This window comes from Electrona antarctica (genome assembly GCF_951216825.1).
Source record: "Electrona antarctica genome assembly, contig: scaffold_213, whole genome shotgun sequence".
Lineage (NCBI taxonomy): Eukaryota > Metazoa > Chordata > Actinopteri > Myctophiformes > Myctophidae > Electrona > Electrona antarctica.
This window is the reverse complement of record NW_027637035.1, coordinates 118,448-190,536: the sequence shown is the minus strand read 5'-3', so window position 1 is coordinate 190,536 and position 72,089 is coordinate 118,448. Positions and strand designations below refer to the sequence as shown.

The window sequence follows — 72,089 nt, the reverse complement described above, 5'->3', positions numbered from 1 at the left end:
AGTGATGTCATGAAGCAGAGGATATAGTGATGTCATGAGGGAAGCAGAGGATATAGTGATGTCATGAGGGAAGCAGAGGATGTAGTGATGTCATGAGGGAAGCAGAGGATATAGTGATGTCATGAAGCAGAGGATGTAGTGATGTCATGAGGGAAGCAGAGGATATAGTGATGTCATGAGGGAAGCAGAGGATATAGTGATGTCATGAGGGAAGCAGAGGATGTAGTGATGTCATGAAGCAGAGGATGTAGTGATGTCATGAGGGAAGCAGAGGATGTAGTGATGTCATGAGGGAAGCAGAGGATGTAGTGATGTCATGAAGCAGAGGATGTAGTGATGTCATGAGGGAAGCAGAGGATGTAGTGATGTCATGAAGCAGAGGATGTAGTGATGTCATGAGGGAAGCAGAGGATGTAGTGATGTCATGAAGCAGAGGATGTAGTGATGTCATGAGGGAAGCAGAGGATGTAGTGATGTCATGAGGGAAGCAGAGGATATAGTGATGTCATGAGGGAAGCAGAGGATATAGTGATGTCATGAGGGAAGCAGAGGATATAGTGATGTCATGAGGGAAGCAGAGGATATAGTGATGTCATGAGGGAAGCAGAGGATATAGTGATGTCATGAGGGAAGCAGAGGATATAGTGATGTCATGAGGGAAGCAGAGGATATAGTGATGTCATGAGGGAAGCAGAGGATATAGTGATGTCATGAAGCAGAGGATGTAGTGATGTCATGAGGGAAGCAGAGGATGTAGTGATGTCATGAGGGAAGCAGAGGATATAGTGATGTCATGAGGGAAGCAGAGGATGTAGTGATGTCATGAGGGAAGCAGAGGATGTAGTGATGTCATGAAGCAGAGGATGTAGTGATGTCATGAGGGAAGCAGAGGATGTAGTGATGTCATGAAGCAGAGGATGTAGTGATGTCATGAGGGAAGCAGAGGATATAGTGATGTCATGAGGGAAGCAGAGGATGTAGTGATGTCATGAAGCAGAGGATGTAGTGATGTCATGAGGGAAGCAGAGGATGTAGTGATGTCATGAGGGAAGCAGAGGATGTAGTGATGTCATGAGGGAAGCAGAGGATGTAGTGATGTCATGAGGGAAGCAGAGGATGTAGTGATGTCATGAAGCAGAGGATGTAGTGATGTCATGAGGGAAGCAGAGGATATAGTGATGTCATGAGGGAAGCAGAGGATGTAGTGATGTCATGAAGCAGAGGATGTAGTGATGTCATGAGGGAAGCAGAGGATGTAGTGATGTCATGAGGGAAGCAGAGGATGTAGTGATGTCATGAGGGAAGCAGAGGATGTAGTGATGTCATGAGGGAAGCAGAGGATGTAGTGATGTCATGAGGGAAGCAGAGGATATAGTGATGTCATGAAGCAGAGGATATAGTGATGTCATGAGGGAAGCAGAGGATATAGTGATGTCATGAAGCAGAGGATGTAGTGATGTCATGAGGGAAGCAGAGGATGTAGTGATGTCATGAGGGAAGCAGAGGATGTAGTGATGTCATGAAGCAGAGGATATAGTGATGTCATGAGGGAAGCAGAGGATGTAGTGATGTCATGAGGGAAGCAGAGGATATAGTGATGTCATGAGGGAAGCAGAGGATATAGTGATGTCATGAGGGAAGCAGAGGATATAGTGATGTCATGAGGGAAGCAGAGGATATAGTGATGTCATGAGGGAAGCAGAGGATATAGTGATGTCATGAGGGATGCAGAGGATGTAGTGATGTCATGAGGGAAGCAGAGGATATAGTGATGTCATGAAGCAGAGGATATAGTGATGTCATGAAGCAGAGGATATAGTGATGTCATGAGGGAAGCAGAGGATATAGTGATGTCATGAGGGAAGCAGAGGATATAGTGATGTCATGAGGGAAGCAGAGGATGTAGTGATGTCATGAGGGAAGCAGAGGATATAGTGATGTCATGAGGGAAGCAGAGGATATAGTGATGTCATGAGGGAAGCAGAGGATATAGTGATGTCATGAAGCAGAGGATGTAGTGATGTCATGAAGCAGAGGATATAGTGATGTCATGAAGCAGAGGATATAGTGATGTCATGAAGCAGAGGATATAGTGATGTCATGAGGGAAGCAGAGGATATAGTGATGTCATGAAGCAGAGGATATAGTGATGTCATGAGGGAAGCAGAGGATATAGTGATGTCATGAGGGAAGCAGAGGATATAGTGATGTCATGAGGGAAGCAGAGGATATAGTGATGTCATGAGGGAAGCAGAGGATATAGTGATGTCATGAGGGAAGCAGAGGATATAGTGATGTCATGAAGCAGAGGATGTAGTGATGTCATGAGGGAAGCAGAGGATATAGTGATGTCATGAGGGAAGCAGAGGATATAGTGATGTCATGAGGGAAGCAGAGGATATAGTGATGTCATGAAGCAGAGGATGTAGTGATGTCATGAGGGAAGCAGAGGATATAGTGATGTCATGAGGGAAGCAGAGGATATAGTGATGTCATGAGGGATGCAGAGGATATAGTGATGTCATGAGGGAAGCAGAGGATATAGTGATGTCATGAGGGAAGCAGAGGATATAGTGATGTCATGAAGCAGAGGATGTAGTGATGTCATGAAGCAGAGGATGTAGTGATGTCATGAGGGAAGCAGAGGATGTAGTGATGTCATGAGGGAAGCAGAGGATATAGTGATGTCATGAGGGAAGCAGAGGATATAGTGATGTCATGAGGGAAGCAGAGGATATAGTGATGTCATGAGGGAAGCAGAGGATATAGTGATGTCATGAAGCAGAGGATGTAGTGATGTCATGAAGCAGAGGATGTAGTGATGTCATGAGGGAAGCAGAGGATATAGTTGAAATAGACATTTCAAAAAGTATTTATTTAAAGACCTTTTAAGCGTCGTACGAAGCCAACTCGAGTCGTGACAAATCATGATAACAAACACAATATTTTGGACCAAACAAATAATTACAAAGAAGAAAAACAACAAAAAAAAGTGTTGTAACCTGCCGTTTTTTTCTACATTCTAATTCTTTGTTTGGTCCAAAACATTGTGTTTATTGTCATGATTTGTCACAACTCGAGTTGGCTTTGTCCGCGGCGTAATCGTCTTTAAATAAATACTTTCTGAAAAGTCTATGAGGAAAACGAACAGGGATTTATTTTCCGGGTCTCTCGGGGGGGCGGGACTGCAACGCTCTATAGAGGTGAGGGGCTTGTTGGGACACTGGTTGGCCTTGTTGGTTTGTAGTGGCTACGTTGCTCTGTTGAGTTGCAGTGTTGGTTTGTAGTGGCTACGTTGCTCTGTTGAGTTGCAGTGTTGGTTTGTAGTGGCTACGTTGCTCTGTTGAGTTGCAGTGTTGGTTTGTAGTGGCTACGTTGCTCTGTTGAGTTGCAGTGTTGGTTTGTAGTGGCTACGTTGCTCTGTTGAGTTGCAGTGTTGGTTTGTAGTGGCTGCGTTGCTCTGTTGAGTTGCAGTGTTGGCTTGTAGTGGCTACGTTGCTCTGTTGAGTTGCAGTGTTGGTTTGTAGTGGCTACGTTGCTCTGTTGAGTTGCAGTGTTGGTTTGTAGTGGCTACGTTGCTCTGTTGAGTTGCAGTGTTGGCTTGTAGTGGCTATGTTGCTCTGTTGAGTTGCAGTGTTGGCTTGTAGTGGCTACGTTGCTCTGTTGAGTTGCAGTGTTGGTTTGTAGTGGCTACGTTGCTCTGTTGAGTTGCAGTGTTGGCTTGTAGTGGCTACGTTGCTCTGTTGAGTTGCAGTGTTGGCTTGTAGTGGCTACATTGCTCTGTTGAGTTGCAGTGTTGGTTTGTAGTGGCTATGTTGCTCTGTTGAGTTGCAGTGTTGGTTTGTAGTGGCTACGTTGCTCTGTTGAGTTGCAGTGTTGGCTTGTAGTGGCTACGTTGCTCTGTTGAGTTGCAGTGTTGGTTTGTAGTGGCTACGTTGCTCTGTTGAGTTGCAGTGTTGGCTTGTAGTGGCTACGTTGCTCTGTTGAGTTGCAGTGTTGGCTTGTAGTGGCTACGTTGCTCTGTTGAGTTGCAGTGTTTTTTTTATTTTTTTATTTTAATGTTTTTGTGGCTTTCGCCTCCATTTCATATATTTTATGGAGGGACAGACAGTAGTCGAACCCGCGCCACACTGCCAGACTGGATTACCAGCCAAGGTGCCTGGACCACTGAGCCATGGCCCAGGCCTTGAGTTGCAGTGTTGGCTTGTAGTGGCTATGTTGCTCTGTTGAGTTGCAGTGTTGGCTTGTAGTGGCTACGTTGCTCTGTTGAGTTGCAGTGTTGGCTTGTAGTGGCTACGTTGCTCTGTTGAGTTGCAGTGTTGGCTTGTAGTGGCTACGTTGCTCTGTTGAGTTGCAGTGTTTTTTTAATTTTTTTATTTTAATGTTTTTGTGGCTTTCGCCTCCATTTCATATATTTTATGGAGGGACAGACAGTAGTCGAACCCGCGCCACACTGCCAGACTGGATTACCAGCCAAGGTGCCTGGACCACTGAGCCATGGCCCAGGCCTTGAGTTGCAGTGTTGGCTTGTAGTGGCTATGTTGCTCTGTTGAGTTGCAGTGTTGGCTTGTAGTGGCTACGTTGCTCTGTTGAGTTGCAGTGTTGGCTTGTAGTGGCTACGTTGCTCTGTTGAGTTGCAGTGTTGGCTTGTAGTGGCTACGTTGCTCTGTTGAGTTGCAGTGTTGGCTTGTAGTGGCTACGTTGCTCTGTTGAGTTGCAGTGTTGGCTTGTAGTGGCTACGTTGCTCTGTTGAGTTGCAGTGTTGGCTTGTAGTGGCTATGTTGCTCTGTTGAGTTGCAGTGTTGGCTTGTAGTGGCTACGTTGCTCTGTTGAGTTTCAGTGTTGGCTTGTAGTGGCTACGTTGCTCTGTTGAGTTGCAGTGTTGGCTTGGATGCCATCCGGAGGGTGCGGTGTTAACATGTGTGAGTTCACCCATCTATAGGCCTGTCTCACAGCCATTCCCCGCCCCCCCCCTTTCCAGACCTAGTGGTGATGACGTGACGTCACTCCATAGACATTACATGTTAAAAGACCTACATTCAGAAGCCATAAACAACGCTTTTTCTGAAGGTAAACTTTATTCTATTTGGTTTAGCAGTCTTAACATCTTGTTTTCTTCATAATAATATTGGTCTTTTACATTTTAACATTTGGAAACGGCCTTAAATGGTGCAGAGAAAGCAGGTAGGGATGTAGCTCTGGTCCGCTATGGACCTATTCTCCTCTCTAAGCCTGCAGCCCATAGAAGTGGAGCACAAGCCAGCTGGTCTGTCTGTACTGTAGCAACGATCAGGGGATGCTTTTAAATGTTGTATGTCATTGCTGCTCATCAAAGTATTTCAATTAATTTGTAATAAAACTGCGTTTTATGAAAATTCCTTATTTGTACCAAATAATAAAGATTAATATTTCTTATTCTACCTGTCCTGCCTGTTAATCATGATAGTGGGGTTACACTTAATATGCTACAGGGCCTGGCTGTATTCTCTGCAAGCTTGTAGATCAGTGATTTAAACACAGGCAAAGGGTTGAGACGCTCCAATGGATTGTATTTATAGTGCTTTTCCTAGAAGAGCTTTATTAAATGATTCATTCATACATTGGGAGATGAAGGCTTCATGACAATGTTCATGGATGGTTATGGAATATTACACATCGCTGATTACATATTACTGATTGACTGAATTGATTGAACAGTTTGTAGAACGGGTACAGTTCCACAAAAGTACAGGTCAATACAGAAACTGCTAAGAGCTCGGATAAAACCAGAATTCTATCAGAATACTGATATAGTATTGATTTCAGCTGTTAGGATTCCAAACCCGCTTTAATTACTTCATGACTAGTTTTCAATGACTAGTACTTAATGACTAGTATTAAAATGTTATTTTCTTTTTGTGTCCAATGTAGTTATGTTAACAGTTCATACATTTAACATAACTATAACTAATTGCATTTGAAATTCAATAAAAAGGTTACTTTTCAGGATTTCAATTCAAATGTAGCAAAAATAGCTGATCTACAAGCTCAACGTGTCCCATTGCGACACGTTTTGAACTTGTAGTTTGGCTATTTTTGCTACGGCAGTAATACAGTATGCACTGTGGCCCTCTGGAGTGAATGTGGAAATATATTGGCCCTCATCGTCAAAGTTAAATATATTGGCCCTCATCGTCAAAGTTAAATATATTGGCCCTCATCGTCAAAGTTAAATATATTGGCCCTCATCGTCAAAGTTAAATATATTGGCCCTCATCGTCAAAGTTAAATATATTGGCCCTCATCGTCAAAGTTAAATATATTGGCCCTCATCGTCAAAGTTAAATATATTGGCCCTCATCGTCAAAGTTAAATATATTGGCCCTCATCGTCAAAGTTAAATATATTGGCCCTCATCGTCAAAGTTAAATATATTGGCCCTCATCGTCAAAGTTAAATATATTGGCCCTCATCGTCAAAGTTAAATATATTGGCCCTCATCGTCAAAGTTAAATATATTGGCCCTCATCGTCAAAGTTAAATATATTGGCCCTCATCGTCAAAGTTAAATATATTGGCCCTCATCGTCAAAGTTAAATATATTGGCCCTCATCGTCAAAGTTAAATATATTGGCCCTCATCGTCAAAGTTAAATATATTGGCCCTCATCGTCAAAGTTAAATATATTGGCCCTCATCGTCAAAGTTAAATATATTGGCCCTCATCGTCAAAGTTTAATATATTGGCCCTCATCGTCAAAGTTGCCCACCCCTGGGTTAGACTGATAAAACATTGTTTTAAAAAAAAAAGAAATATCACGCACATATTTCTCCAGTGCATGAATGATGAATGATTTTATTTATTTAAGTGTCATGCCACCTTGTGGCCCATCCCTCATGGGATTATATGACACCTTTTCACACAAGTTACAATAAACAGTTATACACTTATAGTTCTTTACTTATACTGCTGATCGCATGCTACTGATCGCATACAGCATAAATACAAATACAATAAATCAAAACAAAACAAAACAAAACATAAAACAAAACACCGTAACTAGCATACGTATTTCTTACTGGCTGTACATGGCCTTTTTCCTCAGGTCCCATGCTTTCTCTAGATAATTTGCCAATTTAAAGTATTTTTCAAATAAACGGTTAATAAGTTGTGCATCATTCATATCCATCATATTAACATAGTTTATATTATTAAACAACACTTCTCTCACCGCACCATAAAAAGGACAGTACAACACAAAGTGACACTCATTCTCTATTTCATTGAGATCACACATTTGGCAGTGCATGTGGCAGGCCTTGTTGCCGGATTTGGGAGAGATTTTGAAGGTCTGGTTCCAAAAATGAACCAGTATTTAATGTGTAAAATCCATGATATTTACATTGGAATGAATGAGCACGGGTGGAAAGTGTCTAAGTGGGAGAGGGCGTGGCTTACTCATAAATATACAGGATGATCATAAAAGGGACAGACAGACGGTTGTAACAACCGATAATTGAGTGTGAACTCTGACCCAGACTTATTCCTTACAGTAGGTTAATAATTAAACATCTGATACAGAGATATTCCTTCCTTCCTTCTTCACTGAATCACTTCTCGGTGCATGTTGACGCTGGGAGACGAGACGCATCGAGCTGTTTCTCTGCTTCATCAGGTAAAAACTAAACTTTAAACGCATCACTAGTTGGTTTTCTGTAAATCACATGCAGAGCTGTGTTCGTTCATGAATACTGAGATAACGACACGACACCAGAAGTATTTAATAACCGCGTAAAAAAAACTATTTTGTTGTAAATCAACAGCAGGAAATAACCGATCTACAAGCTCACATAGTGTCTGGTTTTCACTGAATGTTGGCCTAGTATGACTTAACCTGGAATCAGAATCGACTGTATTGCCACAGCACAGGTTTAGAGGTGTGAAAACTAAGTCTGGAAAGGGAGGAGGGATCAAAGTCATACGATTTGTCACACACGTTACCACAGTGAATTTTGTTCTCCGCATTTGACCTTTGATCTCTTGGAGCGGTGAACTGCAGCCGTGCCGCGCTCGCTCGGGAATCATTTGATTAGTTGATTTGACCCCCCAATCCAACCCATTGATGCTGAGTGTCAAGCAGGGACTGACCCCCCAATCCAACCCTTGATGCTGAGTGCCAAGCAGGGACTGACCCCCCAATCCAACCCTTGATGCTGAGTGCCAAGCAGGGACTGACCCCCCAATCCAACCCTTGATGCTGAGTGCCAAGCAGGGACTGACCCCCCAATCCAACCCATTGATGCTGAGTGCCAAGCAGGGACTGACCCCCCAATCCAACCCATTGATGCTGAGTGTCAAGCAGGGACTGACCCCCCAATCCAACCCTTGATGCTGAGTTTCAAGCAGGGACTGACCCCCCAATCCAACCCATTGATGCTGAGTGTCAAGCAGGGACTGACCCCCCAATCCAACCCTTGATGCTGAGTATCAAGCAGGGACTGACCCCCCAATCCAACCCTTGATGCTGAGTTCCAAGCAGGGACTGACCCCCCCAATCCAACCCATTGATGCTGAGTGCCAATCAGGGACTGACCCCCCAATCCAACCCTTGATGCTGAGTGCCAAGCAGTCGACACTCTAACCACTAGAGGCCACTGTCTGTTCAGAATATAGGTAGAATAAGGACCCTCCTTCCTTTTCCCCCTACAATGTATATCCAGTTTTTTATTTTTTACTGTAATGATATTGATTTTGTGTTTGTTCAACACACAGGGCCATCAGTGACGCAGGAACCTACGGAAGGTTCCCGGTTCGATCCCTGTGGGCTCCCCCAGAGTTAGTGTGGAAGTGTCCTTGAGCAAGACTCTGAACCCCTGATTGCTGCCAACGAGCAGGTTGGTGCCTTGCATGGTTTCCTGGAGTGAGTGAGTGAGTGAATATATGGACCCTGGGCAGGGGCCCTGTCCAGAGCCCGGGCAGAGGCCTTTTTGTGGCGGTTCTGGAGAACCGTGGGTCCGGCCGACTCAACACCGGGCTCTGCCCTCCCTGTGGGGGTGTGGAACGCTTGTGTTGAATTTGAAGTCGGTGGGGCGAACGGTTCTGGAGGTACGTGGATTACAGCCGTACACACGTAGGCTACAGACAGACAGAAACGTGGTGCATTTATAGATAGATGGATTATTTGACAATTCGGACAATGTTTTATTGTTTGATTACATTTGATGCAGTAATGGTCTTTTGTAATAATTAATAATTACGGTATTAAAATACATACGTAAGGGGTGGCACAGTTGGTAGTACTGTCGCCTCACAGCTAGAAGGTCCTGGGTTCGATTCCCGCTCGGGACGCTGTGGGTGCTGGCGGCGTGTTTCCTCCTCCGTGTCATCAGTGCCCATACCCGAGGCGGGGTTGGCGAAAGGGCCTTTCTGTGTGGAGTGTGCATGTTCTCCCCGTGTCCCCTAGGGTAGGTACCCTCACAAAAAACATGCAGTAATCCTGGTCTCTAAACTGCCTCCCCCTGGCCAGCCGGGCGCCTGATGGAGGGGAAAGGAACTGGTTGGAATAACGTGTTCCTTCCACGCGCTACGTCCAACCAGGGAAACTCCCCCCTATCAGGTGTAAAGGAGCGACTTGGACACTCAGGCATGAAGGAAGCATGAGTTCAAGTCCGTTGCTCTCCCCAGGTTGGCGGAGGGTGTGTAGAGCCCAGGATCACATTAGATAATTGACAGGGGTGAAAAATGGGTTACAAAAATCTGTAAGCGACATGGAATGACATTAAGTGAATGTTTAACACACAGGGGCAGCGGTGGAGCAGGAGGCAACGGAAGGTTCCCGGTTCCAGAGTCAGTGTGGAAGTGTCCTTGAGCAAGACTCTGAACCCCTGATTGCTGCCGACGAGCAGGTTTGTGTGTGTGTGTGTGTGTGTGTGTGTGTGTGTGTGTGTGTGTGTGTGTGTGTGTGTGTGTGTGTGTGTGTGTGTGTGTGTGTGTGTGTGTGTGTGTGTGTGTGTGTGTGTGTGTGTGTGATATAAAGGGCTTTGGAGAAAGGCACTGTATAAATTAATGATTTACCCAGCATTATCAGACGCTCTTAATCCAGAGCGATTTACATTAAGCAAGAACAAAAAAGCATGGCAATACATCACATATATAAAAAGCATTTATCATGAAACATGCGTAAGCTAAGAACGTAACAGTGGAGTATCTATATAATGAAACTATACATATAAACTATACATACTATACTATACTATGCTATACAGTATGTACTATGAAGTGCTATGACTACATACAATGCAATTATTGTGCTGTCTACATGACATGCTATAAGTCTGTATCAAATGATATCTAAGTCTAAAAAAGTGCTATCTAAGGGGGTAGGGTAAGTGCTACCCCCCCCCCCCCCCCACCACCACCACCACCCTCACCACAACAGGCCTGCCAGTCATATCTGAACCAGAGCCATAGAGAAGACAGAGCTACGACACCGAGGGGGCAGAACACGGTCACGTGGGTTCATGTAACTCGTTTGTCACTGTAAACTAAAGCCCATAGACTCCAATGCATTCCGTAAAACTTCTGGTTCAGGCCTTTGTGTCACTCTTTGCCAATATAGAAGTCTATAATGTAGAAGAGCCGCCATTGGACTGAAGCCCCATGAAGTGAACGGAGTTGTCGTAACTCTGTCTTACTCTATATGGCTCTGGTCTGAACTTAATAACAGTACAGAGTTCATTAAATTGTGCTGAAGGTTTTATCATCTTTTTATACTCCTGCCTGTTGGACGATTGACCGTCATTTATTGTTTTATTGTGGCATTCACTCAGTTAGTTAGTCTTGTGGTGGCAGTGGCTCAGGGGGTAGAGTGGCCGGTAGAGCGGATGGCCAGATGGGAACTATAGTGCGAGGTTCCCGGTTCGATCCCGGCCTCCCCCGCCCAGAGTTGGTGTCGAAGTGTCCTTGAGCAAGACTCTGAACCACTAAATAATGCCCCATTTACACTGGCAGCCAAAACCATGCAGCCTGAATCAGATCTGAGCCACACCCAGATTGGAATCTGATTGGTGGTTTAAATGAGTCATGTGACCTGTTAGACTCATTTAAACCAATCGGATTTCAATCTTGATGTCAGGCTAGATGTGTCTGCCAGAGTAAATGAGGCCTAATTGCTCTCGATGTGCAGGTTGGTGCCTTGCAGACTTACAGCCGTCAGAACAGACTCTATAGCAGGAAAACAGTACAGCCGTCAGGACAGACTCTATAGCAGGAAAACAGTACAGCCGTCAGAACAGACTCTATAGCAGGAAAACAGTACAGCCGTCAGAACAGACTCTATAGCAGGGAAACAGTACAGCTGTCAGAACAGACTCTATAGCAGGAAAACAGTACAGCCGTCAGGACAGACTCTATAGCAGGAAAACAGTACAGCCGTCAGAACAGACTCTATAGCAGGAAAACAGTACAGCCGTCAGAACAGACTCTATAGCAGGAAAACAGTACAGCCGTCAGAACAGACTCTATAGCAGGAAAACAGTACAGCCGTCAGAACAGACTCTATAGCAGGAAAACAGTACAGCCGTCAGGACAGACTCTATAGCAGGAAAACAGTACAGCCGTCAGAACAGACTCTATAGCAGGAAAACAGTACAGCCGTCAGAACAGACTCTATAGCAGGAAAACAGTACAGCCGTCAGGACAGACGGCAGACAGGGCAGCCAATGGCAGTGTGACATATACTGTAATAGAAAAGATGAATATCTATAGTCAGGACTCAGGGTGGAGGTTGGCGATTTATTGAGGAAGATTCAGCAACAGAAAAACAGCATTCAGCAGCCCCCGACCTCCTGGCCTCGGGGCACCAGCCTCTCTCCAGCCCTGCACGCATCACATGGGTCTAGTCCAGCTAACTGTCACAATAGTGACTTCCAGCACAGTTGAAAGATCATTTGTAAATGGATTGGTTTGATGTTAATACTTTCAGCGCCATTGCCGTTGATTAATGGCAATTGCGCTTTCATAGTGCATTCGATCGTCCGAGCCATAATGCTACTTACGTTAGCCGGTTAGCTAGCTATGTTGTTGTCACAGCACTGGATCGTCCTTCTTAGATCGTCGTCGCCATAATAATCCATTCTATCCGTTTCTTTCAATCGCCTGTATCTCCTATTCCTTGTCCCAGATGGCATTTTGGTCAAAACAACGTTTCTTTGACGGCACAGAGCCGGCGATGTGGATCTCTCCAGAGCCCCGGTTTGGATTCACATTGTAAATAAGGCCTGTCTCGGCTCCGTTGAGCGTCCTAGGATAATCTACTTCCGGTAGACTGGAACTGTGGCTTTTCAAAATAAGAGCTCGACTGGAAATAATGCTGGCGTGAATTAGATCCTAATTTTTCAATAAATGCTAGCGCTGAAACGGTTAATTAGGGAGCTGACAGAGGGGAAGGGTTCAATTTACAATTTAGGCATTTAGCAGACGCACTTAACAGTAAATAAACATGGTAATACATCAAATACATGTATAAAGAATATAGTCATCAATAGTCATCATGAATCATATACCATGTTCACAGGACAAATCTAAATACTACCACTGTATTCCTCATCCTTGAAAATGTAGGATTATTCACCAGAATCAAGGATCCTAGGTGGTCTAGACTCTAGATCAGCGGTGCCCAAAAGGTAGATTGAGATCTACCAGTAGATCACAGTATAGATCACATGACGTGCCCCTAAAGAATATTTAATTGAAATATAAAAAATATATATTTTGGCATCTTCCACTTGAATTAAAGCTGCTATAAGCAATAATAATGTCAAAATTTGAATTACCTTTTTATTCTTTTGGTATTCAGACAGCCAGCAATGGGTAGAACGCTCCCAAAAATAATTTAGTCTCCGTGACACATCTAGGGGCCACAATCTGCATTCAAAGATTTTCCTAGAAGCTTTGTCATTGGTCACAGAGACTAAATTCTTTTTGGGAGCGTTTTACCCATTGCTGGCTGTCTGAATACCAAAAAAATGAAAAGGTCATTAATATTTTGACATTATTGCTTATAGCAGCTTTAAGGTGACTTGATTGATTGACATCAATAGGGCCTGTCGGCTCAAACCTATAATGCAATACTTTGTTTTCAAGAGCTGTGCACAAAAACGTCGGTATAGCATTATAGATTAAATACAAATAACCCCAAGGTACCTCTAGGTACCTCTCCCCTCTATTTCCCATTCAAAGTGCATATTTGTCTTACTGTATGTGTACCGCCAGCTCCGTTATTCCAAAGCCCCCTGAGGTACATTATGTCAACTATTTTCAGGAATTATATTATACGTATAATGTTTTTTTCGGTGGGTAGATCTTGTTGAGTCATTTTGAAAGTAGCTCTCAAGTCAACAAAGTGTGGGGCACCTCTGGTCTAGATCATTAACCCATTTTGTACGGGAACCCCTTTTGGTGTTTTAAACATTATGTTATAATTTAGCTATTGAAAAATAGCAGATCTACAAGCTCTTAGCACGCCACCGAGTGGCGCGCTAAGAGCTTGTAGGTCTGCTATTTTTGAAAAATCGTAAAAATGTGGCGCAAATGTTTTTAACTCAGGTCTAAATGGGTTTACTGATATAATAACAGCAGGTGGCCATGACAGCCATTTTGGAAAACAGGCTGTCATGGTCATCCGGTCACCACAGGACAAATGTGACTACATTTGAGGGACTGCAGCCATTGGTCTTTTCATGTCATATGAAAGCAGGGAATCATAGCTTCAAATAGAGATATTGGTTGTTCAGTTTGACCCACCAGTTTTGGCTTATAGAGTAATAGAGCCTCCGCTATAGGCCTATAGGGCTGACGAGGGAAATGTGTCTTATAGCAATACTCAGAATCTACGTAAAGTAGACTAGAGGTTTCTAATAATTGTAGTGGAGTCAAACAAGTACAATATCTGCCTCTGAGATGTAGTGGAGTAGAAGTAACATTATTGTAAATTGAAAATCTCAAGTACAAATACCTCAAAATTGTACTTACAGTAAATACAGTACTTGAGTACATGTATACTTTCCAGCACTGAGCAGGTTCCATAATGAATGCTCATCCCCTTGTCTCTGGCGCCCCCGTCAGGCCAAAGTCTCACACACATACATGTGTCTGGAACAGCTTCACAAATGTTTATGAATCACTTCAATGACATCATTAGCTCAGTTCTGGACAATGTGTTTGTGACCGCCTAGTCACTACCCAGGGCAAGGAAGGACACAACACAGGGCAGCTTTCTTACGTAGACCGTTTATTCCTCCATGTGCAGGGAATTATACACAATAATATTAATACACAGGAGAGCAGATAGCTCTCCACCGTCCGGACAGAGGCTCTTCCCTGAGTGTTTGTGGAGATGACTGATTTATCCTGTTGTGCCTTGATCAAGTCCATGCACAACAGGTGCGCAGCCACACCCAGCTCTGAGTCCAGTTCTAGTTTGACTCAGGCCAGGTGTGACTGCTTAACTCAGTCATCCTCCCTCTCACATATACCCCCCTCGTTAAACTGAGAAACCTACTCCCCCCCCCCCATACCAAGCAAAAACAAATCTTAACACCAGACTCTGACACAGGGTTACCATTCCTAACAAACAACAACAGACTCTGAAACAGGGTTGCTATACCTAAAATAATAAAACCCCTCAATCAACATTGTCCCACACACTTCCACAATGTCCAGCCCCCCACCCTCCCCCTCACTCCTGGAGACCAGAGGCATGGGCTGCTGACCAGGTTGGCAGAGGTGGTTCGGGCTTATGCTGCTGCAGGGGCTGCTTGGACAGGCTGGGAGGAGGCTCACCAGTGGAGTCACGATGGTGGCTTGTTGGTGGGTTCTCCAGCTGCAGGCCGTTGTCCACGGTGGCTGATGCTCTGCTTACCCACCCTCAGGTGGACAACTCTGTTGCCTTCCACTGCTGCCGAGGAGTGCTGGGGTTTGTAGCTAGGCCGATGACCAGATTGCTGGGACCTGTAGTCGGGCTTGTTGGTCCTCACCAGGACACTGGGTGGCTGGTCCTCACCAGGATGCCGTTCACACGTAGCCCGGCTCAGTGGCCCCGTCATTTCATGCAAGTACTGTAGTCCTTGCAAAAGGCACTGGTGATTGCGCCGGTAACTGCTGTCCATCGGCCTTTCCTTTGCATGGTCCAACTGCTGCCGCTGTGCCTCCGCCTGTTGCAGGCGCGTGTCAATAGCAAGCTATGCCTGAAACTGATGCTGCTGAAGAGTGGCAGTGTTCTGCTGCACCTCCGCAGAGTCCCAGGAGTTCACTGCTGTCCCTCCATGTCCCTGTTCAGGCTCCAAATGTGACCAACTAGTCACTACCCAGGGCAAGGAAGGACACAACACAGGGCAGCTTCCTTAAGTTGAACGTTTATTCCTCCATGTGCAGGGAATTATACACAATAATATTAATACACAGGAGAGCAGATAGCTCTCCACCATCCGGACAGAGGCTCTTCCCTGAGTGTTTGTGGAGATGACTGATTTATCCTGTTGTGCCTTGATCAAGTCCATGCACAACAGGTGCGCAGCCACACCCAGCTCTGAGTCCAGTTCTAGTTTGACTCAGGCCAGGTGTGACTGCTTAACTCAGTCATCCTCCCTCTCACAGTGTTGTTTTTCTACTATTGTTTATAAATCACTTCTCTGACATCTCTGACAGGCTCAACTTATGTAACTTAGATAGATGTAGACATAGCACTATTTGGTATATGCATGATTTCATTATATAGATATTCCACTGTTAGGTTCTTAGCTTACGTAGAATCCATGATGACTATTTCTATACTGAGATGTATTACGATGTGTTGTTCTATTGTTCTATTTCTATGTATGTGATGTATTACAATGTGGTGTTCTATTGTTCTATTTCTATGTATGTGATGTATTACGATGTGATGTTCTATTGTTCTATTTCTATGTATGTGATGTATCACTATGTGTTGTTCTATTGTTCTATTTCTTATGTATGTGATGTATTACCATGTGTTGTTCTATTGTTCGATTTCTATGTATGTGATGTATTACCATGTGTTGTTCTATTGTTCTATTTCTATGTATGTGATGTATTACCATGTGTTGTTCTTGTTTACTGTAAATCACTCTGGATTAAGAGCATCTGATAAATGCTTAAATTGTAAATCAGGTCAGTTCTGGTCAATGTGTTGTTTTTCCTACTCTTATCTTCAACATTGTAACTGTTTTTATGCATTTATCTTGTGTTTTAGTTGAGCTGTCATTACGGATTCATGCTTTATTTATCTTGTGTTTTAGTTGAGCTGTCATTAATGATTCAAGCTTTATTTATCTCGTGTTTTAGTTGAGCTGTCATTACGGATTCATGCTTTATTTATCTTGTGTTTAGTTGAGCTGTCATTACTGATTCAAGCTTTATTTATAATTAGTGATTTATTGGTGACTGCTGTGATTCTATTGTATTCTTACCACGGCTGTCCCTCGTTGTTCTCAGAGTTTAAATAGAGGTTATGATGATACTGTAAGGTTTATTAATGTCATTAATATATATTAATGATCATTATTATTATAGGTGTTTCCAGTTCGCTACAATGTGGAAACGTGACGTTGGCTCAGAATGGAGGAAACAACAGAGAGGGATTCAGACCAGCAGCTCTTCAGCAGGTGAAACTGTGTGTGTGTGTGTGTGTGTGTGTGTGTGCATGTGTGTGTGTGTGTGTGTGTGTGTGTGTGTGTGTGTGTGTGTGTGTGTTATTAAAAAAAAGTCTCATCTGTGATCTTTATCAACATTGTTTATTTTTCCAACCAGGGAAGAACAGCGTCCCGTCAGAACTGAGCATTGTTCTGATCGGGGGAAGATATCCAGGTGAACCCAGTGGAAAGAGTTCAGTAGGAAACATCATCCTGGGCAGAGAGGCTTTTAGAACAAACACATTCACATCTCAGAGTGTCATGAGACAAGAGTTAGTGTCAGGGAGACAGGTCAGTGTGGTCGACACTCCAGGATGGAGGTCTGATTATCCCCTAGATCTGACCCCAAAACTGACCCAGTTAGAAATCCAACGGAGTGTGAGTCTGTGTCCTCCAGGACCACATGCCTTTGTCCTAGTGGTCAGATTGGGCCCCCCATATGCAGGAACAGGGATGTCAGCAGAGGAACATGTGAGATTCCTCCTCAGTGACACAGTGTGGAAACACGCTATTGTGGTGTTCACTGTAGCTGATAAAAACAACATGAGACCTGGTCTCATTAGATCTAACCCTCAGTTAAGATATCTCACAGAGAAATGTGAAGGTCGCTTGCATGTCCTTGACATCAGTGACAGAGGAGATGGTGGTCAGGTCACAGAGGTCACAGAGCTGCTGCAGAAGGTAGATCAGATTGTCCAGAGTAATGGTGGTCACTATGAGACAGAAGAACACGTCTCAGAGGAACTGAAGGAGAAGGAGAGAACTATCAGAAGAAGAGCAGAACAAAGGAGGACACACGCCCAGAAACAACCAACTGGACCTCCAAAACACATTGGTAAGTTTTGTTTTGTTTACTTTGCTTCAGTTACAATTGGCTATTTATTCTAAATTGCATGTTTCTGATGTAAGGAGACTGTACAGTTTGTTTGTTGTTTCATTAAAAATAAATAGATTTATTTTGGACCCGTTGTTTGGAAACAGTGGTTTAACCCTTTAAAACCAGGAGAGCATCTGTGTCATTTTAGTGTTGGCTATTCAAAAAATCTGATCTACAAGCCCGTCACTTTGTGCCGCGCTGCAAGCCTGTAGATCAGTTATTTTTAACAATCGTGAAAGTGTATTTTTTAACTCAAATGTTCCCTCCTGGGGGTCCCTGGCACTATACATCTTCAGATGGGGGTCCCTGGCACTAAACATCTTCAGATGGGGTCCCTGGCACTATACATGTTCAGATGGGGGTCCCTGGCACTATACATGTTCAGATGGGGGTCCCTGGCACTATACATCTTCAGATGGGGGTCCCTGGCACTATACATCTTCAGATGGGGGTCCCTGGCACTATTCATCTTCAGATGGGGGTCCCTGGCACTATACATGTTCAGATGGGGGTCCCTGGCACTATACATCTTCAGATGGGGGTCCCTGGCACTATTCATCTTCAGATGGGGGTCCCTGGCACTATACATCTTCAGATGGGGGTCCCTGGCACTATTCATCTTCAGATGGGGGTCCCTGGCACTATACATGTTCAGATGGGGGTCCCTGGCACTATACATCTTCAGATGGGGGTCCCTGGCACTATACATGTTCAGATGGGGGTCCCTGGCACTATACATCTTCAGATGGGGGTCCCTGGCACTATACATCTTCAGATGGGGGTCCCTGGCACTATACATCTTCAGATGGGGGTCCCTGACACAGTTTAAAACATGTTTTGACAACTACTGGTTAGAAGGAATTTGTAGAATCGTTCTCAGGTGTTCAAGGGTTAAACATGCTAAAATATAAAAGTTAGTGAAAATAGACGATCTACAAGCTCACAACTCGCCTCGTGTTGGATCCCCAGTTCAAATATGATTATTTTGGGGGGTCCCCAGTTGAAATATGATTATTTTGGGGGGTCCCCAGTTCAAATATAATTATTTTGGGGGGTCCCCAGTTGAAATATGATTATTTTGGGGGGTCCCCCAGTTCAATATGATTATTTTGGGGGGTCCCCAGTTCAAATATAATTATTTTGGGGGGTCCCCAGTTGAAATATGATTATTTTGGGGGTCCCCAGTTCAATATGATTATTTTGGGGGGTCCCCAGTTCAATATGATTATTTTGGGGGGTCTGAATCACTGGTTTTGTTGAGGAACAAATTATTATAAAAACATATAAAGGTGAACAGCCGATCTACAAGCTCACAACACGGTGCAACATGACACGTTGTGAGCTTGTAGATCAGCTATTTCCCCAGAATAGGGTTAATGTGGTTAAGCACTTTATACTTCATCATTATGACAAATAGCGAAAATAGCCGATCTACAAGTTCACAACGCGTTGCAATGGGACGCATTGTGAGCTTGTAGATCAGCTATCTTCATTTTTTTGGGGAACCTTTTTTTAACAATAACATTTCACCAACAAATAAAATTGTAGATCTTCTATTTTCACTACTGTAGTGTGAAGCAGGTCGTTATATTACAGCAACAATGTATTTTGTAATGTGACAAATGTGAAAACAGCTGATTTACAAGCTCACAATGTGTCATGTTGAGAAGCAATATGAGCTTGTAGATCGGCTATTTTAGCTTTTAAAACAACAAAAACGTTGAAGATGTTGTTAAACAAAGTGAAAGTAAACAATGTTTTCTCTGACAGGACGGACCAACCTCAGGATTGTGGTGTTGGGAAGGATGGACTCTGGGAAGAGTTCAGCAGGAAACACCATTCTGACAGGAGGTGGTTTTCAAACTGAACTGAGGTCAGTGCAGTGTGAGGTGAGACAGGGCAGCGTGGCAGGGAGACATGTGACAGTGGTGGACTCACCAGGCTGGTACTACAACCGTCCACTACAGGACACCTCAGAGATGGACAGACTGGAGATCCAGGACAGTGTGTCTCTCTGTCCTCCTGGACCACATGCTGTCCTTCTGGCCGTTCCTCTTCATTCAGCATTCACCAAAGCACAGAGAGTAGCATTAGAGGAACACATGAGCCTTCTGCCACAGAGCCTCTGGAGTCACTCTATAGTTCTGTTCACCTATGGAGACCGTCTGGGAGAACGAAGCATTGAGCAGCACATTGAGGCTGAAGGAGAAGACCTCCGCTGGCTTGTTGAACGATGTGGGAACAGGTACCATGTCTTCAACAACCAGAAGAGAGATGTCAGTCAGGTCACACAGCTTCTGGAGAAGATAGATGAGATGATGTCAGGAAACACAGGTGGACACTGTGAAGTTGATGGAGACGTTTGTGAGAAGAGGTCAGCGAGGAAGAGGAAGATGGAGGAACGTGTCCAGACACTGACCAGGGAACTGACCGCTCTGAACACTCTGCCTGAAGGTTGTCTGTCTGTCTGTCTGTCTGTCTGTCTGTCTGTCTGTCTGTCTGTCTGTCTGACTACATCTAAATGTAGATTAGAGGAACTGAGAGTAACATCAGTAAAGCAGCAACTCATAAATTATTTATGTAAATATTTTATTGATTTTTGGTTTGTATTCTCAATGTTAATGAATTAATGTTATTAATAATTCATATAACTCTAAATTCATATAACGCTGAATTTCACCAGTGTTAAGTAGCACAATGTGTCACATCGCAACACGTTGAGAGCTTGTAGATCGGCTATTTTTGAACAAAGTAACCAGTAACTAAAGCTGTAAAATAATAACTGTAGTGAAGTAAAAGTATAATATTTCCCTCTGAGATGTAGTGGAGTAGAAGTATGACGTATCAAAATGGTAAAGTAAAACTACCTCACATGTGTACTCACTAAGTACATCACCTGAGTAAATGTACTTAGTTACTTTACACCAGTGGTTCTCAAAGTGGGGTCCGGGGACCCCCAGGGGTCCTTGAGGGGGTTCCAAGAGGTCCCACTGCAACATGTTCCATATGTTATACGTTGGTTAGTCATTAATAGTCACTTTGTGTGTGTGTGTGTGTGTGTGTGTGTGTGTGTGTGTGTGTGTGTGTGTGTGTGTGTGTGTGTGTGTGTGTGTGTGTGTGTGTGTGTGTGTGTGTGTGTGTGTGTGTGTGTGTGTGTGTGTGTGTGTCAGGAGAACGTCACAGTCTATCAGATGTCAGGTTGGTGTTGGCTGGAGGGAAGCAGTATGACAGGAACAGAGCTGGAAACCTCCTTCTGTACCACTATGTGTTTACAGACACTGCATACAAGGTGAGTAATAATTATGATCTGAATGAGATGTTATAATGAATTATCTCACAGTAAACACTAAAGACATTTAATATAAATGTTTTATGATGATAATGTGAAAGTATCTGCTGTCATGAATGTTGAACCACTTCCACCCTGGTGTCCTAATCATTTTACATACCCCCCCGTCCCCCCCCCCCCCCGTCACTATATTGCTCACAACCTGTCACTTATAGGGACACATTGTGAGCTTTTAGATGATGATCTGCTATTTTCGAAAAGCCAAAACATGAAATAGGGCATTACACCCTTCAGAGCCTTTCTCACAGATTTACCCCTTATGACTAAACGTTTTGGCCATTTCTTTACTATTTTGAAAGAATATATAGTAATATAACCGATCTACAAGCTCACAACGTGTCGATGTAGATTGGCTATTTTAATCATTTTAAAAAGCTTTACAAAAGAGTAGAAAATGGGCTGTTGGGCTACGACACACCAGTCGTGACTAAACTAGTGCTTGTTTCGTGCACGCGTAGTCAATGTTTTTTTCACGCTATGCGGCCACGCCCATCATGAGCAAACGCGGCATAGCTGATCCAAAAAGCACATTATTATTACTATGACTAATATTATAGAGTAAACCTCATATTCCAGGAGTTTAAAACCCAGCCTAAACTGACAGAATGTGTCAGACAACAGAGACGAGTTGCTGACAGAACAGTGAGTGTGGTGATGTGTCCAGACTGGTCGACTACACCTCCATCCCAGAAGACCAAAGACGTCCTTCTACACGGTGTGACTCTGTGTTCTCCTGGACCCCACGCTGTCCTGGTGATGGTTCCTGTCAAGTCCAGTTTCTGTGAAGCTGACAGGAGATCAGTGGAGGAACACATGGAGCTGCTGGGGGACACAGTCTGGAGACACGCTCTGGTTCTGTTCATGTGGGGATTCTGGCTGGGAGGGAGACGTGTTGAGGAGTACATCGAGTCTGAAGGAGAACCTCTGAGGTGGATCCTGGAGAAATGTGGCTACAGGTACCATGTTCTACATGGTCTCAACTGGGACATTTCAGAGGTAACACCGCTGATGGAGAAAACAGAAGACATGGTGACGAGGAACGGAGGACACTTCAAGGTGGGACATGAGACAAACATGACACTGTTTGAAAGACTGAAAATAAATAAAACATTTACTGCTGAAGAATGATAAGATAATGTATTAATCCCTGTGGGGGAATTCAGATGTCTAGCAGTAAGTGTAAAACACAAGACGGGTACAGATGAGAGTAGAGAGATAAGAAAAGATAAAATAAAAACAAAATAAAATAAATTGAGTTAGAATGGAATAGACGAGAAGAATAAAAGAAGACAGAGGAGATGAGAGAGGAAGTTGTATAGTTTGTGGAGACGCAGACACTGGACCTAATGACCTGTCTGAGGGTTTGTCTAACACGTCTTATATACAGCACGACTAATTCATTATCTACTCAGAGAACTTTATATTTCTCTGAACTTTATTTAATATTTACATTTATTCATTATGTCAAGCTTCATATGGAGCTTTTCATTAACGAATTGACAGTCCTATAAAAGCTACACCTTTGATAGAGTATAACTTTACAAACTCTACTTCTTTACAAAACATTTATAATAACAGACAAAATGTACAGTCAATTTATATATATACATATAACAAACGCATATGGTTCCTGAGAGACTACTGATCATTCCCTCCAAATCTATTTACTGTTAAGTTTATCATGAATTGATCGCCCATAACCCAGACATAATGCTTATCAATTAGTATAAATGATAGTTAATAATATTGATGGCGTGGTTGTAAATTGTCCTGTTTTCAAAATATTTGTATTTTTTTATTTATTTTTTACCCAGGGCAGGAGGAGTCAGATATGATTGTGAATAAGTGATTGAACATTCATAGTGAAATAATAACAACAACAACAAGAGGCCATACTAAATATAAGCAGTTAACAAAGATATTGTGAGTTGAGATATTGTGAGTTGAGAATTAAAATAGGCTACAACAACTGTAATTCAGCGATTTGATCTGGAAAGTTTAGCTTTGGAAATGTGTGCTCTGTGAACGATACATAGACACACATAGAAGTGAGGATGGAACGATACATAGACACACATATAGAAGTGAGGATGGAACCCCACATTTCATCACTCTGTGAACGATACATAGACACACGTATAGAAGTGAGGATGGAACCCCACATTGTGAACGATACATAGACACACGTATAGAAGTGAGGATGGAACCCCACATTGTGAACGATACATAGACACACGTATAGAAGTGAGGATGGAACCCCACATTGTGAACGATACATAGACACACATAGAAGTGAGGATGGAACGATACATAGACACACATATAGAAGTGAGGATGGAACCCCACATAGACACACATATAGAAGTGAGGATGGAACCCCACATTTTGTCAGACAGTGTCTTCCCCAAATCATTCTCATCTTGTCTGTTGGAGAACCTTTTAACAACGACATTTCGGCTCTTTTAACAAACTATCAGAACTACCCCAGAGGTGGATGGTCAATACTAGATGAAAACATTACGTTGTATTTTAAAACTGATTGTAAATAGATATAAATAAATCTTCTTTTGTTCTACATACAGCGTGACGAGTCCAGCAGGGTGACAGCAGCAGCTAGACTCTCTACTGGATTGAATACTGGAGGTGTGATGCAGGTTGCAGGTTAGTCTAGTTTATAATATCATTCAAACTATTATCACACGTGCGTCGTGCGTGCGTTGTGCGTGAATGTGTTGTGTGTGTGTGGGGGGGGGGGACCGCATGTAATTCAGACAGGGCATTAGTCTGACATGCGTCCGCATGTCTGACCCGGTGCTTGCGGTTATGGTTAGGTTAGGAGATGAGGTGGGTTGTCATTTGTGTGTGTGGGAGAGGAGGGGGAGGGTTAACTTGTGAGGGAGTTAAGAGTGGAAAAAAGATGGTCTGTCAACCAATACACACAACATATTTAACGTTAAATGTCTTAGGGATCAATCAAATAATTTCAAAAACAGCATGTTCACTGACAAAGTCGGAATCAAGTGATGATTTAAAGCCAGTGCTACAGTAGTCATAACTACCTGATGCATGGATTTAAAGCCAGTGCTACAGTAGTCATAACTACCTGATGCATGGATTTAAAGCCAGTGCTACAGTAGTCATAACTACCTGATGCATGCCCACTTTACATAAGGGAACTCAAAGGCAGCACATTCATCTGACCTCTACTGTCACTATTCACTAATGCTCACATCTGTATTGTTGTCTGTAGGCCAGACTGCAGTGTAATGTAACTATGTATTGTTGTCTGTAGGCCAGACTACAGTGTAATGTAACTATGTATTGTTGTCTGTAGGCCAGACTACAGTGTAATGTAACTATGTATTAATTGTCTGTAGGTCAGACTACAGTGTAATGTAACTATGTATTAATTGTCTGTAGGCCAGACTACGGTGTAATGTAACTATGTATTGTTGTCTGTAGGCCAGACTACAGTGTAATGTAACTATGTATTAATTGTCTGTAGGCCAGACTACAGTGTAATGTAACTATATGTATTGTTGTCTGTAGGCCAGACTACAGTGTAATGTAACTATAATGTATTGTTGTCTGTAGGTGAGACTACAGTGTAATGTAACTATAATGTATTGTTGTCTGTAGGCCAGACTACAGTGTAATGCAACTATATGTATTGTTGTCTGTAGGCCAGACTACAGTGTAATGCAACTATATGTATTGATTGTCTGTAGGCCAGACTACGCCATCCCTCCCAGAAGAGCAGAGTCTTCCAAACACAGAGCCTGACTCAGATCTTGTTGAGGTAAAACCTTTGAGAGAATAACGAATTAGCGATGGGATATAATCTGTAATTGTATCAATGTATGTATTCCTCATGTTATTCTTTCCACAGCTTTAGTGTAGGGAGTCTTCTATTATTGGTCCCAGAGATAGAAATGCCATTAAATGGGGGTCCGTAGACTAAGGCACTTATAGGCACTTTAGACCAGCAGAGGTCAGCAAAGCCACAGGCACTACAACAGAACAAAGTAAAGACACAATTTCACAAAACGGCAATTTTCATTGGCTCATAAAACCTTTATTTTTTATTTTTAAAAACGTACTATACTTTCCCATGTCCGTATAGGTCGAAAGTTCACGTGTAGAAGTTTTCGTGCATTTTGATCAAAGATCCTGGGAGGAGATGCATTTTAATTGATTTTCATATAATTCAAAATGGCGGGTGATCTAGAGGTCAGAGGTCAAAAGTAACAGCACATAACTTGTTCAGCATGAGGAGACGCATATGTGTGTCGAGGTTTCATTGCCGACGGTCAAACGGTTCATGAGCTATGCCTGGTCAAAGTTTGCATTTTCAATATAGCGCCACCCTTTGGCCAATGGTTGTGGGCTTCGCATCCTCACCGTTTGGCATGGCCCTCTATCTACCATATCTCCAAATTTCGTGTAATTTTGCCTAACGTTTAAGCCCTTTTAAGGAAGGAAGGCACTGGATGACGTGCCACACTGACGATGTATTTCTGCCTCCATACAGAGTGAAGTGTCCAGTGAAACATCAGTAATGTATTTCTGCCTCCATACAGAGTGAAGTGTCCAGTGAAACATCAGTAATGTATTTCTGCCTCCATACAGAGTGAAGTGTCCAGTGAAACATCAGTAATGTGTTCATGTATTTCTGCCTCCATACAGAGTAAAGTGTCCAGTGAAACAGCAGTAATGTATTTCTGCCTCCATACAGAGTGAAGTGTCCAGTGAAACATCAGTAATGTGTTCATGTATTTCTGCCTCCATACAGAGTAAAGTGTCCAGTGAAACAGCAGTAATGTATTTCTGCCTCCATACAGAGTGAAGTGTCCAGTGCAACAGCAGTAATGTATTTCTGCCTCCATACAGAGTGAAGTGTCCAGTGCAACATCAGTAATGTATTTCTGCCTCCATACAGAGTGAAGTGTCCAGTGCAACATCAGTAATGTATTTCTGCCTCCATACAGAGTGAAGTGTCCAGTGAAACAGCAGTAATGTATTTCTGCCTCCATACAGAGTGAAGTGTCCAGTGAAACAGCAGTAATGTATTTCTGCCTCCATACAGAGTGAAGTGTCCAGTGCAACATCAGTAATGTATTTCTGCCTCCATACAGAGTGAAGTGTCCAGTGAAACAGCAGTAATGTATTTCTGCCTCCATACAGAGTGAAGTGTCCAGTGAAACATCAGTAATGTATTTCTGCCTCCATACAGAGTGAAGTGTCCAGTGAAACATCAGTAATGTATTTCTGCCTCCATACAGAGTGAAGTGTCCAGTGAAACATCAGTAATGTATTTCTGCCTCCATACAGAGTGAAGTGTCCAGTGAAACAGCAGTAATGTATTTCTGCCTCCATACAGAGTGAAGTGTCCAGTGAAACATCAGTAATGTATTTCTGCCTCCATACAGAGTGAAGTGTCCAGTGAAACATCAGTAATGTATTTCTGCCTCCATACAGAGTGAAGTGTCCAGTGAAACATCAGTAATGTATTTCTGCCTCCATACAGAGTGAAGTGTCCAGTGAAACATCAGTAATGTGTTCATGTATTTCTGCCTCCATACAGAGTAAAGTGTCCAGTGAAACAGCAGTAATGTATTTCTGCCTCCATACAGAGTGAAGTGTCCAGTGCAACATCAGTAATGTATTTCTGCCTCCATACAGAGTGAAGTGTCCAGTGAAACAGCAGTAATGTATTTCTGCCTCCATACAGAGTGAAGTGTCCAGTGAAACATCAGTAATGTATTTCTGCCTCCATACAGAGTGAAGTGTCCAGTGAAACATCAGTAATGTATTTCTGCCTCCATACAGAGTGAAGTGTCCAGTGAAACATCAGTAATGTATTTCTGCCTCCATACAGAGTGAAGTGTCCAGTGAAACATCAGTAATGTATTTCTGCCTCCATACAGAGTGAAGTGTCCAGTGAAACATCAGTAATGTATTTCTGCCTCCATACAGAGTGAAGTGTCCAGTGAAACATCAGTAATGTATTTCTGCCTCCATACAGAGTGAAGTGTCCAGTGCAACAGCAGCAAAGCCGAGCCCCTCTGCTGGATTCACTAATGAAGTTGCAGTGCAGGTTGCAGGTTAGTCTCCTTTTTATAATGTTAATCAAACTATTATTACAGCATTTGTGTTAGCATACTCAATGTACTGAATTAAGTTGTCAACTGAAGACATTGAATTGAGTCATATTTTCAGATTGTTCCCTAATGTAATGTAGTGAATCAGTTCATTGAACATTGTGTCTAGTGTGTGATGTAATGTAGTTAGGCATGCCACGGTATACCTCATTTCGGTAATACCGCGACAGGAACAGCCACGCTGTTGATACCGTGAGATTTCCGTGCTTACGGTATTTTAATACAGCGTTGGTGGGCGGCGCATGCTGCGCATATGCAGTGCAACTCCACTCGCAGACTAAGGCAAAACATTTATTTTCACCACACAGCTGCAGTAGATTGAAAAGTTGCTTCCTGGGAGCACGGTGGCACAGTTAGAAGGTCGCCTCACAGCTAGAAGGTCCTGGGTTCGATTCCCCCTCGGGAAGCTGTGGCTCCAACACTAGAAACCATCCTGTTCCCTCTGAAGGTGTGGCTCTATGCGGCGTTGGATTATCCTCTCAAGGATGTTAAATGTGACGCAGAGCAGCGATTTGGGTCTTTAGGACTTAGGTTCTTCTGCAGTTTTCTTTTTGTTTGGCTTAACAACTTAACATTTTTCTTCCAACTTTAGAGAGCGACCAAGTCCAGAAGCTGACGGCTCAAATGAAGGAGAGAGAGAGAGAACTGCAGAACTCCATCACAGCGATGGAGGAGAGCAAGAGAGAGCAGCAGAAACTGACCCAGGACCAGAGTGACCACGCAGACATGCTCGCAGCTCAAATGAAAGAAATGAAGAGTGAACTGGAGAAGATCACCCAGAGCCAGAGGCAGATGGAGGCAGAACAGAAACGTGAGTGAAACCATGTTACTCTTTCAAAACATGTGATCACGATGCTACTATTTATACTGACGATGTGTCCACTTTCATGTCATTACTTTATATTACATTATGTTAAAACCCAAAGCTTCTATTTCTACTGACAATAATTCCAGTTGGTGTAAAGTAAGGTGCCGTGCACACAACAATACTCCCTGCAGAAAATGTCAAAACATTTGACCAGATGTGCCTTCCTTTTTAAAATGCAGAAACGTGAAACCACCTCCACAGTGGATATATTTCAAACTGTGTTTGTCTTGGCTCGTCATCATGGAACTATTCAAATGTTCTCGTTGATTATACATAATCCAGAAACAGTCTCCTCGTCGACTTACATCAAAGGCTCTCAAAGTCACACTTTTAATTAACACATAAATGATGGCAAATACAACCTTGTGACGATGTATAACATCACAAAACCCAGTACGTTTTTTTGTTTTTGTCTTTTTAGAAGAAAAAAATAGAATGAAATTTCATATTGATTTAGCTATGTCTGTATCCATGGATCTGGATCTTCAAATGGAATAATAAACATAAAAAATAAAGAACAACAAAAGCAGTTCAGGGTTTTGTGATGTTAGACATTGGTATAATCTGTCTTTGCCTTGCTTTGTGTGCTAAAACAGTGACTTTGAGAGCTGATTTACTTAAAATGTAAGTCAATGAGGAGACTATTTTTAGATGATTAATTTCTAATCACCGGACCAACAGAGTAAGAGATCTCACCAGTTGGACTAGTTCCATTATTTAAGACAATGTGACTATACAACCCAAGCCTACCAAAATATAACTGTGCTTTAATATCTTGGCCATTTAATAGTTACACCTTTAATGCTAAAATGAATCCTCCTTCTTCAAGGTGCTTCTGCAACTCAGCAACATCTGACCCCGATGGTCACAGCAGGAGCAGAGGACAGGCTGATGTCTGCAAGGAAGGAGTTCATCCAAAGAATCTCAGAGCCAACCCTGAATGGACTGCTGGACGAACTTCTGGATAAGAAGGTCATCTCTGGGGAAGAATTGGACACCGCCATGACGGAAAAGCTCACACAAAACAAAGCACGCCACGTTATCGACATGGTGCGTAAAAAGGGAAACAAGGCCAGTTCATTCATGATTGACATGATCAATAAGCTGGATCATAACCTTAGTGACGTTCTGCAGCTGAAGCCGCCATGTACCGATTAGCCTGACATGCTAACCCTACGTCTTAGCCTGGCATGCTAACCCTACGTCTTAGCATGACATGCTAACCCTACGTCTTAGCCTGACATGCTAACCCTACGTCTTAGCCCACATGCTAACCCTACGTCTTAGCCCACATGCTAACCCTACGTCTTAGCCTGACATGCTAACCCTACGTCTTAGCCCACATGCTAACCCTACGTCTTAGCCCCTGTGCTAACCCTACGTATTAGCCCCTGTGCTAACCCTACGTCTTAGCCTGGCATGCTAACCCTACGGCCCTAGTTACAATTAGTTATCGTTAAAACTCCTACATTTGATCATCCATTTATTCCATGAGAATAGAGTAAGTGTTTCACAACCTTTTGTTATGCCAGGGCACACTTTTCATGGCCTAAAAGTCCCAGGACACACCTAGATATACACGCACACACAGTAACACCTCTTTGATCAAACACCCAATAGGTATACTTAGGCTACAGTGAATAAACAACATGCAAACATTTATGACAGCATTAGCATTTACCAAATAACTTTAAAGATAAATAAGTGGACATAGACAGTGACTCTGTTTAAACGATTTTTTTTTAATTGTTTTTTTTAACGTACAACTTGTTTTGCCTTGATGTAATAATAAAGAAACCTTGAACATACACATGAACGACACGTTCAAATGGTCTGCAGATCTCAAGCTTGGCCTTATCTACAATCTGCCGCCAGGGGGCGAGTTTGGACCGAAATGTGTGCAGTAAGTCCTAACTGTGGTTCTCATTTCTTCCTTGTATTCGCCTGTTCATTTCATTCAGATGGTTAAACTATCAGCCATGCTTGATAGTCTTGCACACCAGACCGCATAGGCAAACAGTTCTGCATATTTTGATTGCTCTGCAGACAGACGGCGTTGATAAGATAATATACACGCAACAAAACGTTTCCTCTGGAGAGCCACCGGACTTCGGTGTCCAACAGCAGCATGTTGGCGTTTTGCAGGCTTGCTTTTATAAAGTATGATGCTTGGCAAGCAACGTTAACCAGTGCTTCACGATGTGACAGTTAACAGTCTTTGTATTGAGTTTGTGCTTGAAATGTACTGTAATTCTGCAAACCGTTAATACATAGGCTATTTCAATCAATTGCCGTCAGGATTCTTCTCTTTCACTCTGCTTACAAAGTCCCTTGTATCTCCGGTCATCAGTGCATGCACTGTCTGACACACACGTTCCATTCTTGCTCCAAATACACTGACTGATGTCACCCAGGCGAGTATAGGTGATCACTGATGGCCACATGTCATCAAAGACACGAATTAGCATTTCTATGGCCGAGGGTCGCTCCACTGAATGGACTCGCTGGCGATGGGCAACAACAACAAGGATGCAACACTGGACGGTAAGCCCACTATCTATTGCTCTCGGGGGAGGGTCGGGGTTATACTTTATCAAATCAAAATCAAATCAAACTTTATAGAGCACATTTAGAACAATCATAATTGCTGTCTCACAGCACCACCCCCCCCCCCCCCCCCCCTCACAGCACCACACCGGCTGGGTCCTCACAGCACCACACCCCCCCTCCCCCCTCACAGCACCACACCGGTTGGGTCCTCACAGCACCACACCCCCCCTCCCCCCTCACAGCACCACACCGGTTGGGTCCTCACAGCACCACACCGGTTGGGTCCTCACAGCACCACACCGGTTGGGTCCTCACAGCACCACACCGGTTGGGTCCTCACAGCACCACACCGGTTGGGTCCTCACAGCACCACACCGGTTGGGTCCTCACAGCACCACCCCCCCCCCCCCCCCCCCCTCACAGCACCACACCGGTTGGGTCCTCACAGCACCACACCCCCCCTCCCCCCTCACAGCACCACACCGGTTGGGTCCTCACAGGACCACCCCCCCCCCCCCCCCCCTCACAGCACCACACCGGTTGGGTCCTCACAGCACCACACCCCCCCCCCCCCCCTCACAGCACCACACCGGTTGGGTCCTCACAGCACCACCCCCCCCCCCCCCCCCTCCCCTCACAGCACCACCCCCCCCCCCCTCACAGCACCACACCGGTTGGGTCCTCACAGCACCACACCGGTTGGGTCCTCACAGCACCACACCGGTGGCAGTGCTGTGAGAGATTTGATCATGTTTGTGTACTGACTTTATAGGTAAGACTGTTAAGTTGCTTTGCTTTATATTTGGGTTTGGTTGCCATGTGTAAATTGTGATTAATGAAAATGTTTGCATTTGTCAGGTGTGTACTAGGGCATTCACTTCTAGTCATTTTTATTTTTAATAAATATTTGTACATTTAAAAACCGTACATGGTGACTATGGCCCTCATTTATCAATTGAGTGTAAATTCTGCCCCAAATTCGAGTGTAGGTTTCGTAGTACACCCACGTCGCGTCGGCATTTATAAAGTGATCGCAAACAGCTGATCCTTCCTAATTTCATTCCTAGCAGTAATAAATGTGACGGCTGAAATCAATCTGGCACGCCCTATGAAATCAAGCCTCGCCCTCGTTTTTGCGACATGAACAACTGCAATACGACCTGGAAACCATGGTTACAGGAAAAAAAAGTTTCACTCGCTTGCCTAAGTTGCCTTGTTGCCCCCTCCCATACACACACACACAGACGCACGCACACGCAACTTGTTGTATCTTAAATAAATAAACCTGCATGAATTAAATAAAGCTGTAGGACTACCCTGTCTGTTTCTCCTCTCGCTTTGCTTCCCTTGCTGCCCGCCTCACCCCCCCCCCCCCCCCGCACGCACGCACGCACATATCGAAATTTGCAAGCAACTGTCACTGTGTTGTTAGTTGTATATTAAATTATTAAAGTCTTTATTCATTTAATATACAACAAGATATATTAGTGAACGAAAACCTGAACCTGTGAACCATGAATTATATAACAAATAGGCGCGCACACACGCTGCTGTTTTGCAAGGTGCATCTCCTGTCCTGTCTATCTGTCTCTCTATCACTGTGGTCCGTCCGTGACACTGTGACCAATAGACCATGCACGTTCGACAGTCTATTTAAATTGCCTTGCTGTCAATTATATGAATATTGCAGCCAAAACCGTAGCCTCAAGTGGCACTGGACAGTGGTGGTGGTGGTGGGCTGCAGGCTGGCTTAGCCTATACCAGGGTTCCCCAATAATGTTTTTTTTTTTTTTAATTCTTCCGCGGGCCGCAAGGGGGCGCTCCGCGGGCCGCAAATGGCCCGCGGGCCGCCTATTGGGGAACCCTGGCCTATACTATCACCGCGATGCGTTCCCACTTGCGCTGGCACGGCACATTTGGCATTCGAGCGACGCGTCGGGTTTATTAAACGAGGAGGAGATTGCACATACTGTAACTCCAGAAAGACATCGGCCTGCTGTAGATTAGCCCAAACGAAAAATCGTGAAAATAAAAGTTTAAAAGAAATCTTTTTTTTTTTTTTTTGAAAATAAGTTGGGGACCCCCTCAAATAATTTGGCGACCCCCCCGAGGGGTCGCGACCCACGGGTTGAGAACCCCTGGATTAGGCTACAGTAGCCTACCCATGTTGGGACTCTCCGCGCTGCAGCACTGCACTATACTCTCCAACGTCCCGTCATGGAAATATTTCAGCACAGACAGCCCAAATCCTCGCATGTATGCCCTCATCATGCAAAACACTGTTTAAATGGCTTACGCATCTAACTTGCAACATTGTTTTTAAATGCGCAATTTTAATTGCTTGCTTGTAAAGTTGGAAATCTCCTACTAATTTCATATGACACAAAGACACATCGTTGATGTATTCCTTTACTTTTTTTTTCTTTTTTACATTTAGCCCATATACATACCTATACAGTTTTATATAAACATTTTAGGAGTGAATATGTTTAGATGCCTGTGACAGCCTCTCAGCTGCTGGTCAAACAATGCTGCTCCGTTGTTCTACGACAGAAAAACAGGTGAGGACAAAGCGTACGACAGCTCCCGACCAGGCGTGATTTTTGTCCTGGCTCAAGTTCAAATTCATGCTTTGGCGCAAATCGTAAATGCCGAAAATTGCGTACACCCATATTTTGGCGTACGCACGGTTGATAAATGAGGGCCTATGCAGTGATGTAAATAGGTTTTCAATGTAATGAGTCCCGGGATGCAGGGGTGGTCTTTTAGATGAGTCCCAGGGACATTTGATGAGTCCCACTTCAGCGACGTTTAAGAGTCATATTTTGCCATTTTTACAAATTGCAGCATTTAACTCCCATTTCATCTTATATGGTTATAATGTGGTTATATTCATGTAGAAAACGAAGAAGAAATTATTATTATAACTAAAGCTAGCAAAATAAATTATAATAAAAAAAAACCTCTACATTCATACTACATACATATTTCATATGATTTTGGCTATATGAAATCTATAATAATTCTGCCAGTTTTAACTGTTAAAAATCTTTATGTTGTTTTCATGACACATTACACAATACATACAAAATAAAAATGAATGCTACAAAACTAACCTGGAGATTAAGTAGAAGCAGTCATGGAGGAGGTAGGCTGTGCACAGCAGCACACATCATCATCATTAGCAGATGATGATGTTAGATTTAGGGTTGCTAATATTTTTTGTTGCCCTGCAGTTGGCTTTGGCACTTCTTTTTTTGGGGGGTGGGTGGGGGCATGTTAATGTGTGGTGGCACCGGTCCACAACGCACAACATACAACAGTGTCGGCGTTTGTTACAGTACACAATGTGTGTTTCCCATTCAATCGGGTCTACTCTGTTTGTCATGCTCAAAACTGTTCGCCTGTCTTTCTGTCGGAGGCAGCGCCGTGTAGATGAGAGAGTTGCGACAACCGCGTTCACTGTTTATTCACGGAGCTTCATGAGTCACTGAACGGTATGTTGTCGTCACTCTCTCTCTCTAAACGGCTCTGGTCTCCAGGCTGCGCTCCGCTCAGCGCTCGACTCTGAGCAAGATGGCGGCGCCCGTCAGACTGTGTTGTTGTTAACTTACAAACTAGTGGTTCTACAACGAGTCCTACGTGGATTTTATCGTTTATAACGTAGGATGAGGTCGCATGCGGCCATGCAAAAATGATCGTGTCCGTAGATTATTTGTTTTACCGCATTTTTTCCCGCGATTTTTATTTCTCACGTGGATTATTATTACTGTACACTGAGTACAGTAGTGCATCCCGTGGACGCACGCATGTTTTTGAAGTGCGGCCCAAAACTATAAAGTGCGTTTTGGGACGCAAAACGCACCCTATTTACATCACTGCCTATGTGTTTATGTGGTGACATTCAGTGCACAGCTGCAGTTGATGAGACGGTGTGGTCATTGTGAAGTGAGTCACAGAGAGACACCTGGTAATGTAGTTTGTTTTAGTTGTGCTTTTAGTATTTCACTTTGTATTTTTGAGAACTGGTTTCAATGGATTAAACAGTGCTTTGTGTTTGTAGGTTTATGTGGAGTTAGCAGCTGAGGTTTAACCCGTTCTGGGCGGGAACCCCTTTTGGTGTTGCATTATGTAATGCTTTGGCTAATGAAAAATAGCAGATCTACAAGCTCATAGCGCGGCACCGAGTGCCGCACTACGAGCTTGTAGATCTGCTATTTTTGAAGAATCGTGAAAAGTGACATGAAAGTGTTTGAGAACGACTGACATAGAAAAACAGCTTTTTCAAGAAAACAGTCAGGATTTAGAAGACATTTGCAGAATCGTTCGCTGTTCCTTTTTCTTTGTAGTTTTTGCAATAGATGTACAAGTTACAGTTCAGCTACTGTGAGTGAGCAGGTTTATGCTGCTATAGATCATAGACTTCTAGTGATCAGTAGAATGCACAGCTGGTCAGCTGGCTTGAACACTTTCATCATGTTTTGTTATTTCTGTTTGTCAAACCATCTCCCCAGTAGAGTTCAGTCAGGTAACCAGCTGTGCCTGCCCTGCCCTTCGTGTTGGGCTGCCATAGAGCGTCGCAGTCCCGTCCCCTTTCATGACGACGCCAGGCCCAGTCCCGCCCCCTTTCATGACGACGCCAGGCCCAGTCCCGTCCCCTTTCATGACGACGCCAGGCCCAGTCCCGCCCCCTTTCATGACGACGCCAGGCCCAGTCCCGCCCCCTTTCATGACGACGCCAGGCCCAGTCCCGCCCCCTTTCATGACGACGCGCACGTGCGTGCGTGCATGCGTGCACTGTATCAGAATGAATTTAAAGACAAATATTCTTCCTGGTTTCTTGGTGAGTCATCAGTCTGATCATGAGCCAGCAGCCACCTGACACAGACGTCCTGATGGGCATGTCGACCGTGGAGGAATGCGTATCGTTCTGGGACTCTAACCCTGACACAGACGTCCTGATGGGCATGTCGACCGTGGAGGAATGCGTATCGTTCTGGGACTCTAACCCTGATGGGCATGTCGACCGTGGAGGAATGCGTATCGTTCTGGGACTCTAACCCTGTGACACAACATATTTTAATTAATTATTTGTTACGTTCTTTTTTCACCTAAATGTCATCATTGATGTTCATTGCAATGCCATTGGTCATGATATTTGCATATAAATACCCCCCACAGAGGCTGACATTCACACATTAAAAATCTCTGGATGCAATTTTTATTTTTTTTAACCTATGACCTTTGACCTTTAACCCTGATAAAAGTAAGTAAAATTACTGTAATATGTTTTTTTGTGATCATTAGAATGTCTAGAACATGTTTTATTTATTATTGTGAAAGATATCACCATTTTATTTACCATATCCCCCAAATGTAAATTATTATTATTTATAATTTTTATAGATTGTTTACATTCTGACAGCATACAGTATGTTGTACATGAATCAAGTGTATTTTATACCAACATTGGGTCGTAGCCAAAACAAATATATAGACATTTAAATCAGCGTCAGAAGGATAACTAAAAACATAAAACATGAAATAATAAACAAACAGAGAAAACAATGTTTTTTACTTTTTTGTGATCATTAGAATGTGTAGAACATGTTTTATGTATTATTGTGAAAGATATCGCCCGAATGTAAATTATTCATTTATTATTATTTGAATAATTATTATAAATTTGCAAAAAGGTAGTAAGGTTGAAATCTCTTTTATATAGTATAAATTAATCCGGGTGTTACAGGGGCTGAGAAAGCTTCCATCTACACCCAGGAGCTGTGCAGACAGATTGAGAGAAGAGCAGTCGGGTGAGACGGAGGTTTCAACATCTGTCAGCACTGTGGATCATTAACAATATAGGCCTACATGTTTCTGTTCTAAATGCTTCATTATGTTTTTTAAAGATTATTATTTATTTTTGTGGCTTTTTCTGACTTTATTGATAGGTTGAAAGTAATCTGACAGGACATGGGGGAGAGAGATGGAGGGGAAGACATGCGGCAAAGATCCCGTCGGGATCGGGAGTGGAACCCGCCGTCCGGCTGGCTCATTAGGCCCAGACGGGTGAGCTAACCGCCCGTTTACTAAATAAGCCAATGGGAGGAGAGTACCAAATAGAGGGTATACATGAAGTGAATGGCAGATCGAGTGGCAAAGTGAATTTAATAAATGTTTAAAGTAATTTAATGCAATCAGAAGGACTTTTCTGTTTGGATGTATGGGGCTGTCAATCAGAAGGACTTTTCTGTTTGGATGTATGGGCTGTCAATCAGAAGGACTTTTCTGTGTGGATGTATGGGGCTGTCAATCAGAAGGACTTTTCTGTTTGGATGTATGGGCTGTCATCCAATCAGAAGGACTTTTCTGTGTGGATGTATGGGGCTGTCAATCAGAAGGACTTTTCTGTTTGGATGTATGGGCTGTCATCCAATCAGAAGGACTTTTCTGTTTGGATGTATGGGGCTGTCAATCAGAAGGACTTTTCTGTTTGGATGTATGGGGCTGTCAATCAGAAGGACTTTTCTGTTTGGATGTATGGGGCTGTCAATCAGAAGGACTTTTCTGTTTGGATGTATGGGGCTGTCAATCAGAAGGACTTTTCTGTTTGGATGTATGGGGCTGTCAATCAGAAGGACTTTTCTGTTTGGATGTATGGGGCTGTCAATCAGAAGGACTTTTCTGTTTGGATGTATGGGGCTGTCAATCAGAAGGACTTTTCTGTTTGGATGTATGGGGCTGTCAATCAGAAGGACTTTTCTGTTTGGATGTATGGGGCTGTCAATCAGAAGGACTTTTCTGTTTGGATGTATGGGGCTGTCATCCACGCAATGCTACATTTACACCAGGGTCCACCATTTTCAATTCATCATAACATTTAGAGACGTACAAAATTTGTACGTCTCTAAATGTTATGATGATTTCCTGTTTTTCGGTATATAGAAGTGTATATTTAATATACACTTCTATATACCGAAAAACAGGAAATCATCATAAAAGGAGGTAAAAAAGGGAAAAGAAAAATATACAGTGAGTGGAAAAGGGGGTGGGGGGGGGGGGGGACTCTGACAACTTTTACAGCTACTATGGGGGCGGCAGTGGCTCAGGGGTAGAGTTTCCAGATGGTAACCGCAAGGTCGCCAGTTCGATCCCTGTGGGCTCCCCCAGAGTTAGTGTCGAAGTGTCCTTGAGCAAGACACTGAACCCCTAATTGCTCCTGATGTGCTGGTTGGTACCTTGCATGGTTTCCGCCGCCATCAGTGTATGAATGTGTGTGTGAATGGGTGAATGTAATGCACAGTCTATGTAATGCACCTTGGATAAAGGCGCTATATAAATGCACCATTTACCATTTACTATAAACAGGATAAATTAGCTGTATATGCTATGTGTTGTATGTACATGGATGGATGTATATTCCAACAGCATTCCTCTGCTGGTACTTTCAGGCTATGACTTGGCCATCCAAACTGCACACAAAGTTGTGCTCAAGTTAGTGACAAAATGCTCTATATGTTAATAGAATAGGGGCCGCACAGTGGAACAGCCTGGAAACCAGTGTTAAACTGACATCCAATCTGAGGTCATTTAAACAGAAGACTAAAGTAACTATGGCTACTGGAAAAGGTGTCCCTATAAAGGGTCATCTTAGAGGGAAGGATAGGGACGTACTTGTTGTGTTTGTAATGTAAGTTAATGTAAGTCGCTCTGGATTAAGAGCGTCTGATAAATGCCTAAATTGTGGTATAACAATGATGTTAGATAATAGTGGTATAAAATAATATATGGTACGATCCATGGTCGTGCTCTGTGAAGAGGCCTGGTCCGCAGGCAGCTGGGGGTGGGGCTTTAAGCTACTAGTCGACTAGTAAAACCTCTAGTCAACCTTGTTGGTACTAGTTGACTAGTGGATAAGAAAAGTGTTATTTTATTTTATTTGTACGTACACATCTAGGCGACTAGTCGACTAGTAAACTAGGCAACTAGTCAACTAGTGAATAATGACTAGAAGTGATGCCCTAGCTGGGGGTCCATCATAAGTCCACATTGGAACTGCAAATCTCTACAGTGTTAATTATATGGTGTGGAGTTAGTGGCAGGCCTGTAAATAATAATGGGAGTTCATGGAGGAAACAATGATTGTCCCAAATCCTACTAGTCTGCACTTAATGGGAGTTCATGGAGGAAACAATGATTGTCCCAAATCCTACTAGTCTGCACTTAATGGGAGTTCATGGAGGAAACAATGATTGTCCCAAATCCTACTAGTCTGCACTTAATGGGAGTTCATGGAGGAAACAATGATTGTCCCAAAAAAATAATGGACAAAATCCTTATATGGACAAAATGGTAGCAAAATAGATTTTGCCACCAAAAATGTCCCTCACTTCTGGTTCTGGTCTGGCCCGGCCCATGGACTAAGTGCTTGAGTAAATGACCCTTATACTTTATATAAGGGCCACCGAGTGGCACGCTACGAGCTTGTAGGTCTTCTATTTTTTTTAAATCGTGAAAATGCGGCACAAATCTTTGAATATATATTCTTTCAGAGCCAACGTTTTTTTAATTTCGACGTCAGGCCTAAATGGGTTAAGTTACTCTCCACCACTGCATGTGAATTAAGCTCCCCTTGGCTTGACATTCCTTTTCATCGCCGTGCATCACTTGTTGTTCATCTGAGTTGAGGAAGGAATCCAGTTTGACAACACCTCTCCCTTTCGCTCAGACTGCCTCTCCACCCACGCAGCTCACCACTTCGTTACACCATGCACTTCACCAGGAAATAGAGCCCATTTAATTAAGGTATCAGCTTGTATCGTATCTGACGCTGTGTGTTCGACTACGAGACGCTAAAATAAACTCATAGTTCGGTGTGTCTACAGTCCCGGGACCGTTGCTCTGCACTTTGGAACATTTGCGCCGTCGGAATTATACGAGCGGACAGACTGGTAAAGATTCAATGGTGTTTACATTTTGTACAATAGAACTGTATTGAATGACTGGACATTATGCTATAAATTAGTAATAAGATCTATTTTAATAATGTCTTCATTAACCACGTGGACCCTGTGGCAGCTGAACATTGAGCCAAATATCACATCTTTACTGGAGTCTGGAAACACATGTAGCCCCGTTTGGAACCTCGGCCTCCGCTGTTCGCTCGGGAGGTTCCAAACAGGGCCAGGACGGAGGGTGAGGTTAGAGGGGGGGGGGGGGGGGGGGGGTTAGGACGGTTTCATAAACCACTTGAAAAGGCAGCTGATTGGCTACTGTTACCCTATAGTGATTGGCTGGTTGACATTCATATTTATTGGTGGTTACTGTAGAATTTGTCCCCCAGTTGGACAATAGAGATAAATAATGAATAAGATGAAGCAGTGAATTCATATGCATAACTGGATGTCTAACATAATATTTGTGTGTGTGTGTGTGTGTGTGTGTGTGTGTGTGTGTGTGTGTGTGTGTGTGTGTGTGTGTGTGTGTGTGTGTGTGTGTGTGTGTGTGTGTGTGTGTGTGTGTGTGTGTGTGTGTGTGTGTGTGTGTGTGTGACAAGTGGGATGGGGTTAGGAACTGATCTCAGTAAGACAGCCCCCCCCCCCCCCATCCACAAGGAGGAGCACTGATGCCTGTCAGTCACAATGTGGGACAGACAGGGTCTCAATGTGAACACTGATGCCTGTCAGTCACAATGTGGGACAGGGTCTCAATTTGAACACTGATGCCTGTCAGTCACAATGTGGGACAGACAGGGTCTCAATGTGAACACTGATGCCTGTCAGTCACAATGTGGGACAGACAGGGTCTCAATGTGAACACTGATGCCTGTCAGTCACAATGTGGGACAGACAGGGTCTCAATGTGAACACTGATGCCTGTCAGTCACAATGTGGGACAGACAGGGTCTCAATGTGAACACTGATGCCTGTCAGTCACAATGTGGGACAGACAGGGTCTCAATGTGAACACTGATGCCTGTCAGTCACAATGTGGGACAGGACAGGGTCTCAATGTGAACACTGATGCCTGTCAGTCACAATGTGGGACAGACAGGGTCTCAATGTGAACACTGATGCCTGTCAGTCACAATGTGGGACAGACAGGGTCTCAATGTGAACACTGATGCCTGTCAGTCACAATGTGGGACAGACAGGGTCTCAATTTGAACACTGATGCCTGTCAGTCACAATGTGGGACAGACAGGGTCTCAATTTGAACACTGATGCCTGTCAGTCACAATGTGGGACAGACAGGGTCTCAATTTGAACACTGATGCCTGTCAGTCACAATGTGGGACAGACAGGGTCTCAATGTGAACACTGATGCCTGTCAGTCACAATGTGGGACAGACAGGGTCTCAATGTGAACACTGATGCTGTCAGTCACAATGTGGGACAGACAGGGTCTCAATTTGAACACTGATGCCTGTCAGTCACAATGTGGGACAGACAGGGTCTCAATTTGAACCCTGATGCCTGTCAGTCACAATGTGGGACAGACAGGGTCTCAATTTGAACACTGATGCCTGTCAGTCACAATGTGGGACAGACAGGGTCTCAATTTGAACACTGATGCCTGTCAGTCACAATGTGGGACAGACAGGGTCTCAATGTGAACACTGATGCCTGTCAGTCACAATGTGGGACAGACAGGGTCTCAATGTGAACACTGATGCCTGTCAGTCACAATGTGGGACAGACAGGGTCTCAATTTGAACACTGATGCCTGTCAGTCACAATGTGGGACAGACAGGGTCTCAATTTGAACCCTGATGCCTGTCAGTCACAAAGTGGGACAGACAGGGTCTCAATTTGAACACTGATGCCTGTCAGTCACAATGTGGGACAGACAGGGTCTCAATTTGAACACTGATGCCTGTCAGTCACAATGTGGGACAGACAGGGTCTCAATGTGAACACTGATGCCTGTCAGTCACAATGTGGGACAGACAGGGTCGCAATGTGAACACTGATGCCTGTCAGTCACAATGTGGGACAGACAGGGTCTCAATTTGAACACTGATGCCTGTCAGTCACAATGTGGGACAGACAGGGTCTCAATTTGAACCCTGATGCCTGTCAGTCACAATGTGGGACCGACAGGGTCTCAATTTGAACACTGATGCCTGTCAGTCACAATGTGGGACAGACAGGGTCTCAATTTGAACACTGATGCCTGTCAGTCACAATGTGGGACAGACAGGGTCTCAATGTGAACACTGATGCCTGCCAGTCACAATGTGGGACAGACAGGGTCTCAATGTGAACACTGATGCCTGTCAGTCACAATGTGGGACAGACAGGGTCTCAATTTGAACACTGATGCCTGTCAGTCACAATGTGGGACAGACAGGGTCTCAATTTGAACACTGATGCCTGTCAATCACAATGTGGGGCAGACAGGGTCTCAATTTGAACACTGATGCCTGTCAGTCACAATGTGGGGCAGACAGGGTCTCAATTTGAACACTGATGCCTGTCAGTCACAATGTGGGACAGACAGGGTCTCAATTTGAACACTGATGCCTGTCAGTCACAATGTGGGACAGACAGGGTCTCAATTTGAACACTGATGCCTGTCAGTCACAATGTGGGGCAGGGTCTCAATTTGAACACTGATGCCTGTCAGTCACAATGTGGGACAGACAGGGTCTCAATGTGAACACTGATGCCTGTCAGTCACAATGTGGGACAGACAGGGTCTCAATGTGAACACTGATGCCTGTCAGTCACAATGTGGGACAGGGTCTCAATTTGAAGGGACGCCTGAAAAGGGGGACGTCTGGTCGTGTGTGTGTGTGTGTGTGTGTGTGTGTGTGTGTGTGTGTGTGTGTGTGTGTGTGTGTGTGTGTGTGTGTGTGTGTGTGTGTGTGTGTGTGTGTGTGTGTGTGTGTGTGTGTGTGTGTGTGTGTGTGTGTGTGTGTACCATTTACAGCAACAATGACGTGTTGTGAGTGACATCATCAGTGACATCATCAGTTGTGTACTTTTATCCACATGAATGATTGACACTTTCCTCTTGATTGACAGGATTGACCTGACGGTGGAGGAGTGACGTTTACCGTCTGGACTCATTTCTACAACACTTTAATAAGGTAACACTCTGAGTGACACCTGTCAATCATTACTAATCATTACTAATGCCATTAAATTAAGTTTTATAGATTATAGTAAATGGTGGATGTGCATTACAGGGCTGCCCAAAAGGGAGATATAATCTCCACCTGGGCTCGCTGATAACAAACCATCTTTACACCTGGGAAAAACTGAATCCATTCTATTTGGATCAAATAGTAATCTCAGCTAGGCTGATCGCGTCTTGATTAGAGTGCGTGGCAATATTATCACACGAAAAGATTAAATTACCTACCTAGGTTCCATCCTGGAGGCAAATCTTCCCGGTGATTAAAATGGCCACCAACGTCATAAAAAAAAGTCAACCAAAGAACAAGATTCCTTTACAGGATCTCCTCACTGGTCAACAAAAACACCTTGAAGACCCTAACAGGAGCCCTCGTACAAGGTTTCTCTTCCTCCTGGTACCACAGCACCTCAAAGGCCCTTAAAACAAGGCTCCAGACTTCCCAAAACAAACTGGTCAGGCTACTACTTCCTGGACTACATGTTGTCTCAATAAGATAGCCCCCCCCCCCCCCCCTATCCACAAGGAGGAGCACTGATGCCTGTCAGTCACAATGTGGGACAGACAGGGTCTCAATGTGAACCCTGATGCCTGTCAGTCACAATGTGGGACAGACAGGGTCTCAATGTGAACACTGATGCCTGTCAGTCACAATGTGGGACAGACAGGGTCTCAATGTGAACAATGATGCCTGTCAGTCACAATGTGGGACAGACAGGGTCTCAATGTGAACACTGATGCCTGTCAGTCACAATGTGGGACAGACAGGGTCTCAATGTGAACCCTGATGCCTGTCAGTCACAATGTGGGACAGACAGGGTCTCAATGTGAACACTGATGCCTGTCAGTCACAATGTGGGACGGACAGGGTCTCAATGTGAACACTGATGCCTGTCAGTCACAATGTGGGACGGACAGGGTCTCAATTTGAACACTGATGCCTGTCAGTCACAATGTGGGACAGACAGGGTCTCAATGTGAACCCTGATGCCTGTCAGTCACAATGTGGGACAGACAGGGTCTCAATGTGAACACTGATGCCTGTCAGTCACAATGTGGGACGGACAGGGTCTCAATGTGAACACTGATGCCTGTCAGTCACAATGTGGGACAGGGTCTCAATGTGAACACTGATGCCTGTCAGTCACAATGTGGGACAGTGTCTCAATTTGAACACTGATGCCTGTCAGTCACAATGTGGGACAGACAGGGTCTCAATGTGAACACTGATGCCTGTCAGTCACAATGTGGGACAGACAGGGTCTCAATGTGAACACTGATGCCTGTCAGTCACAATGTGGGACAGACAGGGTCTCAATTTGAACACTGATGCCTGTCAGTCACAATGTGGGACAGGGTCTCAATTTGAACACTGATGCCTGTCAGTCACAATGTGGGACAGACAGGGTCTCAATTTGAACACTGATGCCTGTCAGTCACAATGTGGGACAGACAGGGTCTCAATTTGAACACTGATGCCTGTCAGTCACAATGTGGGGCAGGGTCTCAATGTGAACACTGATGCCTGTCAGTCACAATGTGGGACAGACAGGGTCTCAATGTGAACACTGATGCCTGTCAGTCACAATGTGGGACAGGGTCTCAATTTGAAGGGACGCCTGAAAAGCCTTGGAAATGAGGGACTTTCCCATGCAAAGGGGGACGTCTGGTCACGTGTGTGTGTGTGTGTGTGTGTGTGTGTGTGTGTGTGTGTGTGTGTGTGTGTGTGTGTGTGTGTGTGTGTGTGTGTGTGTGTGTGTGTGTGTGTGTGTGTGTGTGTGTGTGTGTGTGTGTGTGTGTGTGTACCATTTACAGCAACAATGACGTGTTGTGAGTTACATCATCAGTGACATCATCAGTTGTGTACTTTTATCCACATGAATGATTGACACTTTCCTCTTGATTGACAGGATTGACCTGACGGTGGAGGAGTGACGTTTACCGTCTGGACTCATTTCTACAACACTTTAATAAGGTAACACTCTGAGTGACACCTGTCAATCATTACTAATCATTACTAATGCCATTAAATTAAGTTTTATAGATTATAGTAAATGGTGGATGTGCATTACAGGGCTGCCCAAAAGGGAGATATAATCTCCACCTGGCTCGCTGATAACAAACCATCTTTACACCTGGGAAAAACTGAATCCATTCTATTTGGATCAAATAGTAATCTCAGCTAGGCTGATCGCGTCTTGATTAGAGTGCGTGGCAATATTATCACACGAAAAGATTAAATTACCTACCTAGGTTCCATCCTGGAGGCAAATCTTCCCGGTGATTAAAATGGCCACCAACGTCATCAAAAAAAGTCAACCAAAGAACAAGATTCCTTTACAGGATCTCCTCACTGGTCAACAAAAACACCTTGAAGACCCTAACAGGAGCCCTCGTACAAGGTTTCTCTTCCTCCTGGTACCACAGCACCTCAAAGGCCCTTAAAACAAGGCTCCAGACTTCCCAAAACAAACTGGTCAGGCTACTACTTGGCCTCACTCCCCGAACCCACCTCACCCCTGCACACTTTGACAGGCTGGAATGGGCTTAGGGTTGACGACAGAGTACAGCATCTTGCAATGGGTCTGGTCCACATGATTCGATACGGTACCCTCACATGTGCTCCCTGTGTCCCCGCCTAGGGTAGGTACCCTCACATGTTCTCCCCGTGTCCCCTAGGGTAGGTACCCTCACATGTTCTCCCCGTGTCCCCTAGGGTAGATACCCTCACATGTTCTCCCCGTGTCCCCTAGGGTAGGTACCCTCACATGTTCTCCCCGTGTCCCCTAGGGTAGGTACCCTCACATGTTCTCCCCGTGTCCCCTAGGGTAGGTACCCTCACATGTTCTCCCCGTGTCCCCTAGGGTAGGTACCCTCACATGTTCTCCCCGTGTCCCCTAGGGTAGGTACCCTCACATGTTCTCCCCGTGTCCCCTAGGGTAGATACCCTCACATGTTCTCCCCGTGTCCCCTAGGGTAGATACCCTCACATGTTCTCCCCGTGTCCCCTAGGGTAGGTACCCTCACAAAGGGGAAATGAACTGGTCGGAATAACGTGTTCCTTCCACGCGCTACGTCCAACTAGGGAAACTCCCCCCTGTCAGGTGAAAAGAAGCAGCTTGGACTCCTCATGCATAGAAGGAAGCATGAGGTCAGTCCGCTGCCCCCCCAGGTGGTCAGAGTAAGTGTAGCACCCAGGATTATGGCAGGGGTGGGCCACTTTGACGATGGAGAGAGCCATTATATTTCCATACTCACTCCAGAGGACCACATTGCATGCCCAATGTGAATCCTGATGCCTGTCAGTCACAATGTGGGACAGACAGGGTCTCAATGTGAACACTGATGCCTGTCAGTCACAATGTGGGACAGACAGGGTCTCAATGTGAACACTGATGCCTGTCAGTCACAATGTGGGACAGACAGGGTCTCAATGTGAACACTGATGCCTGTCAGTCACAATGTGGGACAGGGTCTCAATGTGAACACTGATGCCTGTCAGTCACAATGTGGGACAGGGTCTCAATGTGAACACTGATGCCTGTCAGTCACAATGTGGGACAGACAGGGTCTCAATGTGAACACTGATGCCTGTCAGTCACAATGTGGGACAGGGTCTCAATTTGAACACTGATGCCTGTCAGTCACAAAGTGGGACAGGGTCTCAATGTGAACACTGATGCCTGTCAGTCACAATGTGGGACAGGGTCTCAATTTGAACACTGATGCCTGTCAGTCACAATGTGGGACAGACAGGGTCTCAATTTGAACACTGATGCCTGTCAGTCACAATGTGGGACAGGGTCTCAATTTGAACACTGATGCCTCTCAGTCACAATGTGGGACAGACAGGGTCTCAATTTGAACACTGATGCCTGTCAGTCACAATGTGGGACAGTGTCTCAATTTGAACACTGATGCCTGTCAGTCACAATGTGGGACAGACAGGGTCTCAATGTGAACACTGATGCCTGTCAGTCACAATGTGGGACAGACAGGGTCTCAATGTGAACACTGATGCCTGTCAGTCACAATGTGGGACAGACAGGGTCTCAATTTGAACACTGATGCCTGTCAGTCACAATGTGGGACAGGGTCTCAATTTGAACACTGATGCCTGTCAGTCACAATGTGGGACAGACAGGGTCTCAATTTGAACACTGATGCCTGTCAGTCACAATGTGGGACAGACAGGGTCTCAATTTGAACACTGATGCCTGTCAGTCACAATGTGGGGCAGGGTCTCAATGTGAACACTGATGCCTGTCAGTCACAATGTGGGACAGACAGGGTCTCAATGTGAACACTGATGCCTGTCAGTCACAATGTGGGACAGGGTCTCAATTTGAAGGGACGCCTGAAAAGCCTTGGAAATGAGGGACTTTCCCATGCAAAGGGGGACGTCTGGTCACGTGTGTGTGTGTGTGTGTGTGTGTGTGTGTGTGTGTGTGTGTGTGTGTGTGTGTGTGTGTGTGTGTGTGTGTGTGTGTGTGTGTGTGTGTGTGTGTGTGTGTGTGTGTGTGTGTGTGTGTGTGTGTGTGTGTGTGTGTGTGTGTGTACCATTTACAGCAACAATGACGTGTTGTGAGTGACATCATCAGTGACATCATCAGTTGTGTACTTTTATCCACATGAATGATTGACACTTTCCTCTTGATTGACAGGATTGACCTGACGGTGGAGGAGTGACGTTTACCGTCTGGACTCATTTCTACAACACTTTAATAAGGTAACACTCTGAGTGACACCTGTCAATCATTACTAATCATTACTAATGCCATTAAATTAAGTTTTATAGATTATAGTAAATGGTGGATGTGCATTACAGGGCTGCCCAAAAGGGAGATATAATCTCCACCTGGCTCGCTGATAACAAACCATCTTTACACCTGGGAAAAACTGAATCCATTCTATTTGGATCAAATAGTAATCTCAGCTAGGCTGATCGCGTCTTGATTAGAGTGCGTGGCAATATTATCACACGAAAAGATTAAATTACCTACCTAGGTTCCATCCTGGAGGCAAATCTTCCCGGTGATTAAAATGGCCACCAACGTCATCAAAAAAAGTCAACCAAAGAACAAGATTCCTTTACAGGATCTCCTCACTGGTCAACAAAAACACCTTGAAGACCCTAACAGGAGCCCTCGTACAAGGTTTCTCTTCCTCCTGGTACCACAGCACCTCAAAGGCCCTTAAAACAAGGCTCCAGACTTCCCAAAACAAACTGGTCAGGCTACTACTTGGCCTCACTCCCCGAACCCACCTCACCCCTGCACACTTTGACAGGCTGGAATGGGCTTAGGGTTGACGACAGAGTACAGCATCTTGCAATGGGTCTGGTCCACATGATTCGATACGGTACCCTCACATGTGCTCCCTGTGTCCCCGCCTAGGGTAGGTACCCTCACATGTTCTCCCCGTGTCCCCTAGGGTAGGTACCCTCACATGTTCTCCCCGTGTCCCCTAGGGTAGATACCCTCACATGTTCTCCCCGTGTCCCCTAGGGTAGGTACCCTCACATGTTCTCCCCGTGTCCCCTAGGGTAGGTACCCTCACATGTTCTCCCCGTGTCCCCTAGGGTAGGTACCCTCACATGTTCTCCCCGTGTCCCCTAGGGTAGGTACCCTCACATGTTCTCCCCGTGTCCCCTAGGGTAGGTACCCTCACATGTTCTCCCCGTGTCCCCTAGGGTAGATACCCTCACATGTTCTCCCCGTGTCCCCTAGGGTAGATACCCTCACATGTTCTCCCCGTGTCCCCTAGGGTAGGTACCCTCACAAAGGGGAAATGAACTGGTCGGAATAACGTGTTCCTTCCACGCGCTACGTCCAACTAGGGAAACTCCCCCCTGTCAGGTGAAAAGAAGCAGCTTGGACTCCTCATGCATAGAAGGAAGCATGAGGTCAGTCCGCTGCCCCCCCAGGTGGTCAGAGTAAGTGTAGCACCCAGGATTATGGCAGGGGTGGGCCACTTTGACGATGGAGAGAGCCATTATATTTCCATACTCACTCCAGAGGACCACATTGCATGCCCAATGTGAATCCTGATGCCTGTCAGTCACAATGTGGGACAGACAGGGTCTCAATGTGAACACTGATGCCTGTCAGTCACAATGTGGGACAGACAGGGTCTCAATGTGAACACTGATGCCTGTCAGTCACAATGTGGGACAGACAGGGTCTCAATGTGAACACTGATGCCTGTCAGTCACAATGTGGGACAGGGTCTCAATGTGAACACTGATGCCTGTCAGTCACAATGTGGGACAGGGTCTCAATGTGAACACTGATGCCTGTCAGTCACAATGTGGGACAGACAGGGTCTCAATGTGAACACTGATGCCTGTCAGTCACAATGTGGGACAGGGTCTCAATTTGAACACTGATGCCTGTCAGTCACAAAGTGGGACAGGGTCTCAATGTGAACACTGATGCCTGTCAGTCACAATGTGGGACAGGGTCTCAATTTGAACACTGATGCCTGTCAGTCACAATGTGGGACAGACAGGGTCTCAATTTGAACACTGATGCCTGTCAGTCACAATGTGGGACAGGGTCTCAATTTGAACACTGATGCCTCTCAGTCACAATGTGGGACAGACAGGGTCTCAATTTGAACACTGATGCCTGTCAGTCACAATGTGGGACAGACAGGGTCTCAATGTGAACACTGATGCCTGTCAATCACAATGTGGGACAGACAGGGTCTCAATGTGAACACTGATGCCTGTCAGTCACAATGTGGGACAGACAGGGTCTCAATGTGAACACTGATACCTGTCAGTCACAATGTGGGACAGGGTCTCAATTTGAAGGGACGCCTGAAAAGTCTTGGAAATGAGGGACTTTCCCACGCAAAGGGGGACGTCTGGTCACGTGTGTGTGTGTGTGTGTGTGTGTGTGTGTGTGTGTGTGTGTGTGTGTGTGTGTGTGTGTGTGTGTGTGTGTGTGTGTGTGTGTGTGTGTGTGTGTGTGTGTGTGTGTGTGTGTGTGTGTGTGTGTGTGTGTGTGTGTACCATTTACAGCAACAATGACGTGTTGTGAGTGACATCATCAGTGACATCATCAGTTGTGTACTTTTATCCACATGAATGATTGACACTTTCCTCTTGATTGACAGGATTGACCTGACGGTGGAGGAGTGACGTTTACCGTCTGGACTCATTTCTACAACACTTTAATAAGGTAACACTCTGAGTGACACCTGTCAATCATTACTAATCATTACTAATGCCATTAAATTAAGTTTTATAGATTATAGTAAATGGTGGATGTGCATTACAGGGCTGCCCAAAAGGGAGATATAATCTCCACCTGGCTCGCTGATAACAAACCATCTTTACACCTGGGAAAAACTGAATCCATTCTATTTGGATCAAATAGTAATCTCAGCTAGGCTGATCGCGTCTTGATTAGAGTGCGTGGCAATATTATCACACGAAAAGATTAAATTACCTACCTAGGTTCCATCCTGGAGGCAAATCTTCCCGGTGATTAAAATGGCCACCAACGTCATCAAAAAAAGTCAACCAAAGAACAAGATTCCTTTACAGGATCTCCTCACTGGTCAACAAAAACACCTTGAAGACCCTAACAGGAGCCCTCGTACAAGGTTTCTCTTCCTCCTGGTACCACAGCACCTCAAAGGCCCTTAAAACAAGGCTCCAGACTTCCCAAAACAAACTGGTCAGGCTACTACTTGGCCTCACTCCCCGAACCCACCTCACCCCTGCACACTTTGACAGGCTGGAATGGGCTTAGGGTTGACGACAGAGTACAGCTCCCTGTGTCCCCGCCTAGGGTAGGTACCCTCACATGTTCTCCCCGTGTCCCCTAGGGTAGATACCCTCACATGTTCTCCCCGTGTCCCCTAGGGTAGGTACCCTCACATGTTCTCCCCGTGTCCCCTAGGATAGGTACCCTCACATGTTCTCCCCGTGTCCCCTAGGGTAGGTACCCTCACATGTTCTCCCCGTGTCCCCTAGGGTAGATACCCTCACATGTTCTCCCCGTGTCCCCTAGGGTAGATACCCTCACATGTTCTCCCCGTGTCCCCTAGGGTAGGTACCCTCACAAAGGGGAAATGAACTGGTCGGAATAACGTGTTCCTTCCACGCGCTACGTCCAACTAGGGAAACTCCCCCCTGTCAGGTGAAAAGAAGCAGCTTGGACTCCTCATGCATAGAAGGAAGCATGAGGTCAGTCCGCGGCCCCCCCAGGTGGTCAGAGTAAGTGTAGCACCCAGGATTATGGCAGGGGTGGGCCACTTTGACGATGGAGAGAGCCATTATATTTCCATACTCACTCCAGAGGACCACATTGCATGCCCAATGTGAACACTGATGCCTGTCAGTCACAATGTGGGACAGACAGGGTCTCAATGTGAACACTGATGCCTGTCAGTCACAATGTGGGACAGACAGGGTCTCAATGTGAACACTGATGCCTGTCAGTCACAATGTGGGACAGACAGGGTCTCAATGTGAACACTGATGCCTGTCAGTCACAATGTGGGACAGACAGGGTCTCAATGTGAACACTGATGCCTGTCAGTCACAATGTGGGACAGGGTCTCAATTTGAACACTGATGCCTGTCAGTCACAATGTGGGACAGACAGGGTCTCAATTTGAACACTGATGCCTGTCAGTCACAATGTGGGACAGGGTCTCAATTTGAACACTGATGCCTTTCAGTCACAATGTGGGACAGACAGGGTCTCAATTTGAACACTGATGCCTGTCAGTCACAATGTGGGACAGACAGGGTCTCAATGTGAACACTGATGCCTGTCAGTCACAATGTGGGACAGACAGGGTCTCAATGCTAACACTGATGCCTGTCAGTCACAATGTGGGACAGACAGGGTCTCAATGTGAACACTGATGCCTGTCAGTCACAATGTGGGACAGGGTCTCAATTTGAAGGGACGCCTGAAAAGTCTTGGAAATGAGGGACTTTCCCACGCAAAGGGGGACGTCTGGTCACGTGTGTGTGTGTGTGTGTGTGTGTGTGTGTGTGTGTGTGTGTGTGTGTGTGTGTGTGTGTGTGTGTGTGTGTGTGTGTGTGTGTGTGTGTGTGTGTGTGTGTGTGTGTGTGTGTGTGTGTGTGTGTGTACCATTTACAGCAACAATGACGTGTTGTGAGTGACATCATCAGTGACATCATCAGTTGTGTACTTTTATCCACATGAATGATTGACACTTTCCTCTTGATTGACAGGATTGACCTGACGGTGGAGGAGTGACGTTTACCGTCTGGACTCATTTCTACAACACTTTAATAAGGTAACACTCTGAGTGACACCTGTCAATCATTACTAATCATTACTAATGCCATTAAATTAAGTTTTATAGATTATAGTAAATGGTGGATGTGCATTACAGGGCTGCCCAAAAGGGAGATAGAATCTCCACCTGGCTCGCTGATAACAAACCATCTTTACACCTGGGAAAAACTGAATCCATTCTATTTGGATCAAATAGTAATCTCAGCTAGGCTGATCGCGTCTTGATTAGAGTGCGTGGCAATATTATCACACGAAAAGATTAAATTACCTACCTAGGTTCCATCCTGGAGGCAAATCTTCCCGGTGATTAAAATGGCCACCAACGTCATCAAAAAAAGTCAACCAAAGAACAAGATTCCTTTACAGGATCTCCTCACTGGTCAACAAAAACACCTTGAAGACCCTAACAGGAGCCCTCGTACAAGGTTTCTCTTCCTCCTGGTACCACAGCACCTCAAAGGCCCTTAAAACAAGGCTCCAGACTTCCCAAAACAAACTGGTCAGGCTACTACTTGGCCTCACTCCCCGAACCCACCTCACCCCTGCACACTTTGACAGGCTGGAATGGGCTTAGGGTTGACGACAGAGTACAGCATCTTGCAATGGGTCTGGTCCACATGATTCGATACGGTACCCTCACATGTGCTCCCTGTGTCCCCGCCTAGGGTAGGTACCCTCACATGTTCTCCCCGTGTCCCCTATAGGGTAGGTACCCTCATTGTTCTCCCCGTGTCCCCTAGGGTAGGTACCCTCACATGTTCTCCCCGTGTCCCCTAGGGTAGATACCCTCACATGTTCTCCCCGTGTCCCCTAGGGTAGGTACCCTCACATGTTCTCCCCGTGTCCCCTAGGGTAGGTACCCTCACATGTTCTCCCCGTGTCCCCTAGGGTAGATACCCTCACATGTTCTCCCCGTGTCCCCTAGGGTAGGTACCCTCACATGTTCTCCCCGTGTCCCCTAGGGTAGGTACCCTCACATGTTCTCCCCGTGTCCCCTAGGGTAGGTACCCTCACATGTTCTCCCCGTGTCCCCTAGGGTAGGTACCCTCACATGTTCTCCCTGTGTCCCCTAGGGTAGGTACCCTCACATGTTCTCCCCGTGTCCCCTAGGGTAGGTACCCTCACATGTTCTCCCCGTGTCCCCTAGGGTAGGTACCCTCACATGTTCTCCCCGTGTCCCCTAGGGTAGGTACCCTCACATGTTCTCCCCGTGTCCCCTAGGGTAGGTACCCTCACATGTTCTCCCCGTGTCCCCTAGGGTAGGTACCCTCACATGTTCTCCCTGTGTCCCCTAGGGTAGGTACCCTCACATGTTCTCCCCGTGTCCCCTAGGGTAGGTACCCTCACATGTTCTCCCCGTGTCCCCTAGGGTAGGTACCCTCACAAAGGGGAAATGAACTGGTCGGAATAACGTGTTCCTTCCACGCGCTACGTCCAACCAGGGAAACTCCCCCCTGTCAGGTGAAAAGAAGCAGCTTGGACTCCTCATGCATAGAAGGAAGCATGAGGTCAGTCCGCTGCCTCCCCAGGTGGTCAGAGTAAGTGTAGCACCCAGGATTATGGCAGGGGTGGGCCACTTTGACGATGGAGAGAGCCATTATATTTCCATACTCACTCCAGAGGACCACATTGCATGCATGTCGTAGCAATTTGCTATATTTGACTTGAAATCCTGAATAATGTTTTGTTATTTTTAATTGGGATCCTGAAAAGTCATTTTAACTAAATACAAATATATTGGACATAAAAAAGACTAAAATTTTTTGTAATACTACTCAGCAAGCTACTAATAAAGTTAAGCGTTATGTTAAACTTTGGCTATTGAAAAATAGCAGATCTACAAACTTGTAGGTCTGCTATTTTTGAAAAATCGTTAAAATGTGCCTCAAATCTTTCAGAAAATTGTCATGATTTAGAAAACTTTTTTTTTTAAATTTCGACGTCAGGCCTGAATGGGTTAATCCGTAACATAATCGGAATCGGCCATATCGGTATCGGATCGGTCTCAAAATAATACAGATTATTTAATCGGTTTTCACCAACAAAAACATTAAAAAATGATTCTACATGTAATGTGTGTACTCATCTCATTCAGTATAGTCAGTTGTGAGAACAGACACAGAGTACATGCTATTTATTTATTGATAGAATACTTTATTATCAGGCTTTGGGCCAAGAAGCCCTTACAGGGCCTATAGGCTTGTTTCCATTGTGGTCCTCTGTAGAATATCGGAATCGGTCAGAATCGGTATCGGCAGGTATGACCCTGCAAATCGGTTATCGGTCATAATTTCATTATCGTGCAGCACTATTATTTTTCGGTGTGTAGATCTTGCTGAGCTGGTCATTTTGAAAGTGTGTCTCAAGTCAAAGTGTGGGGCAGCCCTGATGTACAGTTTACTGTACTGTACTGTACTGTACTGTACTGTACTGTACTGTACTGTACTGTACTGTACTGTACTGTACTGTACTGTACTGTACTGTACTGTACTGTACTGTACTGTACTGTCATCCAATTTACAATGTAGGCTTTTAGCAGACGCTCTTAATCCATAGTGATTTAACATGAAGTTAAGACATCCAGTTATGAACTGTTCACTCTGCTAGTGTGTCAAACTGTACCGGAGCATCAGACTACCCATCACGCTATATGTCTATTGTCTGCACTAACATTACACTGATGAAAAACAAAATAAAACATAAATAAAATAAACTGTGTCTCCACATCATATGAACTGACGAAATGAATTAAAACAATATAAACTAACAGCTCTCAATCCAGCAGACTGAGTGCAGGAATGTTGATATTGTCAATGTTTGCTGTTTAGTTTGTTCTGGTCCAAAACATGGAAGTCTAAAATGTCCACTTATGGATAAGAGTGAATGGATTGGTATAAAACTTACTGAACACCAGTGGTGGAAAAAGTACTCACATGTTTTACTTAAGTAAAAGTACCAATACCGCCTTGTGGAACTACTAAGGGGCGACTCACACCTTTCGATCTAGCATACAACATTGATGCATGCTTGTTGTATGAATGTTGTAAGTGTCATGGCCGCCCCAATGCATTTCCAATGGAAGTCACATGGTTTGATACAACATTTTGGACTACAAGCTGTTGTATGGCTTTCGGCTGTGTTTCGACTGCGCCCCTCCCCCTCATACAACACAAATGTTGTGTCAAACCATGTGACTCCCATTGGAAATGCATTGCGAGCTTGCATCAGCTATACATCTCATACAACAAGCATACAGCAATCTGTTGCGACCGTGTGAGTCGCCCCTAAGTCTGGAATTAAAAATGTACGTTTTGGTGAAAACGTACCAAAAGTAGAAAGTACTCATTATGCAGGATATCCCACAAGTTCATCTTTTGAAACTCTAGCGGATCTACAAGCTCACAATGATCTACAAGCTCACAATGATCTACAAGCTCACAATGCCACGGTGCCGCATTGTGAGCTTGTAGATCTGCTATTTTCAAATGGACGAAATGTATATATAGGGCTGACGTGGGAGTGGCAGCGGTGGCCGAACGGTTTGCGGAGCGGTCTTGATACCGGAAGGTCGCCAGTTCGAATCAGCGGTCCGACACGTTAAAATTACCACCGCTGAAGTGCCCTTGAACAAGGCATTGAACCACTACCATGAAATGTTCTATGAGCAGGGCCTGGCTGTAAACAAGTTCTTGAGCTTAGCCCAGATACCCTGGGTAAATATAGTAATCATTTCATTTCATTCTTCTTGTAGTAATAATCAGAATCTACTAAGTAAAGTAGACTAGAGGTTTCTAATAATTGTAGTGGAGTCAAAGTACAATATCTGCCTCTGAGATGTAGTGGAGTAGAAGTAACATTATTGGAAATTGAAAATACAAATACCTCAAAATTGTACTTACAGTAAATGCAGTTATTGAGTACATGTATACTTTCCACCACTGCTGAGCAGGTTCCATAATGAATGCTCATCACCTTGTCTCTGGCGCCCCCGTCAGGCCAAAGTCTCACACATACATACATGTGTGTCTGGAACAAGCTTCACAAAATGTTTATACATCACTTCTATGACATCATTAGCTCAGTTCTGGACAATGTGTTGTTTTTCTACTATTGTTTATAAATCACTTCTCTGAGGTTCAACTTATGTAACTTAGATAGATGTAGACATAGCACTATTTAGTATACGCATAATTTCATTATATAGATATTCCACTGTTAGGTTCTTAGCTTACGTAGAATCCATGATGACTATTTATATGTATGTGATGTATTACGATGTGTTGTTCTATTGTTCTATTTCTATGTATGTGATGTATTACCATGTGTTGTTCTATTGTTCTATTTCTATGTATTTGATGTATTACCATGGGTTGTTCTATTGTTCTATTTCTATGTATGTGATGTATTACGATGTGTTGTTCTATTGTTCTATTTCTATGTATGTGATGTATTACGATGTGTTGTTCTATTGTTCTATTTCTATGTATGTGATGTATTACCATGTGTTGTTCTATTGTTCTATTTCTATGTATGTGATGTATTACGATTAGAGCTGGGACTCGATTAAAAATTTTAATCTAATTAATCAGAGGCTTTGTAGTTAATTAATCTCGATTAATCGCATTTTAATCGCATATCATTATTTGACCCGAGAACAGTGAGAAAGCTATTTTTTCAAATGGATTTTGGTATACTAGTGAATCAATGAATAGTGAATACATAAGTTTAAGCAATAAAACATTGTTTTTGTAGTAATAATAGGGGTAATAAATTATAATAATATCTCAAATGTAATAATTTATATAAAGCTTTTCTGAGTACACAAAAATGCTTTACAAGGGGGACATGATAAATCAAAAACAACTTTATTAGAGGAAAAACACTAAGGAATTAAATAGATGAAATGGGGTGGGGGCATGTCTCTGAGTGTTTGGGGAATGCATTCCACAGGGTTGGGGGGGGCTTGGTGCAGCAAAGTGACATGACCATAACAAAGCACCTCTGTGTTTCTTCCGTGGACATACAGTAACAGCCATTAACAGATTTTACATTTTATTTGGCCATAACCGTTTAGTTAGAAACCATGTCATCTGGTCGGGTCCTTGAATTGCTACTGGTAGTTGGAATAACGTTAGCTCTGATCCATAGTGTTAGGAGGAAAGTAGGCTTTCACATATTTTGTTGTGCTAAAAACGAGGGGCTGCACAGCCTGCACTTCCGTGGGTGTGAGGGGAAAGGATCAAATGAAGTACCATAGAACTCCTCCTGAGTCCTAACTACACTAAGGACCAGAGCTACTGTTGTTGACGTTAGCTTCCAGGCTAGGCTCGGTGCAACATGTTTCGCATCGAGCCGATACTGGAGGCTTGACGAGGTGCGGTCTTCGGTGATATGCGAATTCTTTATTGAATAATTGCACACAACTGTGCTGTAATCCACGCTATCATCGGATAGCCTTTTAAATCCTATTTCCAATCCACGGGGACAAGCAAAGTGATCTCAGCGGCTTCCCCCGGTCTGGTGAACTGTCTGGTGGTGTTATTGTTCCCCCAATGCTGCTGGGGCATACCATTCTAAAAGGGGGTGGTTTCCACTCCCTGTAACAACGGACACTTCACTCGGTGAACTGGGTGGTGCGCCGGTCCATCTGAAAACTGTCCAGTGACAACGTTCCGCGGTGAAAAAAATAGTGCGATTAAAATGCGTTAATTTTTTTAACGCGTTCATTTTTCTGTAGTTAATTAATCTCAATTAACGCGTTAAAGTCCCGGCCCTAATTACGATGTGTTGTTCTATTGTTCTATTTCTATGTATTTGATGTATTACCATGGGTTGTTCTATTGTTCTATTTCTATGTATGTGATGTATTACGATGTGTTGTTCTATTGTTCTATTTCTATGTATGTGATGTATTACGATGTGTTGTTCTATTGTTCTATTTCTATGTATGTGATGTATTACGATGTGTTGTTCTATTGTTCTATTTCTATGTATGTGATGTATTACCATGTGTTGTTCTTGTTTACTGTAAATCACTCTGGATTAAGAGCATCTGATAAATGCATAAATTGTAAATTAGGTCAGTTCTGGTCAATGTGTTGTTTGTCCTACTCTTATCTTCAACATTGTAACTGTTTTTATGCATTTATCTTGTGTTTTAGTTGAGCTGTCATTACTGATTCATGCTTTATTTATCTTGTGTTTTAGTTGAGCTGTCATTACGGATTCATGCTTTATTTATCTTGTGTTTTAGTTGAGCTGTCATTACGGATTCATGCTTTATTTATCTTGTGTTTTAGTTGAGCTGTCATTAAGGATTCATGCTTTATTTATCTTGTGTTTTAGTTGAGCTGTCATTACTGATTCATGCTTTATTTATCTTGTGTTTTAGTTGAGCTGTCATTACGGATTCATGCTTTATTTATCTTGTGTTTTAGTTGAGCTGTCATTACTGATTCAAGCTTTATTTATAATTAGTGATTTATTGGTGACTGCTGTGTTTCTATTGTATTCTTACCACGGCTGTCCCTCGTTGTTCTCTGAGTTTAAATAGAGGTTATAATGATACTGTATGGTTTATTAATGTCATTAATATATATATTAATGATGATTATTATTATAGGTGTTTCCAGTTCGCTACAATGTGGAAACGTGACGTTGGCTCAGAATGGAGGAAACAACAGAGAGGGATTCAGACCAGCAGCTCTTCAGCAGGTGAAACTGTGTGTGTGTGTGTGTGTGTGTGTGTGTGTGTGTGTGTGTGTGTGTGTGTGTGTGTGTGTGTGTGTGTGTGTGTGTGTGTGTGTGTGTGTGTGTGTGTGTGTGTGTGTGTGTGTGTGTTATTAAAAAAAAGTCTCATCTGTGATCTTTATCAACATTGTTTATTTTTCCAACCAGGGAAGAACAGCGTTCCGTCAGAACTGAGCATTGTTCTGATCGGGGGAAGACATGGATTTGAACCCAGTGGAAAGAGTTCAGTAGGAAACATCATCCTGGGCAGAGAGGCTTTTAGAACAAACACATTCACATCTCAGAGTGTCATGAGACAAGAGTTAGTGTCAGGGAGACAGGTCAGTGTGGTCGACACTCCAGGATGGAGTTCTGATCTACCCCTAGATCTGACCCCAAAACTGACCCAGTTAGAAATCCAACGGAGTGTGAGTCTGTGTCCTCCAGGACCACATGCCTTTGTCCTAGTGGTCAGATTGGACCCCCCATATGTAGGAACAGGGATGTCAGCAGAGGAACATGTGAGATTCCTCCTCAGTGACACAGTGTGGAAACACGCTATTGTGGTGTTCACTGTAGCTGATAAAAACAACATGAGACCTGATCTCATTAGATCTTACTCTGATTTAATATATCTCACAGAGAAATGTGAAGGTCGCTTCCATGTCCTTGACATCAGTGACAGAGGAGATGGTGGTCAGGTCACAGAGCTGCTGCAGAAGGTAGATCAGATTGTCCAGAGTAATGGTGGTCACTATGAGACAGAAGAACACGTCTCAGAGGAACTGAAGGAGAAGGAGAGAACTATCAGAAGAAGAGCAGAACAAAGGAGGACACACGCCCAGAAACAACCAACTGGACCTCCAAAACACATTGGTAAGTGTTGTTTTGTTTACTTTGCTTCAGTTACAATTGGCTATTTATTCTAAATTGCATGTTTCTGGAGGAGACTGTACAGTTTGTTTGTTGTTTCATTAAAAATAAATAGATTTATTTTGGACCCGTTGTTTGGAAACAGTGGTTTAACCCTTTAAAACCAGGAGAGCATCTGTGTCATTTTAGTGTTGGCTATTCAAAAAATCTGATCTACAAGCCCGTCACTTTGTGCCGCGCTGCAAGCCTGTAGATCAGTTATTTTTAACAATCGTGAAAGTGTTGGAAACATATTATTATTATTTATTTTTTAACTCAAATGTTCCCTCCTGGGGGTCCCTGGCACTAAACATCTTCAGATGGGGGTCCCTGGCACTATACATCTTCAGATGGGGGTCCCTGGCACTATACATCTTCAGATGGGGGTCCCTGGCACTATACATCTTCAGATGGGGGTCCCTGTCACTAAACATCTTCAGATGGGGGTCCCTGGCACTATACATCTTCAGATGGGGGTCCCTGTCACTAAACATCTTCAGATGGGGGTCCCTGGCACTATACATCTTCAGATGGGGGTCCCTGTCACTAAACATCTTCAGATGGGGGTCCCTGGCACTATACATCTTCAGATGGGGGTCCCTGTCACTAAACATCTTCAGATGGGGGTCCCTGGCACTATACATCTTCAGATGGGGGTCCCTGTCACTAAACATCTTCAGATGGGGGTCCCTGGCACTATACATCTTCAGATGGGGGTCCCTGTCACTAAACATCTTCAGATGGGGGTCCCTGGCACTATACATCTTCAGATGGGGGTCCCTGTCACTAAACATCTTCAGATGGGGGTCCCTGGCACTATACATCTTCAGATGGGGGTCCCTGTCACTAAACATCTTCAGATGGGGGTCCCTGGCACTATACATCTTCAGATGGGGGTCCCTGTCACTAAACATCTTCAGATGGGGGTCCCTGTCACTAAACATCTTCAGATGGGGGTCCCTGTCACTATACATCTTCAGATGGGGGTCCCTGGCACTATACATCTTCAGATGGGTGTCCCTGGCACTATACATCTTCAGATGGGGGTCCCTGTCACTAAACATCTTCAGATGGGGGTCCCTGTCACTATACATCTTCAGATGGGGGTCCCTGGCACTATACATCTTCAGATGGGTGTCCCTGGCACTATACATCTTCAGATGGGGGTCCCTGTCACTATACATCTTCAGATGGGGGTCCCTGGCACTATACATCTTCAGATGGGGGTCCCTGACACAGTTTAAAACATGTTTTGACAACTACTGGTTAGAAGGAATTTGTAGAATCGTTCTCAGGTGTTCAAGGGTTAAACATGCTAAAATCTAAAAGTTTCCCAAAATAGTGAAAATAGAAGATCTACAAGCTCACAACTCGCCTCGTGTTGGATCCCCAGTTCAAATATGATTATGTTGGGGGGTCCCCATTGAAATATGATTATTTTGGGGGGTCCCCAGTTGAAATATGATTTTTTTGGGGGGTCCCCCAGTTCAATATGATTATTTTGGGGGGTCCCCAGTTGAAATATGATTATTTTGGGGGTCCCCAGTTCAATATGATTATTTTGGGGGTCCCCAGTTCAATTTAATTATTTTGGGGGGTCTGAATCACTGGTTTTGTTGAGGAAAAAATTATTATAAAAACATATAAAGGTGAATAGCCGATCTACAAGCTCACAACACGGTGCAACATGACACGTTGTGAGCTTGTAGATCAGCTATTTCCCCAGAATAGGGTTAATGTGGTTAAGCACTTTATACTTCATCATTATGACAAATAGCGAAAATAGCCGATCTACAAGTTCACAACGCGTTGCAATGGGACGCATTGTGAGCTTGTAGATCAGCTATCTTCATTTTTTTGGCGAACTTTTTTTTAACAATAACATTTCACCAACAAATAAAATTGTAGATCTTCTATTTTCACTACTGTAGTGTGAAGCAGGTCGTTATATAACAGCAACAATGTATTTTGTAATGTGACAAATGTGAAAACAGCTGATTTACAAGCTCACAATGTGTCATGTTGAGAAGCAATATGAGCTTGTAGATCGGCTATTTTAGCTTTTAAAACAAAAACAAAAACGTTGAAGATGTTGTTAAACAAAGTGAAAGTAAACAATGTTTTCTCTGACAGGACGGACCGACCTCAGGATTGTGGTGTTGGGAAGGTGGGAGTCTGGGAAGAGTTCAGCAGGAGACACCATTCTGACAGGAGGTGGTTTTCAAACTGAACTGAGGTCAGTGCAGTGTGAGGTGAGACAGGGCAGCGTAGCAGGGAGACATGTGACAGTGGTGGACTCACCAGGCTGGTACTACAACCGTCCACTACAGGACACCTCAGAGATGGACAGACTGGAGATCCAGGACAGTGTGTGTCTCTGTCCTCCTGGACCACATGCTGTTCTTCTGGCCGTTCCTCTTCGTGAAGCATTCACCAAAGCACAGAGAGTAGCATTAGAGGAACACATGAGCCTTCTGCCACAGAGCCTCTGGAGTAACTCTATAGTTCTGTTCACCTATGGAGACCGTCTGGGAGAACGAAGCATTGAGCAGCACATTGAGGCTGAAGGAGAAGACCTCCGCTGGCTTGTTGAACGATGTGGGAACAGGTACCATGTCTTCAACAACAAGAAGAGAGATGTCAGTCAGGTCACACAGCTTCTGGAGAAGATAGATGAGATGTTGTCAGGAAACACAGGTGGACACTGTGAAGTTGATGGAGACGTTTGTGAGAAGAGGTCAGCGAGGAAGAGGAAGATGGAGGAACGTGTCCAGACACTGACCAGGAAACTGACCGCTCTGAACACTCTGCCTGAAGGTAGTCTGTCTGTCTGTCTGTCTGTCTGTCTGTCTGTCTGTCTGTCTGACTACATCTAAAATTAGAGGAACTGAGAGAATAAACATCAGTAAAGCAGCAACTCATAAAGTATTTATGTAAATATTGTATTGATTTTTGGTTTGTATTCTCAATGTTAATGAATTAATGTTATTAATAATTCATATAACTCTAAATTCATATAACGCTGAATTTCACCAGTGTTAAGTAGCACAATGTGTCACATCGCAACACGTTGAGAGCTTGTAGATCGGCTATTTTTGAACAAAGTAACCAGTAACTAAAACTGTAAAATAATAACTGTAGTGAAGTAAAAGTATAATATTTCCCTCTGAGATGTAGTGGAGTAGAATTATGACGTATCAAAATGGTAAAGTAAAACTACCTCACATGTGTACTCACTAAGTACATCACCTGAGTAAATGTACTTAGTTACTTTACACCAGTGGTTCTCAAAGTGGGGTCCGGGGACCCCCAGGGGTCCTTGAGGGGGTTCCAGGAGGTCCCACTGCAACATGTTCCATATGTTATACGTTGGTTAGTCATTAATAGTCACTTTGTGCTGCGCTGTGTGTGTGTGTGTGTGTGTGTGTGTGTGTGTGTGTGTGTGTGTGTGTGTGTGTGTGTGTGTGTGTGTGTGTGTGTGTGTGTGTGTGTGTGTGTGTGTGTGTGTGTGTGTGTGTGTGTGTGTGTGTGTGTGTGTGTGTGTCAGGAGAACGTCAGAGTCTATCAGATGTCAGGTTGGTGTTGGCTGGAGGGAAGCAGGCTGACAGGGACACAGCTGGAAACCGTATTCTGCAGCAGGATGTGTTTACAGAAACTCTATGGAAGGTGAGTAATAATTATGATCTGAATGAGATGTTATAATGAATGATCTCACAGTAAACACTAAAGACATTTAATATAAATGTTTTATGATGATAATGTGAAAGTATCTGCTGTCATGAATGTTGAACCACTTCCACCCTGGTGTCCTAATCATTTTACATACCCCCCCCCCCCCCCCCCCCCCGTCACTATATTGCTCACAACCTGTCACTTATAGGGACACATTGTGAGCTTGTAGATGATGATCTGCTATTTTCGAAAAGCCAAAACATGAAATAGGGCATTACACCCTTCAGAGCCTTTCTCACAGATTTACCCCTTATGACTAAACGTTTTGGCCATTTCTTTAAGTGTAGTAGAAGTAATAATTATCAAACCATTTAACAAGTACATTTTTCTGTGATCTGTATTAGCTAACTGTCACTGTTAGCTATTCTGTTTAATTACATATAGTATCTCTATTCCGATAGTGATTATTAATTAAGACTAACATACAGTAAACCTCATTATTATTATTATTATTATTATTACTATTATTATGACTAACATACAGTAAACCTCATATTCCAGGAGTTTAAAACCCAGCCTAAACTGACAGAATGTGTCAGACAACAGAGACGAGTTGCTGACAGAACAGTGAGTGTGGTGATGTGTCCAGACTGGTCGACTACACCTCCATCCCAGAAGACCAAAGACGTCCTTCTACACGGTGTGACTCTGTGTTCTCCTGGACCCCACGCTGTCCTGGTGACGGTCGATGTCGAGTCCAGATTCTGTGAAGCTGACAGGAGATCAGTGGAGGAACACATGGAGCTGCTGGGGGACACAGTCTGGAGACACGCTCTGGTTCTGTTCATGTGGGGATACTGGCTGGGAGGGAGACGTGTTGAGGAGTACATCGAGTCTGAAGGAGAACCTCTGAGGAGGATCCTGGAGAAATGTGGCTACAGGTACCATGTTCTACATGGTGTCAAGTGGGACATTTCAGAGGTAACACAGCTGATGGAGAAAACAGAAGACATGGTGACGAGGAACAGAGGACACTTCAAGGTGGGACATGAGACAAACATGACACTGTTTGAAAGACTGAAAATAAATAAAACATTTACTGCTGAAGAATGATAAGATAATGTATTAATCCCTGTGGGGGAATTCAGATGTCTAGCAGTAAGTGTAAAACACAAGACGGGTACAGATGAGAGTAGAGAGATAAGAAATATAAATAGAAGCCGTTAACAAAGACATGGTAATAATATGAGTTGAGAAACAAAATAGGGTACGACAATATTGTAATTCAGCGATTTGATCTGGAAAGTTTAGTTTAGGAAATGTGTGCCCTGTGAACTACCTTGAATTAAACAGTGTCTGACGTGTAGAAGTGAGGATGGAATATCACATTTCATACAGATAGTGTGCGTCTGTGCGTGCGTGTGTGTGCGTGTGTGGGTGCGTGTGTGTGCGTGTGTGGGTGCGTGTGTGTGCGTGTGTGGGTGCGTGTGTGTGGGTGCGTGTGGGTGCGTGTGGGTGCGTGTGTGGGTGCGTGTGGGTGCGTGTGTGGGTGCGTGTGTGGGTGCGTGTGGGTGCGTGTGTGTGCGTGTGGGTGCGTGTGCGTGTGTGGGTGCGTGTGTGTGCGTGTGTGGGTGCGTGTGTGTGCGTGTGTGGGTGCGTGTGGGTGCGTGTGTGTGCGTGTGTGGGTGCGTGTGTGTGCGTGTGTGGGTGCGTGTGTGTGCGTGTGTGGGTGCGTGTGTGTGCGTGTGTGGGTGCGTGTGGGTGCGTGTGTGTGCGTGTGTGGGTGCGTGTGTGTGCGTGTGTGGGTGCGTGTGTGCGTGTGTATATCCTGCAGACTGAATTCTACATACTGACCCATAACCCACGTGGGACGTGTCTGATCATCAACAACGAGATATTCTCTGGGAAGCCGAGCGATCGACCAGGAACTCTGAAAGACGAGGGTTTGTACCCTTGCTTTAGTAATCAGATCTAATTAGTTACTGATAGTCAGTCAATAAAGGCCTTTGCTTTAGTGATCAGATCTAATTAGTTACTGATAGTCAGTCAATAAAGGCCTTTGATCAAAGTCTACATTTGTCTATATTTCACATGCTTTGATGATATATAAAAACGCGATCTATCTCCTCCCTCTCTCTCTCTCTCTCTCTCTCTCTCTCTCTCTCCTCATGGTGTCACACAGAGGAACTGAGAAAGGTGTTCTCCAAGCTGGGCTTTGAGGTGGAGGTACGCACCAACCAGACAGCGAATGACATCCGTCGTGTGTTGAAAGAACTGGGAGGACAGGATTTCAGGGAGGCAGATGCTTTGGTATGAGGTGTTCTTCTCCACAGGTGTCAGTATTTTACTGTGCATTGGCCTGTTTCCACACATTGATTCTGCCTCTCTGACATCAGGTGGTGTGTGTGCTGTCTCACGGCAACAAGGGATGCGTGTTGGGTTCGGATGGTAAGGAGGTGTTGCTCAAAAAACTGATGGAGCCCTTCAGAAGCAGGAACGCACCCACCTTGGCAGGGAAGCCCAAGCTGTTCTTCATCCAGGCGTGCCAGGGGAGCGACTCCCAGCAGGGGGTGTTGCTGCCACCCCCGACACCCAGCGGGGGACAGGACGACACACTACAGGAAGACTCTGTCTCGTTACACCAGGAAATGGTTCCAGACGACGCAGACTTCCTGATGGGCATGTCGACCGTGGAGGATTGCAAAGCATTCCGGAACATTAAGAATGGTTCCATCTACATCCAGGAGCTGTGCAGACAGCTTGAAAGAGCAGCAGTCAGGTGAGACGGAGCTTTCACTGATCAGTGGATCAAAAACAATACATGTTTCTGTTCTTAGTTCTTAACTGGATATTTCACTTAAAAAAAACTTTTGGTAATTTCATCGTCTACTCAGGCTTATGTGAACACCACAGACAGTTTTTAAGTTGCTCGATTCAGTATTTAGATATTTGATATTAATTTTAGCTGCCCCGCCCCCTTCTATATAATCCCATTGTAACAGAAAATACCTGCGTCCTTTTTTCTGGTGACTGATAATGAGATTTTATTTCATTTACCGTTTTCAAAAGAATTAAAGGGATATCCCATTTATTTATTTTGTTTACAAAATAAGCCAATGGGAGGAGAGTACCAATAGATTATTTTATCAATCCAGTGATAAAATCAATACAGTAATTCAAAGTTTTACATTTACAAAATGCAATACAACATCTACATAACATGTCAAAGGGGACATGATTTATTCACTAAGACAAAATAAATGTCATGAACACTAATCAGGGGTGAATTTCACCCGGCCAATTATATATTTGTAGTTTTCATAATGTTGCTGATGTCTGAGGTGGGCGGGTCTTTCAGTACCTTCATGATGCTCAGTGACATCATAATGTTGCTGATGTCTGAGGTGGGCGGGTCTTTCAGTACCTTCATGATGCTCAGTGACATCATAATGTTACTGATGTCTGAGGTGGGCGGGTCTTTCAGTGCCTTCATGATGCTCAGTGACATCATAATGTTGCTGATGTCTGAGGTGGGCGGGTCTTTCAGTACCTTCATGATGCTCAGTGACATCATAATGTTGTTGATGTCGTTGTTGAGGTGGGCGGGTCTTTCAGTACCTTCATGATGCTCAGTGACATCATACTGTTGCTGATGTCTGAGGTGGGCGGGTCTTTCAGTACCTTCATGATGCTCAGTGACATCATAATGTTGCTGATGTCTGAGGTGGGCGGGTCTTTCAGTACCTTCATGATGCTCAGTGACATCATAATGTTGCTGATGTCTGAGGTGGGCGGGTCTTTCAGTACCTTCATGATGCTCAGTGACATCATAATGTTACTGATGTCTGAGGTGGGCGGGTCTTTCAGTACCTTCATGATGCTCAGTGACATCATAATGTTACTGATGTCTGAGGTGGGCGGGTCTTTCAGTACCTTCATGATGCTCAGTGACATCATACTGTTGCTGATGTCTGAGGTGGGCGGGTCTTTCAGTACCTTCATGATGCTCAGTGACATCATAATGTTGCTGATGTCTGAGGTGGGCGGGTCTTTCAGTACCTTCATGATGCTCAGCCAAGAGGAGAATTAGCAAGAGAGGCCAACTTTGCTTTACTTCCTGTATCTGCGTGAGGTGGGCGGTAACATTATTAGGAGACAGGAAGAATGTTGGAGTCTATTCATTTCCAATGGGAGAGTGAACGTGAACACAGCTTCTGAACCATTCCTTAACTCCATGGTCACTGAACTAAATACTGGACCAAATCATCACAAGGCACACAATATTTACAAGATATTCATAGTAAAATGGCTTCTTTTAGCGAGACAAATCAGGAGAAAATCTACTTTGTTAATGACATTTCTTTATCCCAGCAACAAACTCTCGCGAGATTTGAGATGAGTCTGGAAGCCTCTCTCTGTCCATCTGCAATTTCACGGACAACACATAGGGGGCTCTGACCCCATATTTAAGATGATAATATGTGAATATTAAAATGTGAAATGAATGGACATAAAACGATTAGAAATTATCCTTATGTGCCCAAATTAGAGCTGGCATACTTGGTTTGCATATTGAGACAGGCAGATATGCAGGCACGGTTGAGGAGGATAGATTATGTAGTGTGTGATCTAAAGGAAATTGAAAATGAAAAGCATTTCGTTTTTTATTGTCCATTCTACAACTCTATTAGGGAGAGATAGATCCAAATCATGAATTTATATTGTTGGAGGACTTCGAGAAACTAAAACAACTATTTCAAAAGTACACCTTGTCAGTTGTTTTCAATGTACTTTGTTAAATGACTTGTCAGTGTTGTTGTCTTCTTCTTCTATCAGGTTTCATGGCGGTTGGCAAACCTAAATGGTGCATTACCGCCACCTACTAGACTGAGTGTGGAAACAGTGTTGTTGTCAGGGGGGGAGGGTGGAGGTCGGGGAGAAGCAAACCACGCCTACTATATTTAGGAGAACATTTGTAGGCTTTGTGTACCATTTCGCCTCTAGTGGCTCCAATGAAGTTGGCCCATCTTCATACATAAACCATCTTTGTGCTCAGTGACATCATAATGTTACTGATGTCTGAGGTGGGCGGGTCTTTCAGTACCTTCATGATGCTCAGTGACATAATGATGTCTGACGTGGGCGGGTCTTTCAGTACCTTCATGATTCTCAGTGACATCATAATGTTGCTGATGTCAGAGGTGGGCGGGTCTTTCAGTACCTTCATGATGCTCAGTGACATCATAGAAGGTAGGTTTGTTTCCTCCAGTGAAATCGGTTCTCCGCATTTAACCCCATGTCTTGGATCGGTGAGCCACAGTTTCAGGGCGGACACTCTAACCACAAAGGCCACAAGCCGTCTGGTGAAATACACATCTGTGAAATGTCCTAAATGTCGACCTGTTCTACTCCACTGTTTCCTGACAGCGGAGAAGACATTCTCAGCGTCCTGACGGCCGTGAACCGGGAGGTGGGCAGAACACAGACGAACATACAAATGCCAGAAAGCCGTAACACCCTGACCAAGACACTCGTCCTCAAATTCATCTGAGACAGCGAGACCGTACAGCTTCCAAGTATGACCACACGTTGACCATTTCTCTACTAGATGCTTCATATTAGTTTCGTTTATGAAGTGGGAAGTCTCGTCTTGTTTTTAAAAGTGCCTTAAACCATAATCATGACTTGTCAGTGACGTATCACGGACACAAAGCAATAACACACAGCTGAATTCGGCGATTGACCAATCAGAATCAAGCATTCAACCAAGCCGTGTAATAATGACAAATAAACCTTCTTGATTCTATGACCATATTAATATTACTATAAGGAAATGTACCTGATCTTTGGAGTTTGGGTTCAAAGGTCACAAGTATAATCTCCAGGGAGCTTTAGGTGAAGTTAGAGACCTTTTATGTCGACATTCTTCAATTCATGTTTTATTTCTTTTTCTCACACCTGTGATTGATATAAACTGATCTAAGGAGTTGATTATAGTCTTCTTTTGTTTTTTTACTAAACGGAAACCAGCCAATCAGAATGAAGGAATGAGACTAGCTGTTTTCAACCTACCCTAAAGGACCAGATACAACTAAAGGATGTCTCCTTTAGTTGTTTGTTTTGTATTTTTTTGTATTTTTCTATAATGTATATACAGTAGATTATGTAACTTTTGAAAATGTTAATTTTGGTTCATGTTTGGGTCATGGTCGAGGCTACATTGTTTTTTTTGTTTTTTTAAATCACACTTGTGTGAAGTGAGCAGTGCCTATAATCATAATGATGACGTATGGTGATGTCGACAGACAGACAGACAGACAGACAGACAGACAGACAGGGCTGTCCATTGGAGCGGCTGCACTGCTCAAAATGTATTTTCATTGGATTGTTCCGTTTTTATTTCTGATATGGATCTCCCCTGGGTCTGAAATAAAGGATAATTGAATTAAATCTTATTGAATTATTGGAATTAGACAATGTTGTTTTGGAAATGTATTCTGTAAGGTTATAATTTACAACTCTGGCATTGAGCAGATGCTCTTAATCCAGAGCGATTTACAGTAAGCAAGCAAGAACAACACAAGGTAATACATCATGTTTTACATCATGTTGTACATCACATTGTACATCATGTTGTACATCATGTTGTACATCACATTGTACATCATGTTGTACATCACATTGTACATCACATTGTACATCATGTTGTACATCATGTTGTACATCACATTGTACATCACATTGTACATCATGTTGTACATCACATTGTACATCACGTTGTACATCATGTTGTACATCATGTTGTACATCACATTGTACATCATGTTGTACATCACATTGTACATCACATTGTACATCATGTTGTACATCATGTTGTACATCACATTGTACATCACATTGTACATCACGTTGTACATCATGTTGTACATCATGTTGTATGCTGGTGGTATGTAAATCATTGGACCAGCCTACACGTGACACATGGTGGCCATCGACTGGGTTAGGATCAGGGCTGGGAGAGAGAGGGCCACTATAGTTCCACACTCACTCCAGAGGACCACTATAGTTCCACACTCACTCCAGAGGGGCACTATAGTTCCACACTCACTCCAGAGGGCCACTATAGTTCCACACTCACTCCAGAGGGCCACTATAGTTTCACACTCACTCCAGAGGGCCACTATAGTTTCACACTCACTCCAGAGGGCCACTATAGTTCCACACTCACTCCAGAGAGCCATTATAGTTCCACACTCACTCCAGAGGGTCACTATAGTTCCACACTCACTCCAGAGGGCCACTCTAGTTCCACACTCACTCCAGAGGGCCACTATAGTTCCACACTCACTCCAGAGGGCAACTATAGTTCCACACTCACTCCAGAGGGCCACTATAGTTCCACACTCACTCCAGAGGGTCACTATAGTTCCACACTCACTCCAGAGGGCGACTATAGTTCCACACTCACTCCAGAGGGGCCACAGTGCATATTACTGTCGTAGCAATAATAGCCGATCTACAAGCTCTAAACGCGTCGCAATGCGACACGTTTTGAACTATTTGAATTGAAATCCTGAACTATTTTCTGCTATTTTTTTTATTGGAAACGTGAAAAGGAACATTTTTTATTTAACTTCAAAATGCCTTTAATTATAGTCATGTTAACTATATGAGAAAAAAAGAAAACAGAAAGAACATTGGACATAAAAAAATACTAACATTTGAATACTACTCATTAAGCTCATCTACATTTAGACTGAAGTCATTAAATTGCGTCATGTTTGGAACTGTAACAGCTGAAATCAACACTATATCAGTATTCTGATATTAACCTGAGGGCAGTGGACTTTGTTCTCCCAACTCCACGACCTCTGACCTCTCTGTTCTCTCCTCCAGATACCATGACCTCTGACCTCTCTGTTCTCTCCTCCAGATACCATGACCTCTGACCTCTCTGTTCTCTCCTCCAGATACCATGACCTCTGACCTCTCTGTTCTCTCCTCCAGATATCATGGCCTCCTGCAGGAGAAAACTGACACACTGATTTTATTTTTATTTTTTTACACACCATTAAAATGTTCTTATTTTGATCATAAATAAGACCCAATTACTGAATGTCAGTCTCAGGGCTTTCTTCAGAATATGACAGTTATTTAAACTACGACACGATACATTATTATTATTATTATTACTAATGGGCCTCTTTGTGGACAGGACATTTATTTTTTATTTTGTTTTAATGTTTTTTTTGTGGCTTTCGCCATTATTGTATATTTCTTATGGAGGGACAGAGTAGGCTGACAGGAAATGGGGAGAGAGATGGGGGGGGGGGGGGGGGGGGGGGGTGCATGGCATGCAGTGAGGGCCGTCGGGATCGGGAGTCGAACCCGCGGCACACTGCCGGACTGGGTTACCAGCCAAGATGCCTGGACCGCTGAGCCACGGCCCAGGCCTTTGTGGACACCCTTAACTCTGAGAGTGTACAGATGGAACCAAATGGACCCGTAACGACCACACCAAGCTGTTTGACTTGGCTAATTAAAGTATAAATCAAAAGCATGATTGTACAGTTACACACAAAATATCACATTTATAAAAGAATACATTTGTTGTGAGTTGGTCTTGGAGGGTATTTATTAAACTAATCGTGGTTTTCAACCCTTTATTTATTTATTTATTGGGCCACGGACCACCATTTGATTTTGTTATTGATTGTTGGATAATATTGTGTCCATAATTCCATGCTGCGTTGATGTTGGTACCATTAGGAGACATAACAGGCAAACGTTGATCGAAATAATTCTGGTACAGTCCTTGTAAATTAATTAAGTAATCCAAATGGTTTAATTGT

General features: G+C 44.1%; 2 protein-coding genes across 3 annotated transcripts; both read left to right on the top strand.

Moving 5' to 3' along the window:
- The first annotated feature begins 19,532 nt into the window (after positions 1-19,532).
- On the top strand, positions 19,533-69,283 carry LOC306919220 (uncharacterized protein). Of its 2 annotated transcripts, XM_079532040.1 has the most exons (9): positions 19,533-20,019; positions 20,736-20,854; positions 21,491-21,970; positions 23,497-23,575; positions 24,643-24,707; positions 65,072-65,180; positions 65,420-65,547; positions 65,634-66,016; positions 68,665-69,283. In XM_079532040.1, the coding sequence occupies exons 1-9, from the start codon at positions 19,545-19,547 to the stop codon at positions 68,786-68,788; spliced, it is 1,962 nt and encodes a 653-aa protein (XP_079388166.1). In that variant the 5' UTR covers positions 19,533-19,544; the 3' UTR covers positions 68,789-69,283. The 2 variants fall into 2 exon arrangements, with proteins under 2 accessions (XP_079388166.1, XP_079388167.1); XM_079532041.1 differs by lacking the exons at positions 65,072-65,180; positions 65,420-65,547; positions 65,634-66,016; positions 68,665-69,283 and adding exons at positions 26,940-27,018; positions 27,668-27,886; positions 28,773-29,556 and having other exon boundaries at positions 24,643-24,713.
- LOC306919217 (GTPase IMAP family member 8-like) lies at positions 59,157-64,610 on the top strand (the record flags this gene model as incomplete). Its single annotated transcript, XM_079532037.1, has 4 exons — positions 59,157-59,529; positions 61,699-62,382; positions 63,887-64,278; positions 64,605-64,610. The coding sequence occupies 4 exons, from the start codon at positions 59,157-59,159 to the stop codon at positions 64,608-64,610; spliced, it is 1,455 nt and encodes a 484-aa protein (XP_079388163.1).
- Positions 69,284-72,089: the final 2,806 nt, after the last annotated feature.

Bases quoted from the DNA above. Each gene is read 5' to 3' on its own strand.
- LOC306919220 (XM_079532040.1), top strand. From the start codon at position 19,545: ATGGACAGACTGGAGATCCAGGACAGTGTGTCTCTCTGTCCTCCTGGA. The intron at 20,020-20,735 runs GTTGTCTGTCTG...TGTGTGTGTCAG, and splicing joins TCTGAACACTCTGCCTGAAG to GAGAACGTCACAGTCTATCA. The intron at 24,708-65,071 runs GTTGAGGTAAAA...TATATCCTGCAG, and splicing joins CAGAGCCTGACTCAGATCTT to ACTGAATTCTACATACTGAC.